This window comes from Triticum urartu, chromosome 7A (assembly GCF_056163025.1).
Source record: "Triticum urartu cultivar PI428250 chromosome 7A, HENAU_Tu73, whole genome shotgun sequence".
Lineage (NCBI taxonomy): Eukaryota > Viridiplantae > Streptophyta > Magnoliopsida > Poales > Poaceae > Triticum > Triticum urartu.
Window position 1 is genome coordinate 703,869,158 of NC_141879.1, and position 71,116 is coordinate 703,940,273.

Here is a 71,116-nt window from a genome sequence, read left to right on the forward strand (position 1 = left end):
AACCAAATCGTAAAATAAATAAGTATTCAAATTAGCATGCATTTAGTAAGCAAAAGTAAATCATCTCATGCGTCCGTACATCGTCGAATATTATCACTAATACATCCTGAATAGTACCATACATATAACATCACTAATACAACTAAAACCCTAGCGCACGATGGGTATCGGTGCGGGCGGTGGACACCCAAAGAGAAGGAACCATCACAGGATAATAGCTCCAGTGAGATCCCTGGAGAACATGCCAGGTATTGAAGAACATGTGCTCCAACGCAAACAAGTATCGACGGACGTGCGTGTCCTCCTCACTGACACGGTGACGCACCACCTCTGTGGGGTCCTCGAGCTTCTGGACTATCACTGGCCCACACGACCGCCACCAAAGAAGGTTCGGGTCAACGAAAGGCTGGCTCCTCACCAACCTGCACCCCCCGGTAGGTAGCGCCTCCCAGTACCACCCCGGCGGAGCCCAGTCCTGGACATGGCCCATCTGGTGACGCAGGTGTCCTCCGCCGACTCGACGACGAGGATGCGGGATAGGCATCGTCGACGTCGATGCGCGAAAAATTGCTTTAACTAAAAAAATAACAACAAATGTGATATGTTCAACTAGTTCTATTAATTCAACTAGTTCTTACGATTAAATCTAGTCAATTAATTCTATACCTAATAAAATGAATAATGACATAAAAAGGCCTATGCTTTGCAGGAACGTTGACTCCTTCCCGGTGCGGCAAATCCCGGGCACTCGATATGTCCTAGTTTGTAGCACAAGTCATGCCGAAATTCACGGAAAATTTTGGCATGACTTTTGCTAAAAAGTGGACAAATCGAGAACCTGAAATTTGCCGGAACGGAAATGAATCAACATTCCGGCAAAACATAGGCCACTCGGCTTCATTTCCTGGAAACAACAAAGTTACTTGGGCACAATCAAACCACTTCAATAATGGAATATGCAAATGAACATCAATGACATATATCATATAACAACAATATGCGAATGAAATTACTGTTTAGGCATTTTCATAAAAAAATTGCCCTAGCTAATTTCCTAAAAAAATTGCTAATCATTTTTCCTAAATGCTAAAAAATGCCTACTGCCCTAAACAAATCTAGGGTTCATATGAACACCTAGGGTTCATATGAACATCAACATAGCATCAACACATATATAAATTGCCCTAGCAGAGAGAAAGAGGAGGGTAGGGGAGAGGAGAGGCAGAGCCTTACGGTGACTGCGCGAGGGAGGGGCAGGCGGCGTCGAGGTCGGGGTCGGGGCTCGGGCGCGCGCCGGAGGGCGGCGTCGAGGTCGGGGTCGGGGGCGGCGTCGAATCTGCGGTCGGGGGCGGCGTTGAGGCAGGAGAGCGATGGGAGAGCGCGCGGCGGCCGACGGGCGACGGCGGCGGCGACAGGGGAGTAGTTGCGATTTGGGGGAAGTGGCCGTTGGGAAGAACGAATCGAGCGGTTTAGTCAGAAGTAGCAGTAGCGCGTTCCGGGAAGTGCGCTACTACTAACATAGCTACAGCGCGTTCCTGGATACGCGCTACTGCTATACCATTCTCTTTTTCCCATTTTTTCATTTATTTTTCTTTACATTTTATTTTTTCCTTTCACCTTTTTGTATTTCTTTCATTTTCATTTACTTTTCTATTTGCTTTCCATTTAATTTATTTACTTTAGCAGTAGCGCCTCTCAGCGTAAACGCGCTGCTACAAAGCAAATAGCGGTAGCGCGGTTCGGCGAAGATCGCTACTACTATGTGCAGCCTATCGGCTAAGCCGTGGGAATTTTAGTAGATGCGCTTTTGTACTCGGGCGCGCTACTACTATAACTGTATCTATAGCGCGGTTTAAAACACCGCGCTGCTGCTAATTAATACCAACGTACATTTTTAGCCCGTGCTACTGCTAATGTTCTATGTATAATGTTTTTCCTAGTACTGACAAAATCTAAATGCTAGCATAGGAAGCAAAATATATCTAGGAAAAAACTAACTTGATTACCTCACTTTGGTCTTTGTAATCTAATGGCTGTTCTTGGAACACGAAAACTATAAATATGGGCATAGCTCGCAAGAGATCAATTTGTATATATGAGAATTTACTATTTCTATTTCAAGTTCAGCAATTTTTAGCAGGTTTATGATAGGCCGAGAGAGTGCGATGGGACAAGGAAGAGAGGGTGAGGTTTGGATACATGACAAATAAGAGAATGGAGAAGTATCATGGAGACAGTAGGCGATTCAAGGTCAAAACAAGGTTCCTTGTGGCATCCCATCCTTAGTCACGAAGTTCCATATAACAAAGACTTTAGACTTTACCTCCATGGCGATTGGCATCTGTGTTGCTCCCTCTTCTGGAGCCCTCAATTCCACAAACGTTATGTCCCCTATCTCCAATGGTCATGGTGGCTGCATCTTGTGCATGTGTATAGGGTTAGGATCTTTCTTCCCTCATAAAGAAAATCCGAGTCCATGCTACCTCCTCTTTGTGATTTCTGTGGCGGCCTTAGTTGCTACTGCAAAGCTCACCATAGTTGACCACTGGAATTGATCTGAGGCCCTCCTCGGTGTGACACCACTTGTGGGATCCTCTTCTTCATCCCGTGTTTCTTCCGCCTCCACGCAGAATAGATGATACATGAAAGGGGAGAATATGATTTGGATTTAGTGTTATGGTCGGCCGGAGCGGCATCTTACCATGATGGCACATTGGTTTTTGCTATGCTACTCCCGATCTCTTGTCTCCTTGTTCTTTCAGTAGCTTGCCACCAGTGCTTGCGAGTTGCAATCGGTGGTCGCCATCTGCATCTTCTAGTCGTTGTGTGTGGTGGACGACTATGCCAATGAGTGGATCCGACAATGGCTCCAAGATCAAGCATGCCTTGGGGATTGCTGCTCGCTTGGATGCTCCTTTGTCATCTTCTTTTGATATCTCGAACTCCGCAGCTGGAGCTATGGACCGAACAAGGATATGTGTCCAGTGAGAGACAAGGGTAGTTAGGGTGGTTTAGTGTCCTCTGGTGGATTTGCTAGCTATTTCCGATGCCCTCGTCTTCAACCTCCATTTGGGAGGCCCATTGCTCCTTGCCTGATGCCACGGTTTTGGCCGGAGATGGTGGAAATGCATCTCTGGCGAGGTTGTCGGTTGATCGGGAGTCCTTTGTCTTGCTTGATTTTTCTTTTGCGGACTAGAATGTAAATTAGGAGGGCATGTTTGCATTTATATCATTCTTTCAGGACTTTTGTGCAAGTGTTGTAAAACTTCTGTTATAATTAAGCCAACCTTGGGACCCTTTACTCCCTTCCCCTTGTTCAAAAAGAGTTACACATGCTGCATACCCACCGCATGACTCTGTGCATTGATTCTCCTTATGTGAGGGCAAAACAGAAAGACGTTCCCTCGTCACACAAAAAAATAGAATGAAGTTTCCGACGAAATTGCATGTGCTGGTCAAAGTCCTATAATGCAATCCAGACATCCATTTGAACAAGGGATCCAATCCAAACAAGTGCTTATTGACTTTGACAGCAAACAAGTTTCCTTTGCACACGAGCAAATTGAAAAGAAAAAAAATCAAACGATCCATTTCGTCCATGCACAGTGCGTTAACTTTGGCGAAATTGATTACAGGACGCATGCATTGCATAAAACACACTCAGCTGCTAATTGGAGACCACACCGTTGTTGCCAGCGAGCATCATGTACTTGTCGCGGCGGCGAAGCCCGGTGCATTCAAAACCGAGCGCCTCACCGAGCCGATGTTGGACCCAGTTTGCCACCTCAACACCGGTCCTTCCCCCGGCGCACGTCTGATCCCGTGGTACAGGGCCCAGGAACTCCACCCGGTATGAGGGGGCTGGGTTGGCCAAGAACGCTATGGGGTCGAGCCACTTGCGTCCGCTCGTCGTTGTGCCATACAATAATGTCACTTGCGCGTCCAGCGCCACGGGCACCATGTCGTCGGCCAGCTCAGCGAAAAGCGGGCTGAAGCGCAGCAGGTAAGGCTCGCGACAGGTCGTGCCCTCGGGGCAGACCGCGAGGTCCCCTTGCTCTAGTAGTTGAGATATGGTTTTGGCATCGAGGTCGCGATCGCGGATCAACCGCACTGTTTTCATAGGCGCCAAAATCTCTGAGAGACGGCTTATACTATATGTCACAATGGACACAGGCTTCTGTAGTGCCCCAGCGAGCATGACTCCGTCGACCAACGTCCGGTGTGCACACACGAACAAGACTCCCCTTGGCTTGGCGCCGGCCCCTGTGGAGGGACACCCAGAGGTGCGGAAACGGATTCCAAAGAATGCGCTAGCTGCAAAGCTGATCTTGTAGGGCAAGATGATGCAGATGGAGATGCGGATGACGGAGAGGACGAGGCCGAGTGGCAGAAAGAGGAAGAATGCATGCATGGCGGATGAGGTAGGGAGGAAGGCGAGGCGGCCGTCATGGAAGATGAGCGGCCTTGGGTACCTCTCCCGTGGCAGCTGGGCAGTCTTGGCGCACTCCGTGCTCACCACATAAAGTTCCTTCAGTAATTATTTCAAAATTAGATCCATAAGCCAATTATAACAACACGCTAGGATAACTTGAAAAGAACAAAAGACATTTAAATGATCCCTAAAAAGATGTCTGCAAACTATGAGCCTTAACTAATAAAAACCATAATTCTTAGCAACTTATATTTTCTCAATTTCACATATAAGTGATGATTCATATATAGACGCCAGTTTGTAAGATGTAACTTTAACCAACCGGAATTTTCTAATCCTTGGATGATATGATCATCATGTAGCGAGCTTCATGTAGCAACTTCATAATAAAAATCATATATAAGTTCCAAGATATTGCAAAAAATACATGCACACATACTGGTAAGTAAACACATATATATGCATCTCAAAATAAATATAATAAGCTACAGGTTTTTAGTAAAAAAAATAAGTTCGTGCACACCGAGCTATTATAAACTGACCAACAAAGAGAAACTAGTGGATCCGTCAATTATGATCGCAGTTGTCTGTGCTTTAAAGTCTCTAACTATAATATCTACTCTCGTGTTTTTTCTAATTAGTACAATCTAGCATTTCGAGCCATCCATGCTTTTTTCTTAACATTCAACATTTGGATGATAAATTCAACTTAAATTTTGGAAAGAATTATAATCAAGATGAATACCCCTGCCATTCTCTTGTTGCCCTCTTCCATTCCTTGCTCCAGTGTACAATTGATTTAAAGATTTGAGAAAGTTTGGTTCGTGGACTAATGCTGATGTACTTTGTTATACATATTGATAGAAAATTCAAGGTGCGTAGTCCACCTACCAAGGACCAAGCAATAGTAATCACAACATCAAGATTCATTAATGAGTTTCGCAAACATCAGCCACATCCCGACGGCATGACTATGGGCGCTTCTCGCCATGAACCCGCTACAATAGCGCACAACGACCACCTAGGCGCCATCACATATCACTGACTCCCCTGTGCATATGTGATATTGTGTCGGCATATGTTACATAGTTTGTCTACACACACACACACACACGCACGCACGCACGCACGCACACGCACGCACGCACACACACACACACACACAAACACACACAACATCAGAGCCTTAGGATACAAGTGTCCTACGCAAACATGAACTGTAACTTAAATTTTACAAATTATTTGACACAATTCAAACACATACACATATGGTCTACCTTTGTACACACTTTATCATAAATCTTTCCACACATGATGTTTTGCTAATAAATTGTTTTATTAGAGCTTGGATTTGTTAAGTTCAGTTGTGGGTTGTATCCCTGGAAATACATGTTGGCTCTCAGGTCTTGTCCCCCCTTTAAGAGTTTGATGTTCATAAAGTCATCCTGGAGTCCGACTCTCAAGGGGTGGTGCGCAAGGTTTCAATTCAACAAAAAGATCTCTTGGGGAATGGTATGGTTGTGCAAGAGGTGAAGGAACTGTTAGAATCTTTTTAGGAGTTCATGGTTAATTTGGTGCGACATTCGGATAATAATGTCGCCCATAGTTTTGCTAAGGAAGGCTGCTCGAATAAAAGAGGTAGGCTCGAAGTGTATCACAATCTAATTATATCAAGGAAGCAGATCCAAGAACAAGGAAACTGCGTCGGCCAGACCAGGGTCCGCTCTCCTGCTGCGGGATGGGTTTCCCTTTCGGTTGACGGTTTGTTCTCCTCAGGCGGGACCGCGGGTTCAGGGCTGGTCCTCAGGAATCCGGATGGAGGCATGATCATTGCTGCTTGTCGACACCTTTTTTTTCTGCAATGATGCCCTTGAAGTGGAACTACATGCAATTAGGGAGGGTCTAGCGCTAGCTTTGGAGCGATCAAACCTTCCCGTGGTAATCCAATCTGACTCTTTGACGACACTTCCTTCATTCTCCTCAGATATTGTTGATCGATCGGCTTATGGTCATTTAGTCACAAAGATTAAGCACTGCTTAGCTGGTAGAGAGTTTTTCCTATGGAAATTTCTAGAGATCAAGACAGAGTAGCAGGTCGCCAGGTCGCCTAGCGAACCATGGAAGAGTAGAGTGTAGCACGACTTGTTGGCTACAGAATTGCCCATCTTGTATCAGTGAGCTTTTGCTAGCTGACTGTAACTCTGCATCTATGGAATAAAACACTTTTACCCCCGCAAAAAAAAATCCAACTAAAAAAATCATTTGGGGATCTCCGCCGTACTTTATTTATTTTATGTAAGAGTCGTGCTATACATGCTAAACACACGACGCTGCACAGAAGATTTGCAGAGACGACGCTGAAGATCATGCCATCCCATGCACCGGAGCAGCCAGGACTGCTCCACCGTTTGACATGAGCGTGGGGTGCATGTCGTAAGTATACTTTTGTGTGCACAGCAGTTTCGTTTATGTAACATGAGATTCTGTTCTAACATGTACTATACACATGAGAGGGACTGGATGCATCACACATACAAAGCATTATTTCTTTGCAAAAGCATGTGTATTCAATAAATGTTACCTTAAGCATGAACAGTGATGAGCCTATGCGTGGTCCCGATTCCCAGCTTGTCTACTGGTAGGTTCCAAACTTCCCTATCCCTATTCCCTCAAATAAATAGTTGTGGGTTGTGAATATGCTTAACACCAAACAAGCATGCACCTTCAATATGCTGACATTATCATTAGTAAGCTTAATTATGCATATACTATGATGTTTCACAGTGTAGTAGTTCTGTCCTGTGGCTACACATGTTGGCGTGGTATAATAACCTCACTTAATTCCCTCCAAATTATAATAACTTCCATTGTCTTGCCCAAGGCGTCTCGGGGCTTTGCCGGTGCTGGACGGCGGATCTGCTCCACCTTGTCCGGATATAAAATGACAACTACTGGCGGTGGGCTGCGTCGGGTGGGCGGAGCTCGTGGCCCAGACCTGTTGGCGTTGCATCGATCGTTGCGGCTGCAATCAAGATGCGCACATCGGATCCAATGGTTGGTCGTGTTGCACTGGATTGAGATCTATGGACGGTGTCTTGAGGCAGAGTTCATGGATATGCAGTGGCGCTGGTGGATTTTCTTGCCGGGTCGGCAGTCTATGAGTGAGAGGTTGGTGGCCACGATCCCATCAATAGGTACGCGGACATCAGTGTCAGCCTGTTGCTTCCCTATATGGTGGTTGTCCACTCGGACACACAGTTGACAACGTGGTCCTGCGCTACTAGATGATTGCCAAGACGGGATTGGAGGTCTTGGGTCTCTTGATCCGGCAGCTATGTCGAGTTTCTTGTGTTGCCAGATTATGCCGGCATGGACGGCGATGGCAAAGCATGATGACGGTACGACACTGTCGAGCGTCCCGAATTTGGATTTGGCAGTATTGGTGATCTTCCTCCTTCAATCTCCGCTGCAAAAGGAAACGGTGACCTTCGTTTTTTGGAGCTGTTGGTGGCAACCGGCTCTTATCGCGGATTGATTGTCTTCTTTGTGAGCATGCTCTTCACTTGCGTGGCATCTCACGTCAACGTCATGCTCTGTATGTATCTGCTGGGATCACGGGAAGTGGTGTGAACTTCACATGATGACTTCAATTAGATGGTGCTTCTCAAATACTAGTCTCGAGCTCTGTGGTGAAAACCCGAGGTCTGGCCCTTATTGGTTACATTCGGCAATGATGGTGTTTCTTATGTCGATATCTTGTTGGACGCGTTGTTCGTATTTGCTCGGACTTGTTCTTCAGGGTGAAGACTCATGATCTGGCATTGGATGGTTGGATCTAGCGACAACGGCGCTTGAATGTCGCTTCCTTCCTAAAGATGTTTCCTTTGGAGAATCCTTCTCATTCTATTGGTGATGTCAAGAGATGTTGGTGCGGATATGGTTGCTGATAGATTATTGATAGTGTTTGATCACTTGGGAGTTTTTTTTTCTTTTTTACTCCACCAAATATCCGATATTGTTTGACTTTGCTAATTACCTGCGTGATTTGTGTGTGTGTGTGGTGGGGGGGGGGCATCTTAACTATACAGATAACGGACGAGAACTTAATTAAGAACTATTGAGAACTTAATTATGTCATTTTCCAACTGTAGCCCGAGCATGATAGTGATGTAATACAGCCAAGTATCTTTCGGCTTTACACCAAGTGTTTTCCCTTAAAGGATGATCTCACAATGCAAGTGTGTAAGTTAGGCATCTGTTTTAATTTAGATCTTTAAGTTGATTAATTTGACAAACAAAACATATGAAATGCGCCAAAAAATATATATGGTAAGAAACTACGTATTTATTTTGCTAGTCAAATAGATAGGCTAAAAACTTGTGTCCGACTTATGTTCCCATCTGGAGCGAGTGCTTATAGAGGAACAGAAATCTACAGAAAGCACGCTAATTAAAAGAAAAAAATATAGAAAACACACACATGCGTACGGACCTTGCAGTAGGGGATGAAGAGGTGGTTGAGTAGGTTTGAGGTCCCGACGACGGCAACGTCGGCCATGGCGCCGTCAGCTCCGAGCACCTCCCTCAGGGCCTTCTGCCTCATGCCCGGCCCTGGCCTGCACAGTATCCCGGTGTAGTAGCAGCCGTGCCTAATTTTAACCATCTGAAGTTCACGCCCGACCACCACGTCCGCGGCCATGTACTCCTTCAGGAACCACTCCGCCATGACCCTCGGCGCGCTCGTCACGGCCACCTTCCTCCTCGCCGGCAGCCACAGTTGGTCGTACACGTGCGCGTTGAGCCTCTCCATGTAGAACTTGGGCAAGACGGCCCGAGCGACGAGGTCGGTGTCCCTTGGCCTGATCCCGACGAAGGTGACGAACGCCATGACCCCGACGCCGGCGTCCGTGTGCTCGCCCAGGATCCATACGAGGGGGAAGGAGCAGAGGAGGAGCAGCGCCCGGATCAGGCTACCACCCTCGCAGGCCATGAGCATGAAGTAGGGGAAGAGGGCGGTGGACCTCAGGAGCCCGCCGTCGAAGTCGCACACCACCGTCGTATCGCCGGCAGACGGGATAGTGCACAGGGAGGCGGCACCGGTGGATGGCTTGGTGGCGCAGGAGTTACGGTAGTTCGGGACGCCATTGCTGCCGAGCTTCCTGGCGGCGCGGTACAAGTTGATGACCCAACTAGTGGCTATCTTCGGTAGAACGGTGTGGAAGGCCATCTCCTGCAAAAGCGGTACTTGTGCAAGCTTCAGCAGATACCTGCCACTGCCAACCTATGCTCCAGCCAGAAGCTCAGTTCTCTACCACAAATGGTGAAGTGTTTGGGGCACAGAGACAGAGACAATGAAGAAGGGTGTCAGTCGCACTGCGGGAGGCGGGTGCGTTTTGTACAGAGAATCGTCGGGAGTGGATGGATATATATGGGGTGGGGAGCGTGCGAGGAACGTGACTACGGAAAAGAAATTAAACGGGGTGGATGGGAGAAGCCAGGGAATGGTCCTGGAGAATCCAAATAACTCTGCAAACGATGGATGGCGGACGAAACTCGCACGACACTATTGATCGATGGCTGTAGCTCACTGAACAAATGGGATGCATGGCTGATATTCTGTGTCGTTCATGGATCGGCTGCAAAAATATCGTCCATGTAGCAGTAAAAACATGTCTGCAAAAACCAAGGTTTCTCCTATGTGCAAAATATTCAAGAAAACATGAGGCAAAATGGAGGCATGACAGGCTCACGGGGCCTTCCCAATCCCAAGCTCTCCTCGTGTCCTTCATCGCCTACCTCTACCCCCTTCATCACGGCTTACATCTCTTAGTGAGGCCACTACCTCTGAGAACCATGATTGTTACAACTTCATCGGCTTGCCACACCCTCTCCCATTAAAGCCGACTTCGATTGTTGCTAATGTTCAGAGCCCCTGACGTCTCTTCTCCTCATCACACCATCCATAGGTTTAATATCAATCACGTCGGACGAGTATGGAAGGCATAGTGGGTTTCTTGAACTCCGATGTAGGTACACCTCCTATCATGAACCGTCATTTGGGAATAGAGTTGTTCGAATCTGCACATGCTTAGGGTTTCTTTACAGAGGTGAACAATCGTCAGGGACTGATAACAATTTGAATCAACATGGGCTGAGGCAATGTAATCGCGCTGAGATTCCTCTTGGTCTAAAGCGGCAATCTCCACTGTTGTCATTTTCCGTTGCCACATCTCCCATTTCCATATTGTGTGAGCTAAGAGCAAAATCGCGTTGAAAACACAAGCATCAATTCTGATGAGTGGATTTTTCATTCATTTTTACCCGTGTTTAAACCAGATATTCTTAAAAAATAATTTGAGATAATCAATTTGGATTGCCACTAATGACTAATAAATGCAAAGGATTGCAAATCTCCTCATTTATTTTGTTGCTTGCATACATGGTCCATTTTAGGTGCAAAATTAAGTCATATATGGAACTAGACGATGCCCCGCGTGATTGCTGCGGGAATCTTGCTAAAAATGAAGTGCTAAATAAAGTAAGACAATGTAAGAGTATTTTGCATGAGTAAGTTTATAAAAAAATGCATCCATGAGTTGATGAGGTGGCATGCTTTGCATGAATAAATTAATGCAAAAAGTAACTTATGACTATATGCATGACTTGATAATGTGGCATTGTTGCATGAAGAGAAAAGTTAGATAGTGGGTTACAACTATTTAAGGATAGACGATATATGAGGTGCGATGATCAATTCTAATCGACCGGACACACTCATCCCTCTCCAAGAGAGAAGATAATGTGCGCTATGAGCACCCAATGCTTGTACCGTTGCTTGTACTAGGTGCCACCGCCTCTGTGACTTCATAATTGAAAATTTCCATGGAGGGACCTAGGCTGGATGGCATAGAAGGCGGTCAGCAACCCTATTCCTCTCGCTTACAACTATACAGAGGGTAAGAAAACCATTCGCGGGGGGAGAGACCAAAATTCTTCCTCCAAAACATAGTAACCGTCGTCACCATTCCCATCTACAGTAGTGGTTATCTCCGTATCCGCTATCTCCACCAGCACATCGCGATCAATGGCATTGTAAGACTTACAATCATTCATCTTAAAGTACTTTTCGCCATAATATCTTTTGCTTCTGATTTATTCACGACGTTTGAGTAGTCCCCTCGGGCTAAGAGCAAAGGCCTAGCCTCATAACCACTACGTGCATCAAGGGGCTATCAGTTTGCTTTGAGTTAATGTAATTTCTAGGTGTTGTGCAATGATTTTGTCCCTTGTCTCTACCTTGATCGTAGGACTTGCAGGTACCTGAGACACCGTGATCAGAATAAGGAGAGGTAAAGGTGAATAGAGGAGTGGAAGTCTATGCTGAACGTCAGTGACAATAAAATTAGTATGGTAGCTGGAATTAAGTCTCTAGGGGTAGATAAGATGCAATCGTCAAACGCTCAACCTATTGGTCTGGTTATGCTTAATAATCGAGGTAACCCTATTAGTCTCATAGAGACTTGGTTGGCAATAGAACCTCGATGTAGCGGCAGTCGGCCGTGGGGTTATTTGGCGGCATCTCCGTATATGTAACGTTGTTACCAATGCCATGTTGTTTATCTAGATAGTATCGTTACCAACGCCATGTTGTTTATGTAGATAGTATCCTAACCGCACGTACATGTCTACAGGTGAAATGGTTCGCCCTAGCCTATTACTTCATTAGTCTTTTCAATCACCTATACAATTATGATAGGGGGTGTCCTCGAGGACAAGACCATGACCAACGCCTGCAGGCACCATGAGCATCATCACAAAGGTGAGCTCTAGGCGTGGAGGTGCTATGTTAGGGTAGTAAAGGTGGCGTAGGAGTGCGAAGAGATGCAAATTGGCAAGTGAAGCAGAGGAGAAAATCGCCAACTACGAGTGCGACGACCGCGAACCAGAATCAAAGGCAGATCTGGGACTCGTCGCGAAGAAGGGTAGAGAGAGAGAGAGAGAGAGAGAGAGAGAGAGAGAGAGAGAGAGAGAGCAGTGTGTGTGAGCAAAACTAAGCATAATCTCTACTACTTAGAAAGAATGCAAGGTTCCATGTTTCATTTTTCTTCTAACCATCCCTTCACTCAACCTCGCCGTAAGATAATCAATCATCTTAATTTACTTACATTTTGAACCAATTCTATTGTAATTTACTTATCAAACTTCTCATCAAACTATAAGGTAAATCATGGACATAATTTGATAAACATTCATTTAGATCAAACTAAAACATGTATATCTCGCTGCAACACATGGGCATTGTCCTATATAGAGAAAAGAGTATACAAGAAATCATATTTCTGTAGTAGTCTACGATGTAGACCGGGCTCTCTCTTTTGGTACAATAAAATTGGGCAGACCTTTTATAGGTCAAGTTTCTATTTTAGCCTCGCCGCGGCCTCCAACTGCTACTCCCTTAATTTTATACTAGGGAGTAGCAGTATTAGTTATCGCTCAAGCCATAAAATATGGCTAGATGCATCCATTTCAACGACAAATAATATCAGACGGAGAGAGTACTACAATTGTATATTTTAGAACTAAGTTTAAGGACTGATTTGCACCTTTCCAATAATTTCACGGGTGCATTTACTCTTAAATTAATGTGGGAAAGCTAGAGAGGTGACCATATCATCAACATACAAGTAAATCTCTACTACTTAAAAAGAATGTAAGATTCCCATTTCATCTTGCTTTCCACTATCCCTTCGTCCAACCTTTCATGTATATAATAATCAATCACCTTAATTTACTTACCTTCTGAACCAATTCCACTTTAATTTACTTACCAAACTTCTAATTCTAATCACGGTCAGAATTTGATGAACATTTATTGACACAATCACATTATTATTGACAAGTAAATCATAAGTTAACGTACTAGAAGGAAAAAAATTATATGAGACCAGGTCTCACGATTAGCAGGTGAGACCCGTCCTGATGGATGACACGTGGCATTCACAAATCACAAAGCATCTAATCTCTCCCCCCCTGATTTTAAGTGGGGGTGGGGGATGCTTTGTGATTTGTGAATGTCACGTGTCAACCATCAGAATGGGTCTCACGTGAGACCTGGTCTCATAGAATTCTTTTCCGTACTAGAATATTTATATCTCGTTGCAACGCACGGGCATTGTTTTAGTATATCTTTTAAAAAAACATACAAGTACTCCCTTCGTCCCATGATATAAGATGTTTTTAGACACCATACTAGTGTCAAAAAACATCTTACATTATGGGATGTAGGGAGTAAGTATTAGTTTTATTTTGTCACACATTTTGAATGCGAACTAAAATAAGTGCAAAAGACCAAAGCAACAATCCCGATCCTCAATTCCAGGAAAAACCCTAGCCCCCAAATCTAGGGAGTTGAGCCTCCTCCCATGCTTAGCCGCGGGCGGGCCGCAATGTTGTGACTTCAGGCGCACCACATTCATCTCACCTGCTGCTTCCATGGAGGGCACGCCGGAGCAGCGGCGTTCGAAGCTCTCCGTTCCCACCGCGAAGTCGGTGGAGGCGGCGACGACCGGCTCAGCGCGCTGCCGGACGACGTCCTCATCCACATCCTCCTCAAGCTCCGCAACCCTTCCATCGCCGCTCGGACCTGCGTCCTCGCCCACCGCTGGCGCCGCATCTAGGCTCTCCTTCCGGAGCTCCACTTTCCCGCCGGCACTGACCCCGACCACATACGCGCCACCCTCACCGCCCATGATACGCCGACCCTGCACCACCTCTTCGTTGCCGCGGTCGAGGCCACTGCCGACTCCGGCACGGCATGTCTCGCCATTGCTGCAATGGACGAGGTCTCTTCCTCTCCCTTGAAGCTGCCTTGCTTTCAGAATGAGATGGTTGTGTCCTTGTCCAACTGTTGTATGTCCTGCGAACCTACTAGTCAAAGGAAACTATAGATTCTTGATGCAAGAGATGAAAAGTTACCAAACATTACCAGCTTGGGACTGTTTGTATCGGCACATGGACATTCCTTTGGAGCCAGCTTATTCCATGTTTGCAAGATGTCTAGTGGTATAAGAGAGCTGAAGCTTAAACTTTTCGATGAGCAGAGCGATTCTGAGGTAACACCAGGGCCGGTCATGAGATTTCGGGCCCCGGGGCGAAAAGTAATATGGAGGCCCTCATCTCCCCTCTTATATATGTTCACATATATCAATATCAATGGTTGAGATCGATAAGTTGGACCTCTCCCAGCCGGTATATGTGTGTATGTAGTAACCACTCTAAAAATGTATGTATATAGTATTATAATACACACCAATTTTCAAACGTATCATACACATCAATTTAGAATTGCAATGTTCAATGCACTAAAATAATTTCTACAAAACATATTAATGTTGATTCAAAGAACAAATAGTATCATAAACACTTACTTGATTCTTAACATCATTAGTTGGTTCGTCCACGGAAATTACCGCCAACTCGTCCAAGCCCCCGTATTATTCTGCAAAAAAATTGTCAATAGTTCCTCTCTGTAATTATATTAACTCATCTACAAGTCTGTTTTCTTTTTCATGCTCATTCTCAAATGGATACTTTCCAGATGATATAATATCCGGTAGTGCTGAAAGGCAACAATTACAAATGTGATGAGCTAAAATAATCTAATTGCCAACATACATGTAGTGACAATAGTTAGTGAATTAGTGATTAATAGTATACCTAGGAGATCCAGCCGGTGAAGCAAATAGGGCTGATTGGTGAACTGGTGTGACCGACTGCCTGATACACATATCATGGGTGGAAGGAGCTTTGTGGCAGAAGAACAAAAGAAGTCCTGGAGCGATCAGATCAGAAGTGGAAGAAGCTACAGGGCTGGAGCATTAGATCAGGAGCAGCAAGCAAGCGACCTCACCAGCGATCTTGTTCCCGGCAGGCCGTCTGAACGTTTTGAATACTCTCTTCTGCAATCTGCATGCACGCCATAGTTTCGTAGCCGCCGGTCGCCGCAACCCGCTGGATCCGCTTGCGGCCTCGCTTGAGTCGCATTTGTTCCCTGGCAGCCGGCGTGTGTAGGGCGTGATTTGCATCGCAGGGAGGAAAGGACCGCGATCTCGGATGAGAAAATAGAAGTTACCTCCTCTGCTCACACATCGTAGAAGCAGGCATTGGGCCTCATGCCTATAGAAAGCATACATGGGATGGGGCCCCTAGAGTTTCGGGGCCCGGGGCGGCCGCCCCCCCCTCAGGGCCGCCCCTGATCAAGCGGCCCTAATCAAAGGAAATCAACGACTGGCAAGGCGGTTTAAAAATCCCTGCCATCAGCCGGTTTACGTGTAGCAGCAGGGGGCGCCGCTACGAATCAGCCGGATGATTTCTTACGAAAATCATCCGCCTCCATAGCTGTCCGATCCTTCCCCGCATAGCCGTTGGATTCACAATGAAGCAACAACTTGAGACGCCACAGAAGCAGCACTGCCTGGATTCACAAGCAGGAGCCGCAGGCGCACCCTCCCTCGTCGGCGGAGTGGGCGTTCGGCAGCAACGTCACCACTCACTGTGGTGATCCGCCATTGCAGTCCAACACCGGCGCGGTGGTGCTTCAATGCAGTGTCGGCGGCCCGTCGCAGCTCGGCCATGCTTCATTACAGTGGCAACACCGGCGCGGAGGTGCTCCAATGCAACGCTGACAATGCGTTGCAACTCCAGTCATGCTTCATTGCAGCGGCGTGAACACTACTACAAATACTGGCATTAACAACACTACTTCAAGCTTCTGAGCAAGCGAAACAAGTACTCGAAGAAAAGGTCAATGGCATGGTGCAAGAAGTATCAGAAATTAAGCGTCTTCTATCAGGTAGATCTCTAACTGATAGTTCTCATGAACGCCAACATGATCAAGTAAGTTGTTCTCACACATTGGTTTTATTTGTCATTATACTCTGATGCCATTTATTTACATGGACTGGCCTTCATAAACTAATCAACATTTTGTAGGACTGATGGTCCACCAGAATATAAACTAAGCGTGAGTGTAGAGTAGCTTATTCTACACCCTAGTAACGGTACATACAAAATATGGTAACACACTATGTAAAATATAATAATTTTCATAAAAATGTAGTAAATTACAAACATAGATGATAAAAAAATATTTTCCGAATTACTACATTTTGTACACCGTTTTACTAGATTTTGTACATAGCATTACTACGGGGTGTAGAATAATCTATTCTACACTCACGCTTAGAATAATCTATATATAGGTAAAATGTTTGGGGCACCTAGGTGCCTGGGCACCTTGATGCCCGTTATAGCAAGTGATATTCATGGTGCATGATGTATAATCCATGACATTTGACTTTCCAAATTTTGTTTTCGTGCGCTATAAATTTTAATAGGCAGTGATTGCTTTTCAAAAATATATACTACTGATTTCCTTGCAATGATTCCTTTCCAAACAAAAAGGGTATGTATATACACTCTAATTTTTAAGGTATCCAATATGACCAAACTATACGAAATATCGTCGCAAATGTTTGTATGTATAATTACGACGTATATTATGCAATTTTCTGATGTTTTACTTTTCAAGGTATCTAGTATTAAAAAAAGTTAAGGCCGGTTCACACTTTTACCAACTAATATTTCTATACAAAATAAGGCGAACAAATAATATAAATGTGATCCTAATTATTTATACTTTTAGGAATATATGATGCATGCTGATACTCACACATGATTTTTTTCCTACGTACATATACCCACGCACAATTCTTTTTAGTCTAAGTAATGTCCGATTGCATACCAATACCCACACGCGGTTTTTTCATACGTACATGGACGTAAGATATCATACCCGCAAACTCTTTTCCAATACATGCATGCTTTGGAGATATACACAAAACTGATATGCTTTGAATGGTACATAACCCAAAAAATGATACACTATTTTTTAACACACGTAAAATATTTTGAGATATACCCATAAATGATATTGGGGATATACCCAGAAATAGTATAATTTACATATACGTAAGATCTTAACTAGGTATATGAAAAAGTTAGTACATGACTAGGTATACAATTTTTATAGGTATATGAATTAGTACGTGACTAGGTATATGAATTAGTACATGACTAGATATATACAAATACCGAAGATATTGTACGCACAAACTAATTTTTTTAATACATATATATGCCTTGAAGACATACCTACAAATAATATATTAGGAAAAGTATAATACATCAATAAAGTGCACGTACCATGCATGGATCATTAATTGCTAATTTTCTCTTTCTTGTTTAATGAGGGCATTAAGTGTCCATATCAAGCAATAATTCTTTCCTAATGACAGACTCAACGTTTAAGGCATTAGTTCTAGTACTAATACAAGTGCGCACATCTTAGTGTAATCCGACGGTTTGTAGGCAAGGTGCCCATGCACCTAGGTGTCCCATATGGGCGTCCTATATATAAGCATAAGGAGGCATTGTAATCGCTGGTGAAGAATGATATCCATTGAAACAACGATGGTGTCCCTCTATTGAAGACTAATAAATATTATCTTTTCTAGTTGTCTCGTTTCCATATAGATATGATCAAGTGCATTGGTGATATAAGGAGTGCTTTTGACTCAAATTTCTTACAAGATATTTTAATTTTAGAATTGTATGTCAGAATATTGGTACTTCTATTAATAAAAGAGGCTATGATCCTTTCAATTAAGATATTTTGTTTCTATATTAATGTGGATGTTAATATTGAAATGTTGGATGCTGCATAAAGTGATTGTTGAAGGAATGTTATAATATAAGTGGTTCTGAAGGATATGAAAGTGTGAAGAGAGTGGTCGGTAATGATACTTTGGCCAGCATGGTAACATTATTAGCGACAACAAAAGTGGTCGTTATTGCCTTGGGGTCAACACACCATCCCACCATTATTAGTGACAACAAAAGTGGTCGTTATTGCCTTGGGATCAACGACGACACACCATCCCGTCGTTATAAGAATAACGGCCATGAAAGGTACGTGGTCGTTATACTTTTAACGATGGAGCCTACTACGACCAGCAGATTGTGGTCGTTATTGAGCTTTAACGACCACAATCCAACCTTTAACGACCACATATACCGTTGTTAAAAACTGTTTTCCTAGTAGTGGAAGATGCTCCAATGCAGCGCCGGTGGCCCGTCGCAGCTCCGGCCATGCTTCATTGCAGCCTCGTCACCAGTGCGGCGGTGCTCCAACGCAACGTCGGCAAACCGTCGCAGCTCCGGTCACGCACTAATGCTTCATTGCAGCTTGTCACTAGTGCGGTGGTGCCCCAACGCAGCGCCGGCGGCCCATCGCAGCTCCGGTGGTGCTCAAACACAGCGACGGTGGCCCGTTGCAGCTCTGGTGGTGCTCAAACACAGCGACGGTGGCCCGTTGCAGCTCTGGTGATGCTTCATTGCAGCCTCAATTCTGACGCGACCGGGCTCCAACACAGCGTTGGCGGCCCATCGCAACTCCGGCCATGCTGTTGGGAAACATAGCATGCAATTTCAAAAAAATTCCTACGCTCACGCAAGATCTATTTAGGAGATGCATCGCAACAAGAGGGGAAGAGTGTGTCCACGTACCCTCATAGACCAAAAACGGAAGCGTTTAACAACGCGGTTGATGTAGTCGAATTTCTTCTCGTTCTGACCGATCAAGCACCGAACGTACGGCACATCCGAGTTCTGCACACGTTCAGCTCGATGACGTCCCTCGAACTTTTGATCCAGCAAAGTGTCGAGGGAGAGTTTCATCAGCATGACGGCGTGGTGAGGGTGATGGTGAAGTGATCCGCGCAGGGCTTAGCCTAAGCACTATGTGAATATGACCAGAGGCATAAACTATGAGGGGGCGCCGCACACGGCTAACAGATATTGTTGTGTGTTCTAGCGGCCCCCCTACATATATAGGTGTTGGAGGGGAGGAGAGGCAGCCAAGGGGGCGCCCCAAGTAGGAGGAATCCTACTTGGAGTCCCTCTGAAGCCGCGCGCGCCCCCTGCCATATATAACCAAGGGGGAAGGAAAGAGGGGGAGAGGGAAGGAAGTAGGAATCATAATCCACACTTTCCTTGCCCTCCCCTCTTTCCTTCTCCTCCTCATAGGGTGGCCTCTGTAGGGGCGCACTAGGGCTGGTGTGTTCCCTCACTTGGGCCATAAGGCCCATATCTTTGCCGGGGGAGCCGAAACTCCTTTGCGGTGACCCGATAAGTACCTGATACCCTCCGGAACACTTTCGGTGTCCTAATACCATCATGCTATATACCAATCTTTACCTCTCAGCCATCTCGAGACTCCTCGTCATTTCCGTGATCTCATCCTGGACTTCGAACAACATTCGGTCACCAAATCACATAATTCATATAATACTATATCATTAACGAATGTTAAGCATGCGGACCCTACGGGTTCGAGAACTATGTAGACATGACCAAGACACCTCTCCGGTCAAAAACCAATAGAGGAACCTGGATGCTCATATTGGCTCCTGCATATTCTACGAAGATCTTTATCGGTCGAACCGTTATGACAATGTACGTTATTCCCTTTGTCATCGATATGTTACTTGCCCAAGATTCGATCGTCGGTATCCACATACCTAGTTCAATCTCGTTACCGAAAAATCTCTTTACTCGTTCCGTAATACATCATCCTATTACTAACTCATTATTCACTTTGCTTGCAAGGCTTTTAATGATGTGCATTACAGAGAGGGCTCAGAGATACCTCTCCGATACACGGAGTGACAAATCCTAATCTCGATCTATGCCAACCCAACAAACACCTTCGGAGATACCTGTAGATCATCTTTATAATCACCCATTTACATTGTGACGTTTGATAGCACACAAAGTATTCCTCCGGTGTCCGTGAGTTGCATAATCTCATAGTCAAAGGATTATGTATATGACATGAAGAAAGCAATAGTAATAAAACTGAACAATCAATATGCTAAGCTAACGGATGGGTCTTGTCCATCACATCATTCTCCTAATGATGTGATCCCGTTCATCAAATGACAACACATGTCTATGGTTAGGAAAATTAATCATCTTTGATTAACGAGCTAGTCTAGTAGTGGCTTACTAGAGACACGGTGTTTTGTCTATGTATCCACACATGTATCAAGTTTCCGGTTAACAAAATTCTAGCATGAATAATAAAAATTTATCATAATATAAGGAAATATAAAATAATAATTTTATTATTGCCTTTAGGGCATATTTCCTTCACATGCTTCATTGCAGCCGCGACACCGGCACGCGGTGCTCCGAGACAGCGTCGGCGGCCCATCGCAGCTCCACCGACAAAAGCTGGCGATGCTTCATTACAACATGAGGTGGTAGCGAACGACGACTGTTGTGGCCGTTGGGCAGTGTGGGCATCATGCGGCTAACGGCGGCAATCCCTCCTGGCTCTTAGCTATCATGGTCGTGCGCTCGCGATGGGAGCATTGGCTCTCTTCCTCTAGCCGTGAAGAACAAGGAGGAAGGGGAAAAGGAGATACAGGTGGAGAAGGAAGACTGCATAGGAGATAAGGTTGGAGAGGGAGCGGTGTGTGGGGCTTATTGGGACACTTGGCGCAAAGAGGAGGCGGTTTGCGGGACGGAGAAATCAACCGGATGAAACAGAACGTTTTCCTTTACTTTTAGGTTCGTTTATGGTCTAGTTGTTTGCCTGAACAAGAATTTCATTTGCTTTTGTTTGTTTCTTACTGAAATAAATTGCTTGGCACTGTACAGCTGAACCATGGCGACAGTAATTCAACATGCATGCGACCAATAACAGGTGGCAACCCGTTATCTGGTGGGCCGACCAACCCGTGGTCAAACAAAACCCGGCGTTACGTGCCGTCCCCATCGCTTGGACATCGTGTGCCACCACCCGCTCCAATGTCATCTCTGGCCATCACGTATACGCATTAAATATGCCAGCGTTTGCGTACTATAATATCGTCTATGTCCCGTATCCTTCACGTATACGTATTAAATATGCCAGCGTCTGCGTACTGTAATATCGTCTATGTTCCGTATCCCGAAACGAACGGACGCGTCACGGTAGTGTGAGCGGGTGAGCTCGTCCACGCCATAGAATTTTCGCAGTATGCCAGCTCTATATTAGTTTATCTACTTTATTATAAATTTTGTTGTTGACAGTGTTCATGCAGTCTAATTATTTCTAGTTTCATCTCTCTCTTATCTCAAATCATTTACTTAGTCTTATTTCTTATTATCACTGATATGCCTCTTGTTTTGGCCATTCGGTGCGTGCCAATCAGGTTGCATTTGTGATCAGCCATCATCTGGGAAACTGAGGAACTTGCGCTCCATTGCCTCAAAAAGTACAAATTAATGACTTGAGAGGAACTAAACATGAACTCGCTCTTGTGAAAAGGTTATTCTACTGGACAACAATGCGAAAGGGGATGACAGTAAATTTCCATGACTCAATCACTCAAAGCAAGGGTGAAGAGCTCCGCAAATTGTTATTAAGCTTCTCTGGGCCAGGAATACGTATGAAATTCACGCATCAGGGATAAGTTTATTCATGTGACTAGCGCACCAACTCTATCATTTTGCAATGTTTGTCAGTTCAGAGCAGCTTACTTTTGTGAAACTGAAGTTTGGTAACTTGTTTGAGTCCAGCAACTTATTTCCAGTATTTCTGAGAATCTACTCGAGATGATATAACTTGTACCAAGAAGAGCATGAACACCCTAAAGAGTTGGCATACTCCACACGGGGCTGGAAGAAACTGAAAGAAAGCAACTGGAAATAGTCTTGGCATATAGTACTGAACAGCAGAGTCACTCGGCAATAAGATAATTCTAAGTCATACAGGGAAGAGAACAATTTGGTAGCACAAGATCCTGGAGCAATTTGGTAGCTCGAATTGGTTGCTCAGCTTCCCTGCATATATGTCGATTTCAAAGATATGGTCCACCGCCTTTATGCGCTTGTATGTTTTTCTTGATTTGGTTGTTGATCCCTTATCTATTTAGCTATTTATATTTAATTATTGAGGCTACCTTTTTGCAATTTACTTATAGGAAAATTGCTCTGCATCATCGTTCCTTTAGCTCCTCACAGTTACTTAATTTGACAGAGGCACCGCGCATTGCTAAGACCATCCGTAGGTTCACATCGAGAGTTATTCCATTGGTCGGTAAGCAAGCATTCCACCGAACACTGCATGCATGTTGTAACATGTTCGCTTAACAAACAAAGATCGGTGCAGATAAAAATCAAGTATAGATGAATCATTGTACCAGCAAATGAGGTAAAAAATCACACGATGGCGTCAGTCTCTAAACAGAATTCTGGCCAGCACTACCTACTTGTGTGATAACATGAAAAACTTAATTAAACCCGCTTACATTTCTTTTTTTGGCTGTTTATTAAGTACTCCCTCCATTCCTAAATATAAGTCCTTTCAGAGATTTCAATTTAGACTACACACGAGGCAAAATGAGTGAATCTACACTCTAAAATATGTCTACATACATCCGTATGTAGTTCGTATTGAAATCTCTGAAAGGACTTATATTTAGGAACGGAGGGAGAATGCCATAGTCATTTTAGTTTTTCAGTTCTTCCCTGTGTTCGTGTGAGAAACACGTTGCTACTATTCAGTGTCACAAAAACTGGAATCAAGTAGTTGAGTCCCTCGCACAAACTAAAAAATGGTTTCAGCCTCACAAATAGAGAGAAGACAGCCCCGCCGCCGCCGCTCCCTTCCTTCTCCCTCGCCGCCGCCAGGGGACGCTGCCGGGCAAAGCCCGCGCGTGCGTCGGCGGCGGCGGGGCTCCCTCCCTCCTCGCGAGGCTCCTGGGCGGCGCGGGACGGCCGGCCCTCCCGGCGGCGCTCGGCTTGGCGGCAGGTCGGGTCGCCGGCGGATCTGCGAGGCTCCCCTTTGGTGGCACTGTGGCGATGGCGGCGACGTGGTCTGCGCGGGGCGGCGAGGCGCGGGCTCCTCCTCCCGATCTGATGGCGCCGCGGTGGCGCCGGCGCTCGGGCGTGCGGCGGGGTCCGCGAGGGTGGTCAGCGCACGACGTCTCCCTCCCTGATCTGATGGCTCCACGGTGGCGCCGGTGCTCGGGCGGCGGTTGGCGTCGGCAAGCGGTGGCGGGCGCTGGGATCTCGGCGGCGCTCCGGCGTGTGCAGGCGGCGGCGGTCCCTGTGCGCGGTCGGCAGCTCCGTCTTTGACCCGGATGGCGCGGGGGATGGCGCGGGGGATGGCGGCGGGCCGGCGTGGCCGGCGATCTGGATGCGGTGGTGCCGGTGGATCGCTGATCTGCCGGTACTCCAGGGTCTGCCTGGTGGTGCTGGTGGTGACGGCGGCCCGTGCACGAGAGTTGGATTCCTTCGAACTGATCTGGGTGAAAACTTGCCTTCGGCTTCAGCTAAGGCCGACGGTGGCGGCGCTATCTGCGTCGTTCCATTCTTGAAGGCATCGCGGTGGAGAAGTTCAAGGCCACTCTCTGCTACCTCCGGGGGAAACCCTAGATCGGATGATTGGATGATGACGGCGCTCTAGTGTCGTTCCTTCCTTGGGGGCGTCATTTTTGGAGGTACACACGTGATCGAGGGACCAGAGGACGGATTCTTTGGTGGAGCGGTGCTTCATCCTACACACTGATGGTGACGGATCTTGACGGCGTGGCGCAGTGCAGATTCGGAGTTCGCTGTGGGAGGATGGACTCGCGCAGGAGGACGACGCTGTCGGGCATCGTGGTGGCGTCGATGGCAGAGAGACCTGACACGGTACATGCAACAGTACAGCTCTGAAGATGGATTTGTGGCAGGTGGCTGCGGCGGCCTCATACCCGGCAGGCGTCCTGGTTGAGGAGTGCGCCGGACTGGTAGGTGCCCCATACCCGACAGGCGTCCTGGTTGGGACCTCAGGTCTTAGATGTTTAGGTTTGGCTGCGATGTCTTAGACGGTGACTTTATTCTTGCTGTTGTATGGCTTTGTAAGGTTTTGTGTTAATAATTAATAAAGTGGCCGTATGCATCGTCCAGATGCAGAGGCCGGGGGTCATCCTCCTTTTCTAAAAAAAAAATAGAGAGAAGACATGATATGTAATGCAGAAGAGCAGAACTTTCCTGGAAATTTAATATGACATGAACCAAAAGTGCAAATATAGAAAGCAAATAAGATAGCTTCATGTTCAAATCCTGAACCAAATCCAAATTACATCCATATTTCCATTTTTATGGATTGAGCTTAAAAGGTCCTCTAGCGAAGAAGAAAGTAAATTCATAGCAATGTTCCAAGTGTTAATCCGATTGCTCTGAATCTGAATCTGAATCTGAATGCGAATAGTTTGACTGCTCAGTGTGCTCTGAATCTGAATCTGTATCTGAATGCAAATAGTTTGACTGCTCAGTGTGCTCTGAATCTGAATCTGAATCTAAATCTAAATAGTTTGACTGCTCTGAATCTGAACATGATCCTGTGCAATTATAAAAAGAATGTGCAATCAGTCGGACTGGCACACCAATTGATTGAAATGTTGCAAGGAAAGAATAACATTATTATTTGTTGGCAACATGGAGCTGATAGGAAGTTTTGGCTTATGTTTCACGTATTTGGTTGTTCAATTAACTTGACAAATGCAAATTGTTAAATTCCATAACCATACATGGGAGTGCAAAATCTAAAAATCACCAAGACTGATCATTTGACTTACCGTCAGAACAACAAATTTTCCCTTTGTTCCTTACTCTTTAATCTTTACACATTTAGCTGTCCAATTAATTAATTTGAAAAATTCCCTTGTGAAATTTCACACATACATGGAACTGGAATGCAACATATAAATCAACTACGACGACTTACTGTGGGAAGACCGATTTTTTTCCTTGATGTTAATTTGCTCAATAGGTACTCCATACGAACTCAAGACCTTCACAATTTTGTAAACACGCTCATCTTTGGCCTGACATTTGATCTCTACAGCCCTGAGATTATTCGATGCCAAAAAGGGCACAGTTGAACCATAGCTTATGTCTCTTTCTTCGGCATGTTGGTATGACTGTATTGTTCACCAAAAATCAACAATGCAACTGCAACTTTATCAAGACAAAATATATATAATACTACTTATAAAACATACATGTATACCTTGGATAGCCGGAGGCAGAGGTTCTCAAGACTTGGTGACCGCTGGAGAATGTAAAGTAGTGGGCCGAGATCCGGCTCCACACACCCATCATTGAGTGACAAGGTTTTGAGCTTGCTAAATGTAGTACACCGTTTTAAATCTTTCCTGAAAGCAGCAGACTAGACAAGGTGTGATCAGTGGGCACAGATGTCAGGTGAGACTAGAATTTCAATGGATACAATACAAACGTACCGCTTGAGGGTTGGCCATGAGCTCTAGGTTAGTGGTATTTGACAAGCGTCCAAGGAGCAAGGAACCATCCTTATCGTCAAGCTTGATAGATGCTTCTAGCAAGGACGGGGTGCACCCAAACGTAGGAACCTTGCCACGGCCGCTAGCCAGCTCTAAGTAGACGAGGTTTGGGACGGTAACGAGAGCTGCCACCTTGTCATAAGGACCAAAAGCATAGTCCGTGATGCTCAGCTATCTCACAGATTGCGAAGATATCTTGATGGGACCGTCACAGCGTAAGCCTAAGATTGCAAAGGAGCAGCGGTGCATCTTTACCGTCTCAAGGTTCGGGCAGCTCTAGAAATCCAAAGAGAATTTGCTCGAGAAGATCACACCATCGAGATCCAACGTCGTCAGATGCGGGGAGGAGATGGGAGTCTCAAGCAAAACATTCCCCACATGCTCATGTTTGGGAGCGAGGCTATCAGACTAGCCACAATGGGAATAACTTTAGCAGTAACATCGAGTCCAACTCAAGAAATTTGCTTATGTGACAATGAGTTAATGATGAGAGAGGTAGTAGTAGTAACTTAGCTAGTTACTGTAACATCACATGTCCCAATGCAATATGAGTATATAACATAATAAATGAAGCTATGGATGTTACCGCACTTATGTTACTACCCACTATGAAGGTAGTAACATAGCCTAGGAATACGTGTATGTTACTAGTGTATGCTACTCTCCATTGTGGGTAGTCTCAGGGTCATGGTCACTGAGCCGAAGCAGCGAGCGTGGCACGACAAGGCGTACCGGATCCACAGATCGGTGTACCGGGACCGCTCCTCGGAATCGTGTGTTCGGACCCCTCGCTGCTGTCGTCCTCGTGGTGCTGGTAGGTTTCGATCTCGCACGCGTGGAGAGGCGTCCTGTCGCGGAAGACGATGAAATAGTTGACGAAGTCGTTGAGGTGGCCGGCGCCCTTGAAGGAGTCGACGCCGGTGATCCGGAGGGCCGGCACGGATTTCCACTGGTGGCGCCAGCGGCGGGCGAGCACGCAGGTGCGCACGGCCTCACGCTACGGCAGGAACGACAACACGTGCTGGAGGACCTCGTCCGGGAGGGCGCCTAGGCGGTCTGCTCCACGGCAGCCGGGCGCTACCGTCCCTCCGAATGTCCGATTCCGAGGCATCCCGCCGAACTGGTTACCCGGCGCCGGCGGACGCGGGGGGTGGTGGATTCGCGAGCTCACGACGGCAACCCCAATCCCGCCGCACGGCGACTACACGAGGACGAGGCGACAAGCTCCGTATCGCTAGGGTTTTAACATCTATTGTGGGCCGTGGTTGAGCTGGGTCCGTATGGCTATTTCTCACCAATTAATTCTTTTGCTAGCCCATGATCTGACCCACAGATGACTTGGCGGAGATGGCAATGCCCTGTGTTCTATGGAATTGCTCTAGGCCTCACTGTAGGTAGACATCTTTGGCTCCGACTGACTCCTGCTATCAGTTGTATTTTGGTGAACATTCCCATTATTTTGGTGAACATTCCCGTTGATTAATAAACATGACGTGTTTTTGGACTAAAAAAAGATTGAATGCCTCGAAGGTGATAGGTTGGATATGGTCCGCCAGTTAACAGCTGAAACCATAGAAATAGAAAGACATTCGCCACCATAGAAAGATGTCTATTACCACTGATAATTGTGAGTTATTATGTGGTGCTGTGGATTCATGGCGCCATTCATTGGTAGTGTGTTCAATGTCCAGATGTGTTTGGGCTTTGGTAGATGATGAGCTAGCATAACACATGATAGCAACAAGAGAGCCAAGTGTCGAACAATGGCTTTTTACTATGTCCGAATCGTTATCACATGACACTTTGGTCAAGCTTGTGGTTATCTTATGGGCAATATGGACGGCCAGACAGAAAGCGATACATGAAGGAATTTTTAAAGCCCTCTATCAATGCACATGTTTGTTGAACGATATATCTCTGAGTTGGAGAGCTTAAAACGTCCAACAATGGTAGCAACTTCTCCTGCTCTTCCTAGACATGCAGCATCTCGACAACGTCTGCCACATGCCATGGACCAACTTAGAGTGGGTTAGCCAAAGAGGCATGGGCAAGGTGACTCGGCGAGGGAGGGGAGACCTGGGGTCAGGCCGAGGAGAGGAGAGGACGTCGGTGTGGTCGCGGGTGTCGATTTGATTTTGATTGGCGGACGAGCGGCTGGCCGGAGTTTAGCAGCCACTAATTTTTTGGGATCCTTTGTGTTTTTTTCTCTTTGAGATTTTTGGGTGTCAATGTACGTGTGTCTGGCTGGGGGTGCGCTGGGCCAGGCTATTTTGGGCCCAATCAACTACGAGAGAGTGAGTGTGTCCTGTATTCTTTCTGCAACCGTGGGTTACACCTCCAAACAGAGAGACCACTCAAAGAAAGACCAGAGAGGGGGAGGGAGATAGGGGGAGAGTGCTCTTTGCACACAAAAAATGACCTGAAGAGGTGTGCTAGTGTCATCGTAAGTACTTTTGCGAAATGAGCGTAGTTTGAATGGTTAGATTCCTTATGGCGGAACCAACCTACCAGGGTTCATGTCCTAGACTTGGCATTGGAGGTCACATTTTTCTGGATTTATTTCAGGCCTTCCGGCGATGTGTATTCAGTGAGAGAAGATATTCCCGTCAACCTACCCCTATAAGCATATCTCGGATGTGCTTATAGGGATAGGCTGTGCATGAATATATTCATAAGGGCGAGTGTGTCATGTGTATGAGCGCCTGCATCTGTACTGTGTTAAAAAAATGACTTGGAGAAATTATTTTGTGTACAAAACAGTAGTAAGCAAACAAAGCTAAGAATGACCCCCTTCCTCGTCATGTCTTGGTTCATTACAGCCTGCATCAGCCAACACTTTGGCCAGTTCAATCACCCTTTGCTTTCAAGGAGGCTCATCTACAAACAAAGGTAAGCAGCATCATTACTGATATCATCTGCAAGTCACGACCTGATGTGATGCAAATTTTAAATGGCCAAAGTTAAGGAGCACAATGAGATTCGTAAGAACCATATCTGTATCGACTTGAGTAGGAGAGATTACATTTTGAAGTTGAAAAGGGAGATGGAACGATCCCAAGCTAAGACCTAATATTGTGCTATCAACATCTGGAGAAGAGAACAATCTGGTAGCGCAAATTGGTTCCTTGAGTTCTCTGCATATATGTCGGTTTCAGAGATATCTGTCCACCACCTAATATTTTGTCTTGTTTCGCATGTTGACCCTCTATTTATCTAGTTATTTATATTTATCTATTGGAACAACCTTTTTGTCATTTATTTGAAGGAAAAAATGTGTGTCATCTCTGCCATGATCGTTCCCTTGCCTCCTTTGAGAAACGCAATGCTAAGAACCATCCGTAGTGAAAGGCCGTGCTTGGACTACAAGTTCGCTAACAAAGGTCAAGGGAACCCATCACTAGGGTTTCCACTGCCTCCCGCCACAGCCGCCGCCCTGCCTCGTCTCTTGTGACCTTAGGGCTATGGAGGCACGGTGAAATCTGGTCCTTGCCGGCGGGAGGGCTTTGGTTTTAGGTATTTTTTTAGCCTTGCACAAACTAAAAATGGCTTCAGCCTCACACATAAAGAAAAGACATGGTATGTAAACGTAATGCAGAAGCGCAGAACATGTGTGTGACATGAACAAAAAGTTCAAAAGTATAAAGCAAATAACATGGTCTCATGTTCAACTCATGAATCAATTCCCAGCTGCATCCATATCTCTAGTTTTGTGTATTGAACTAAAAAAGGCCTTGAGTCGACAACTAGAGATTTCTCTAAAGGTCCTCTGGCGAAGCAAGATAGTAAACTCATTGCAACGTTCCAAGTGTTTAATCCGATTACTCTTGCTCTGAATCTGAATGTGAATAATTTGACTGCTCTGAATCTGAATGTGAATAATTTGACTGCTCTGGATCTGAATATGATCCTGTACAAGTATAAAAAGAATGTGCAATTAATCAGACTGTCATACCACTTGATTTAAATGGTGCGAAGAAAGAAAAAAGTTTTATTTTTTAGCAACATGAAGCCAAGATTAAGTTGGCTTTTGTTTGGCATATTTGGTTGTTCAATTAGCTTGACAAATGCACATTGCTAAATTTCATATAAACATACATGGGACTGCAAAACTAAAATTCACCAAGACTACTAATTTACTTATTGTCGGCCCAAGATTTTTTTCCTCTGATGCTTATTATTTACACATTTAATTGTGCAATTAATTTGAAAAATACTTGTTGCGAAATTTTAAACATACATGGGATTTGAATGCATAAACTTCAAAATCTCGACTTACCGTCGGAAGACCAAATTCTTTTGTTGATGCTGATTACCTCAGCAGTTACTCCACGTGAACTCAGGACCTTCACAATTTTGTGAACACGCTCATCTTTGGCTAGACATTTGATCTTGACAACCCTAAGACTCTTCGATGCCAAAAATGGTTCTATTGGAGCGTAGCTTCCGTCTATTTCTTCGGCATGTTTATATTTCTGTATAGTTTACCACAATCATGAATAATTAAATTACAACTTCAACGGGAGAAAATGTATAAATCATAGGAAACATATATGAGACCGGCTTTTCAACACCCGGGTGTCTAGACACCCGGTTATCACGACCATTCAGGCAGTGGCCGTCTCATTGAGATATGTGCGGGTCCTGCACCATCGTTTGGATTAGCAGGCTATATAAACAGTAAGGCCTCTTTTGGTTTGTAGGATTTTTATAGGAATTCTATAGGGTAGGATTTGCAAAGGAAAAATTCCTTTGAAGCCCTTTGGTTTGTAGGAATGAATTCCTATTCCTATGTAGGATAGGAATCAATCCTTTACGTTTTGAAGGAAAAAGAAATATTAGCCTAGACTCAATGGAAAAAATCCTATCCTATGCACCAAATGACATCTCTTTCTCTATAGGATTTGACATGCATGTCATCTCACTTCCTATAATTTTCCTATTCCTATAAAATTCCTATCCTATGAACCAAAGAAGGCCTAAAAACTGGAGCAGTGTACTGTTCATCCTCTACAGATTCTCCCTCGGCTGTCGCATCAGTGAGCCACTGTTCATCCTTTCCCATGAGTCCCTAGGTATTGAAACGAAAGAAGAGGAGAGAGAATGTGCAGCATGCAAAAGTTTTCTGCAGGCAGAGGTGAGAGAGAGCTGCCGCATGCAAAGATTTTTGGAGAGTTTTTTAAGAGGTATTTTCACAACCTACATGCATTTTAAGAGAGAGCATGCAAAGTTTAGGAGGGAGAGAGAGAGAGAAATGTTCAGCAATTGGAGTTGACTGGTCATGGGAGACACATGGCCTGACTCATTGTCGGGAACACCGAATCTTCACAGCCTGGCCTGCATGGCCCATGACAAGTCTTATCAGCAATAGGCTGCCTGATCACAGGCCTACAACCTGCTGCCTGACCACTCCAGGCTAATAGTCCCTAGGAGCATCACATGTAGACTAGTCAAATGACATGCATAAGCATGCAACAGAACAACACGTACGAATCTCAATGGGGACAGACGGATAGGATAACCGGGGGTCGGTACCCCCGGGAGCTGCCACACCTTTTCGAAACATATATACCTTAGATAGTCGGAGGTGGAGGTTCTCGAGACTTGGTGACCGCTGGAGAAAGTAAAGTAGTGGGCTGTAATCAGGCTCCACACACCAATCATCTAGTGACAAAGTTTTGAGCTTGCTAAATGTGGTGCACCGTATTAGTTCTTTCCTGAAAGCAGCAGACTGGCCAAGGTGGTGTGATTAGTAAGCAGACATAGTAGATCCATCACGGATGTCAAGTGAGACTAAAATTTCAGTGGATACAACAACACAAACATACCGCTTGAGGCTCGATCATGAGCTCTAGATTAATGGTATTTGACAAGCGCTCAAGGAGGAAGGAACCATCCTTATCGTCAAGCTTGATAGATGCTGCTAGCAACGACGGCGTGCACTCAAATGTAGGAACCTTGCCACGGCCACTACCCAGCTCTAGGTAGACGAGGTTTGGGACAGAAATGAGAGCCTCCTGCTTGTCATAACGACAAAAATTATAGTCCGTGATGCTAAAATACCTCACAGACTGCGAAGATATCTTGATGGGACCGTCGAAGCTTATGATTGAGAAGGAGCAACGGTGCATCTTTATGGTCTCCAGGTTCGGGCAACTCGAGAAATCCAGAGAGTATTTCCTCGAGAAGATCACACCATCGAGATCCAACGTCGTGAGATGCCGGGAGGAGATGGGAGTCTCAAGGAGAACATTAAGCGGAGCCTCGTATTTGGGATCGACGTTATTAGGGTCATGGTCCCTGATCCGAAGCAGCCGAGCGTGGCATGACAAGGCGTACCGGATCCACAGATCGGTGTACCGGGACCGCTCGTCGTCGTCGTCTTGGGACCCCTCATAATAGTCCTCGTACTCCTCGCAGGCCTCGATCTCACACGCGTTGAGAGGGGTCCTGTCACGGAAGACAATGAGGTAGTTGACGAAGTCGTTGAGTTCACGGGCGCTCTTGAAGGAGTCGACGCCGGTGATCCGCAGGGCCGGCGCGGACTTCCACTGGTGGCGCCAGCGGCGGGCGAGCAGGCTGGTGTGCACGGCCTCGCGCGATGGCAGGAACGACAGCACGTGCTGGAGGACCTCGTCCGGGAGCGCGCCTAGGCGGTCTGCTCTGCGGACCCCTCCGGTCCCGCCTAGCCCCCGACGCATCCCGCCGGGAACAGGTGATCCGCGAGCTCACGACGGCGACCAATGCCGCCGCACGACTACACGAGGACGAGGAAACAAGCACCGTATCGCTAGGGTTTTAATTAACATCTTAGGTGGGCTCGTCGTGATTGGAGAGCTTTGAAGTGATTCTTTTGTGAGCCCAAACACTTGGCGTAGATGGCAACGGCCCGCAGGTAAAACCCAACCTTTGAAGTCCCCTCCAAAAAAAAATAACCAGACTTTTAAGTAGTTTCTTTTTTTTGCGGGGAAAACTTTTAAGTAGTTCCAAAAAGAAAAAAGAAAAGAAAAGAGAAAAAACACTACTGGAATTTTCGTATATTCCGGGTGTCAGGGTCTTCGCCGAGAGCCAAAACACGGGCACTCGGCAAAGTAAGAGATGCCGAGAGCAGCATTCCGCAAACCTGTCTTCACCGCAACTAACTGTCGTTGCCGTCATGGTCTCACGGCGAACAAGCACCGCACGACAAACGGTGCAGTCACCGAGAACCACACATGGCAAAGGGGGGCCACCTAGCCTGCCAGTTTGGAACTGACGGCACCGTCATGGGGTGGCCTATACCAAGAGCAGATCTTGGCAATTATCAGTAAAACATTTTTCCTACTTGACATGTGGTCCCACTGGTCACATTTATTTGCCAAGAATGGCTCTTGGCAAAGATGCGCCATGTGGCAACCGTCGTCCTGGTCTGTTGTCCGTCGGCTACTTTATTTTGCCGAGCTGTACTTTTTGGCTCTCGACAAACTCTTTGCCGAGTGCCCGTGTCCTGGCTCTCGGCAAAATCCTATTTGCCTGAGAGGTGTACACCGGGTGGCCTTTGCCGAGTGCAACTCTCGGCAAAGGTGTTGCCGGCGGTTATTGGCCCTTTGCCGAGTGTCTTGTCACTTCATACTGACCATCATGTGTCGCAAAGACTACGTCTAGCTTACTAAGATTAAAATTGTTCTAAGAGCATCTCCAACACATGATGTATGTATGGGGTCAAGAAAAAAAGTATGACGTATAATAGGCAGATGCTCTTTTTAGGGTGTTTGGATGTAAAAAAATGTGCTCCATCAGATGATGTATCTCCAAATCTTGATGCAAATTTTTTAGGGCAGCCCCATATATTAGCCCTAAATGCCCACATCACTCGTGTGGCTGCCGCAAATTTTTAGGGCCGCTGAGGATCATGCGGGACTGCCAGGAAAACAGTCCTTTTACATAAACCACGCTGCTCCAACAGATGATGTATATGCAAAACGCGGTTGTGATATATTTCAGGGCACCACTTTTGCATCATCTGCTATGGCGGGAAAAAATTTGGTGCCAAAAATCCTTCTCTCCCCTGCCCTAAATTTTGTTTGGGTGCCCTATTTTTCATCATCTGTTGTAGATGCTCTAACTGAGAAAAGAAAGGCGTCAGAATCTTTTTCTACTAGGAAAACCTAGGGTTCTTCGTCCTCTGAAGCGCTTCCGCTGCCACGAATTTCTCCCTCATGGAGGCCAACTGGGGGTGGGTGCTCTTTGAGGCTACTTTTTGTTTTCAGATAATTAAGGACACATTGTGGGAGACATGAGAATCGATCGGAACTTCGAAGAATCTGGTAGAGGAATTGTTGGGTCAGCTTCATCTGCACGAGGAGGATGCAGACGAGTTTGTGAAAAAGATATCACAGACCCGTCTGAGACAACAAAGTGGTTAGCTATTGCGAAGGATCACACAATGAGAGGGTTTAGCCCTAGCTTGTTGCTAGCGGACATGAGGTAAGCCCGTGACGCTGCAAAATATGTCATCTAGATGAGAATTGATGATAATCCCCCGCAAAAAAGAGAATTGATGATAATTTATTTACAATTCAATGTGGTTGTCTGTGTGATTGGAACATGGCGATGGTGATGGGCACATGGTTCTTGAGGAATCAAGCTCTCCTAATGGAGGAAGATGATGGCTTTCATAACCCTAGAGCTATGGTGCTCGACAAAGTTGTCGTTTAGGCACAAGTGCATAAAGTATCGGACATTTTTTTGCATGATAAGATCATTAGAAGGATGTGCAAACCCTTTTGGGTAATTGTTGAAATTAAGATCAAGTTGTCGATAGGGTTTATTGGAGAGTTTGTTCAGTTGTGAGTCAAGATGATTGCTAACCGGACGCTCATGCGATTTTTGTCCATAAAAAAGGGTGTGTGAAGGAGAGTGGTACCAGGTGAAGTATGAAAAGCTCCCAAATGTTTTTGTGCCAGTTATGGTTTACTTGGTCATTGTCATCAAGAATGTTCGGGAATGGTGAGGATGACGAGGAAACAATCGAGTGGTGTGACTTCATTCCAGTGGAATGCGGCCGCATCAGAGGTCATGGAAGGGGGGATGGGGCTCGAGTAGAGGCCGAGGAATGAATGATACTTGTGATAATGAAAGAAGGAGAGGTAGAGGATTTGAAGGAATGTGTTGATAGCTCAAGAATTTTTCAAAAAAAAAATTGGAAAGGTGAATATATTGATATCGCGAAGATACCAATTACACCCAGTCTCTGCACCAACAAGAAATCAAAAGACATCCAGGATGCACATAGCGTGAAAATAAAACAGAAAAAGGGAAAATAAATAAGCTAATTGCTTTTGCAGATTCTCAAACAGTTACTTCATACAAGATATGTGGCAACTTGTGTGTGACAGAAAGGCTACTCATAAATACTCTCATTCACTCTTCGTTGGGATGATTACTATTGAGATACTTAGATGAAGGTGCTAGAATACCATGTGTGCCTTGTAGGCCATCAAGGATTTTCTGGCGATGGTGTCGAAGAGCTAAGCACAGAGTATTTGTTCCGTAACTAATTTGCAGGTGTTATTATTGTAGATGCTTTCTGACAGTGATAGAGGATCTACTCTTTTTGGTAGAACTTATTTAAGAGATTATATTTCGCATTTTATGCATGAGCTACAAGCTCCACTAATAAAAAATTATAAGAAAATCAAACTATTGAGCTTAACGCTTTGTTTGCAGAGATGTTGATTAATCAAGAAGAAAGAAAAAGTCCCTAAGGGAGTATTGTGCTCCATATATGATGGGCTCAAGATCTCATATAGTTTATCCTACAAACTTTGCTACTGAGTATTCGACTGATTGTGAACTAATCCATGAAGTGCAAAAGCATGCTTTTACAGAAGATGAAGAAGAGGAACCTCAAGTGCATCTTATGTTCTCTGACGCTTTATGCGGGACTTAATAAATTGAAGGTGTGCCCTGAGAATTTATAAGGCTGAAACTCTTCAAATTCTCTCTCAAGAACAAGGTTGAAGAATGGTATAATAGGCTATCGTATTGCAACATAATTCGCGCTAGAAATTAACCCTAGTTCGACGACGTCCTCACTCGTCGATGTCGAGGTAGTACTTGATGGTTGTCTTATAGAGTACGGTGGCGAGCTCGTGCTCATTCTGGGTGACGATGAGGCGGTTGGTAGCACCTTCTTCTCCGTTGGCCACTGCGCGCTCCGCGACGACGAGCTCCTCATCAACGACGCAACACCCCCATGATGTGCGGCAAGATGTGCTCGTTGAGCACATCGAGGCCAACCCAAGGGCTTTGCCCGTGGCTCTGGGAGAGCCGGCCACGCTCCCACGCTTGCGTTGACCTCCATGGCACCACGGGCGCGGCTAGAGCTGCTGGCCTCCGTGTCATGCTGCCCACGCTTACTCTGAGGCGGCCCAACATGGCTGCCAAGACTTTCACCAGCATCGCCCGCCATCGATCTTGGGAGAAGGAAAAAGGCAGAGGAGAGGAGGGCGGAATTTCTCGCCGGAGCATATCCGGGTTATCGTATATTTTTCTTGCGGCTGCTACGTGTAAGTCGGATGATCTTACAGAAAGATCATCCGCCTGCGCAGCCGTCTGATCGAGGCATGTGTGGCCGTTGATTGCAGGCTCGCAATACACGTCTTCCTTTTGTCGCTACCCCATCCTCCTGTCGCGGACGAAGCAGTACGCCGTTGGAGGAGCAGCAGCCCCTTCCCGGCCAGCAGTGCAGCGTCGCCGTTCGCCGGAGTACTGATTTTGGTCGCACCAGCCCCGCCGTCGTACCACAAACAAATATTCCAACGCACCATCCCGCGGTCCGCCGATGCTCCGACGCAGCAACGCCACACAGCACCGAGCGTGCAACAGCTTCAGCGCAGCATCTCCAGCATCCGGTGAAGCTCCGTTGCAGCCTCGACGGAGCTCCATTACACCGTCACAGCTTCCACAGCCCCGTCGAAGCTTCATTGCAATGTCGGCGGTGCGTCAAAAGCTCCAACGCAGCCCGGGGAAGCTCCATTGCAGCGGCGGCAAAGCTCCAATGCAGCGCTGACGGTGCGGCAAAAGCTCCACTACAGCCCGGCGAAGTTTCATTGCAGCGCCGGCAGTGCTTCAAAAGCTCCAACGCAGCCCGGGAAAGCTCCATTGCAGCGGCGGCAAAGCTCCCATGCAGCAAACGGCGGCGCGGCAAAAGCTCCACCGCAGCCCGACAAAGTTCCATTGCAGCGCCGGCGGTGCTTCGTTGTTGGGCGTCACAGCATCTGTTGCCGGTGAGACCTCTCGATTGCAGCGCCGGCGAGCTTTAATGCTTTATCCAGTGTCGGGCCGGCAAAATCCCGGCCCTATGCGAAACTAAAAAATAGGGCCCTATCTCACAAAAAAATAAACTAACGAGCAATTATAGTATATATATATATATATATAATATTATATATATATCGCAGAAAAAATTGCAATGTATATAATATAATGTCTTGCATAACAATTGCATATAAAAAAGTCATACCTATCCAACTCCCTCTTGCTATTTATTTGAACATCCTCATTCTTTTAGTATTCTTTGAAATGAAATCTTCAAAATGATATCTCCGTAATCAATCTTCTCCAACACTTCACTCTCAAGTTTTCCCATGATGACTCAAATCTGTATTATTGAAACACAACATAAAGAAGATGGATAAAATTGAAGTTATACAGTAGCATATATCAATTGGAGTTGGAGATCATGCATCAATGTTTGCCAATTCGACAAACCGTCTAACTCACCTAATTTTGAGTCATGTGACCTTTAACCGAGGAGGTAAGAAGGAAGAACCAATCTCTAATGAAGTAACGACCCCTACCAATAATTAATTACAAAATTAGGAATTAGGAGTAGGAACCAAAGTTCCTTCGCTAAGCAGTAAACACCTGGCAGGAGGCTAGAGTCGGTCACCGACCAATCCAAATTTGAGTGAGGACAGAGGAGGCGAGGAAGGCAACGGCGGCAGCGGCCGGTCGCATGAAGACGTTCCTTTCCTTCCTGTAGCCACGAGCCCACGGTCGCCGCCCCACGATTGAGAGCAGTTCTCACGATCCTGAATTCCAGATCCCGTTAGGCTGTAGCGATCGAGACATCGAGTACAGGCCTGATAGAGTACAACCAGTCGAGGAGGAGTCTCAGGACGACGAGGAGACCATGAGAAGTTTCAATGCTCGTTGCTGCCGCCGTTTCAGCGCTGGAGACCTGGAGTCGAGGATATCACAGATCAGGTCGATCCCGTTTCAGCGTCGTTTTTTTCTAGGAGTCCGTTTCAGCGCTGGTTTTTTTGAGCATGAAACCAAGCTTTTATTCATCGAAAACCATAGTATGTGGGATACATCTCTCGTTATGGGATTGGCCAAGCCACATATGGCGTCCCCTGCCCAACGAACAAGAATGCTTGGCTAATCTATGAGCTTCAATATTAACGACACGGCTTTCAAAAGTAAAAGAACAACTAAAAGAAGCAGCTAAAGTGTTTATTCTCCTGAACAATGGCTCCATTGGGTTCGCGGCACACCCATTAATAGCTCCCATGACTTCTTTTGCATCAGACGCCACTATTACCGCATGGAGACTAAGGTCCTGCGCCAATGCTAGTGCTTCCCTGCATGCTATTGTCTCCAAAATGAAAGGATCATCAACTCCCCCAGCGACAGGAGCTGAGCTCCCAAGGAAGACTCTGGCTGCATCTCGGCACACTACTGCAGCAGCTCCTCCCCCTCCTCTCCGGCATGCTGCGTCAACATGGATCTTCGCGTACCCCTATGGAGGAGCCTTAGGGCGCTGGTTATTTGTCCTTCCCTGCCTTCCAATCTGCTCTGTCGCTGGTTTCCTGATAAGTTCAATCTCCGTCAGATATCTTGCAATAAACTCTTGTATGGCCTTGTATGGTTTCAGCGCTGGTGGTTGTAGCTCGATGGATCTCCTCGCTTCGACAGGTGACCCCAGCCCAGTAGTTCATAATTTTTTTAATACTAGGCCTATGTAAAAAATTTGGGGCCTCTTAGAATTCTAGGCCCTTTGCGGGCCACACTTTCTGCACCATTGTGGGCCCAACCCTGGCTTTATCTAGTAGCAGCAGCCGAGCCCCAGCCTTCCCACGGCCAGCGCAGGCGCCTCCACCGGCAGCATCGGAGCGGCACACGACGGAAGCTTCACAACACAACGCGCAGCACCAATGAAGCTGGCTTCCTCGATGAAGCACATAACCATGGGGAGAAGTGGAGATGGGAACGATGGGAAGAATGGAAGACGAAGAATTGGGAAGGAGGGGGACAAGGTTTCAGAGATGGGAGACGAGGGACAAACGACGCGGAAGGCGTGCGAGTTGCTGGGTCCACACGGGACACGCGTGGCTAGGAGGAGGCGGTTTACAAGCTGCGTGCATCAGCCGGTTGAAAATAAAACGATTTTCACCATATCAGCAAACTTATTCTCATCGCGCGAAAGAATAGGATCGCACGAGGCGATCTAGGAGGCGGCGAGGGTTCCCTACGCGCCGCCGGTGATGCCGCTGGTTCCCTTTCTCTCCGTCGGCCGCTCCGGCGGCGGGAGAGATGGGGAACCTCGGGTCTGTTCGCTAGGTGGGTGTGTCGTAGGGTTAGGGTTGAGGGAGACGCTGCCGAGGCCGTTGCGGTGGTGTCGCGTCGGAATAAGTTTCTCCGGACTCCGTTCGCGGTCAGGCGAGGCTTTTGCTTTCGTCTAGGAGCCGGCGGGGTTGGGATCCCCGGATCTCGTCGAGGTCGCGGGCTATGATGGCTGGAGGTCCATCAGCACTGGCTGTTTGGGTCCTCAGATGGGCGATGGATGTAGGGAGACGAAGACCCTTCTTCTTCCTTATTGGTATGATTTGTTGTTGCTGTTCTTCTCCTTCCTCTACGCTGATGCTGGTGGAAGATCTTGCTTTGCCTGGGCGGATGGCCCGGCCGCGGTGCTGGACCGGTCGGATGACTCGAGTTCTCTTCCTTCCGAAAGGGACACTTTTCGCGGTACTCAAGGCCATAGATGGCGACGGCTGTTGCAGGTATGTTGGATTGATGTCCATGCCCTCTCAGCGCTGGTGTCAAGAAAGAAGGAAGCAGCGTGGCGGCAATTGTACCGAGGTTGAAGATGATGACCTACTTGCAACTGGTTGCAGATCTTTCTACTACAGGGGTCTTCTCTCAAGATTTAAGGATGATGACACAGGGCTCCGGAGATCTTCTTGTATTATGGTTGTCTTAGGATACTCTAGGAGTTTATGGTCTTTTGTGTTTGCGTTTCAGTGTGCTTGTAAGGGTCAACTACTTTGTACTAATTCATGATATGAATGATAAAATTCTTTAAAAAAACGATTTTTTTTTCATGTACGGGCTAATGTGCGGGATCTGTTTGGTCCGTCAAAAACGTTAATCCTGCCGGTCGGAATTTTTGGGCAGAGGCATTTTACACGATCTTCTAGCTAGATGTGACATAGCTAAGCAAATCCCGTCTCAAAAAAAAAAGGTAAGCAAATCTGAATAAAATAAGTAGGAAAGACCCATCGAGTTGAGCCTCAATCCACCGAGAAATCCCCAATCTCTGGAGAACCCTAGACCCCAAATCCCCCGATCCATTCCTACGCCCATCCATCGGCGGCCGGTGGCCGGCGGCCGGCAATGGTGTGACCTAAGGCGCATCACATCGCTCTTGGTTCCTGCTTCCATGGAGCGCACGCGGGGGCATCGGCGGCGAAAGCTCTCCGTCGCCGCCGGCGTCGGCGTTGGAGGTGGCGAGGACCGCCTCAGCGCGCTGCCGGACGACGTCCTCGTCCACATCCTCCTCAAGCTCCGCGACGCCCCCGTCGCCGCTCGGACCAGCGTCCTCGCCCGCCGCTGGCGCCGCGTCTGGGCTCTCCTCCCGGAGCTCCATTTCCCCGTCGGCACTGACCCCGACCGCATCCGCGCCGCCCTCACCGCCCATGATGCGCCGGCCCTCCGCCACCTCTTCGTTGCCGGCATCGAGGTCACCCCCGAAATCGCTGCGGCATGGCTCCCCATCGCCGCGCGCCGCCTCTCTGGTGTCCTGCATTTCAAGAACACGGGGGCCATGAATGAGGCCACCGCCGGGGAAAGAGGTACCTTGAAGTTGCCTTGCTTCGAGAAAGCAACCAAGGTCGTGCTCGATCTACATTCTATTGGCCTCACCCTGCCGCCTTCCGGCGTATTTACCCGGCTCACAGATCTGGAGCTGGTTCGCATACATCTGCACGGTCCGTGTAGCCTCAGCGATGTTGTCTCTTCATCACGGTGTCCATCTCTGCGTCGCCTTTCCGTTTGCAGTGTCAGGAGTCTGGACAACTTCACAATCCAGTCGGAATCTCTCCTACAACTGGAACTGAGGAATTTGCATACCTTGCAGCAGCTCAGTATCGTTGCCCTGTCTCTGCAAAAATTAAAAGTATTCCTTTGCTTCACCGATCCTCTGAATCAAAGTCAACCAGTTGCCAACATCTCAGCTCCTCAGCTGGTGACACTTGATTGGAGGGGTGCTTATGATCCTCGCTCTGTTTTGTTTGGCGAGATGCCAAATCTCCAACAACTGACCACCAATCCTCTTTGTGCATATGGAGGAGATACAGTTTCTGCACGCAATCATCACAGCTTGATGCTTTCACAGCATTTTCACCATATCAGCAAACTTATTCTCATCCTTTTCTATCTGCCGGTATGTGAGTCAATCCATTATAACCAAATTTTGAGAGTTAAACTTGAGGAATATATCATTTGGAATACTTGCGAAGCCATACAAAATTGAAAATTCACAACAATGCACACAAAAGTGGACTTGTTTAATTAATGTGTGTTAGTCACTTTGTAGAAAAATGACATGTCTGTGTCCTTGTCCAACTATTGACCTATTGTATGACTTCCTATGAACCTGCAGGTCCATGGCAACGAACGATTCTTGATGGAAGAGATGACAAAGTTGCCTAACATTACCGTCTTGGGGCTGTTTGTATTGGCATGTGGACATTCCTTTGGAGCCAGCTCATTCCATGTTCTCAAGATGTCTAGCGGTATAAGACAGCTCACGCTTCAACTTGTTACTCGGAGGGACTCTAAGGTAACACTATACTTAGTTTACAAGAAAATAGGCAGCAAGGAAGTTTGTGGGAAATCCCATTGCTTAGCAGCGAGTTGCCCTACTCTTGTTGTTGGTTAGGGTTAGATACTGAAGTATTGCTTATCAAACTTGACAAAAGTAATATACTACTTGGATTCGTGACTTTGCAGTAGGTTTTATTTCAAAAGATTACAAGTCTGTTGGAAATGGCACAACAAATTGATGGGGTCGTATTTCCAGCAAAAAATTGGAACCCTCATTTGATCTTCTATAGCAAATATGAAATCTTCTTTTATTTTTATATGGGTTGATGATAGCATGATACATCAGCATTCGTATAAGGTTTATAATCTGTTGGCTTTACGGTTTTCCATATGCATACAACAATTATACTTTCAGCAATATTCTGGTTCTAGATTAATTTGTATGCTTTTATTCTTTTGTAAATTTTCTTCTTGACATATCTAAGAGTATCCATGCAGTCTAATAATTTCTAGTTTCATGTCTCTTATCTCAAACCATATCAGTTAATCTTAAGCTGTTATTCCTCTTGATTCAGGTGTGCCAACCAGGTTGCATTTGTGCTGAACCATCAAATTGGGAAACAGAGGACCTCGTGCTACCTTGCCTCAAAGAAGTAGCAATCAATGGCCTGAGAGGAACTGAACATGAACTCGCTCTTGTGAAAAGGTTATTCAAGTGGGCGACAATGCTAGAAAGGGTGACAGTAAGTTTCCATGACTCGATCTCTGAAAGCAACGACGAAGAGTTCCGCCAGTTGTTACTAAGCTTCTCTAGGCCAGCAATATGTATGAAATTTTCGCATGGCGGAGGAAGTTTATCATTTGACTAGGACACCAACTTTGCCGATTTACTATGGTTGTCAGTTCAGTATGGCGTACTTTTGTGAGACTGAACTTCGGTAACTTGTTCAAGTCCAGCAACTTGTTTCCAGCATTTCTGAGACTGATCTCTGGTAGCATGTTTAATTCTAGAACTTGTTTCCAGTATCTGTGAGACTGAATGCTGTATAACCTCTTGTAACTTGTTAACTTTGAGACTTGTTTTTAGTATTTGTGAGGCTCAGGTGAAGTAGTAACTTGTTCAATTCTAGAAGCTTGTTTCCATACTGGATGCACATTTGTGGCTGTTTCCATGAATACATAACAGAGCATGTAGAAATTGCTATACTCTACAAAGTATACTTGGCATATACTGAAACAGCAGTCACATACTAGTACTATACAAGTAACGACCTGGTCTGATGCAAACTTCGAATGGCGGAATTTAGAGAGCTCTACAATATTGAGGTTCGTAAGAATCAGATTTGAGAAGAGACTAGTTCTCACAATTTGGTGCCGTGAATTGGTTGCATGAGTTGTCGCAGAGGCAGACAATGGCGGTGCTTTCGGGTGGGTGGTTAGTGGTTAGATGGAAGGACCAATTAAGAGTTAATTTTTTGACAAAGTGAACTAAGTGGTGTGTGGACTCAGTAAGAGTTGATTTTTTCACAAAGTGAACTCAGTGGTGGGTGCTTTTACTCTCTATAACGAGTGATCAAACATCAGCTTTGATACTTTGCTGCTACACCGATGTGTGCCTATTCTTTCACTGGGATGGGACGATCATGTCGACAGCGGAGCGCCTGTGGTGACTTGCACGAATGTAAGCAGAGTATTTTGCACTTGATTTCAATGATGAAGACATCAAAACTTATTGCGGTCATATCTAGCATTCCTGCGCCAACTCCTACTTGGATCCCCCCCTAGCCAACTTTCAGTTCAACTACTAGTCCGATGTACTACACTTTTAAGGCACTAGATAACACGCCGGGGACATACCAAATACCGATGGGATACACAACGCTAAGTGCAAAACTTTGGATCGTTATCATGTTAACCATTTCCCCAGCAATACCAGCCTTGCACTTGGAAGCATCAATTGCTTGCAATATAGAATGCACCCCGGGGGCTCATCTATCAATATAATGCAACGAGAAAAGAGAACATTTGGCGTCAGATGTTGCCTCAAGTGCAGTACTACCTGACATGAACCTCCATGTGGAGAGCAGGTGCACCACTTCGGTACAAGCCAAACATCACGGGGTAAGTAAATTAGAAAAGACATGATATGTAATGCAAAACAGCGTAACATGTTCCAGAAAATCTAAATGGAATATGACACAAAAAAAGAGTACAAAGAAGATAAGATAGCTTATGTTCAATGCCCGAACCAAATCCAAATTGTATCCATACTTCAGTTTTGTGAAATTAACTACAAAGGCCTCGACTCGACAACTAAAACTTACGCAAAAGGTCCTCTGGTGAAGCAAGTAAATTCATAACAATGTCTCAAATTTTTTTTTTTTGCAAGGGAACAATGCCTCAAATGTTAATCTAACTGATATTTCTCCGGATCTGAATACGAATGGATTGACGTGTCAGACTCATAATATATTCCTGTACAAGTACAAAAAGAATGTGCAATTAGTTGGACTGGCATATCCTTGAGTTAAATGTGGCGGAGCCAGAAGAACCGTGTTTTTGTTAGCAACATGAAGCTGATAGAAGCTTGGCTTATGTTTTACGTATTTGGTTGTTCAATTAACTTGAGAAATATACATTGCTAAATTTCACAAATATACACGGGGTTGCAAAAATGTAAAAATCACCAAGATAAATTATTTATATTAAGAATAAATTTCCCTTGATGCTTATCATTTGCACATTTATTGTTCCAACTAATCCAAATACATGGTATGAGAATGCAAAAAACTTCAAAATGTAGGAAGACTGGAAAATTGGGAACACCAAAATTTTTTAAATCACCAAGACTAATAATTTGATTTGACAAGAACACATTCCCCTTTGATGCTCATCATTTACACATTTGCTGTTCCAACTAACTCAAGTTAAAAAATACCGTTGGCAAAATTTAACACACATACATGGAATGGGAATCCAAAAAACTTCAAAATCTTGGAAGACTGAAACTTTGCCTTGCCGTGGAAAGACAGAAAATTTAAAAATCACAAGACTATAATTGACTTAAGAACAATTTCCCCTTGATGCTTATCATTTAAACATTTACTTTTCAACTATATTAAAATACCGGTTATGAAATTAATTAACACATACAACATGAAATGGGAATGCAAAAAGCATCAAAATTCTAGGAAGATTGAAATTTTGACTTTACCATTGGAGGACCGTATTCTTTCCTTGATGTTGATTTTATCAGCAGATACTCCATAGGAACAAAGGGCCTTCGAAATTCTGTGAGCTCTCTCATCTTTTGCCCGACATTTAATCTCGACGACCTTGAGATGCTTTGACACCAAAAATGGTTCTGTCGAATCGTAGCTTCCGTCGGTTTCCTCAGCAGGTAGATATGGCTGTACATTTTACCAAAATACATCGACAATGCAACTGTGCAGGTTCAACAGGTCGGACAAAATGTATAAAACTTAGAAAACACATATACCTTAGATAGCCGGAGGCGGAGCTTCTCCAGACTTGGTGACCGCCGGAGAATGTAGAGCAGTGGGCCAAAATCAGGCTCCACACACCAATCATTGAGTGACAAGATTCTGAGCTTGGTAAATGTAGCGCACAGTTTTAAATCTTTCCTGAAAGCAAGCTGTGGCAAGTGCAACATGTTACGTAGATTCCATACATAACAGATGTCAAATGAGAATAGCTAGTACTCCCTCTATAATATATATATATATATATATATATATATATATATATATATATATATATATATATATATAAAACGCTTTTGTATTTCTTTACAGACGGAGTTGTAACTTCGGTGAATACAATTAAGACAAACATACCTGTTGACGGTCAGCTATGAGGTCTAGACTAGTGGTAACATCTGAGAAGCGTTCAAGGAGCAAGGAAGCATCCTTTTCGTCCCTAATCCAAGAGTGAGCACTGTCTTCAAGCTTGATAGATGCGGTTAGCAAGGACGGCGTGCTCTCAAACGCGGGAACCATGCCACGTTCCGCGGCCAGCTCCAGGTAGACCAGGCTTGGCACAGAGATGATGGCCTGTTTCTTCTCATCAATGCGACGAAAATCACAGTCCGTGATGCTCAGGCATCGCACAGACGGCGACGATATATCGTAGCTGAGTACGCTTAGGAAGGAGCAACGGCTCATCTTTAAGGTCTCCAGGTTTGGGCAGCCGGAGAAATCAAGAGAGCATTCGTCCGAGAAATGGACACCATCGAAATCCAACGTCGTCAGATGAGGGGAGGAGATGGGAGTGGCAAGTATAACACTCCGCAGAACCTCGTGTTTGGCATCGTGGTTATCGGTGTCATGGTCGCTAAGCCGGAGCAGCCGAGCGTGGCACGACAAGGCGTACCGGACCCAGAGGTCGGTGTACCGCTCCCGCTCCTCGTCGTCGTCGTCTTGGGACCCCTCGCCGTAGTCCTCGTACTTTAGGTAGGCCACGATCTCGCAGGCATGGAGAGTCGTCCGGTCGCGGAGGACGATGAGGTGGTTGACGAAGCCGTTGAGGTGGCGGGCGCTCTCGAAGGCGTCGACGCCGGTGATCCGCAGGGCCGGCACGGACTTCCACTGGTGGCGCCAGCGGCGGGCGAGCACGCTGGTGCGCACGGCGTCGCGCGACGGCAGGAAGGACAGCACGTGCTGCAGGACCGCGTCCGGGAGCGCGCCTAGGCGGTCCGCACCGCGGACACGGCGCGCACCCCTCCCGCCTGGCCGCCGACGCATCCCGCCAGGCACAGGAGATGGTGGATCAGCGAGATCGCGACGGCGACTAATCTCGCCGCATGACTACGCGAGGACGACGACGCGACAAGCACGGTTCCGCCAGGGTTTTGACATCTCGAGTGGGCCGTGGTTGGAGACCTGAGCCCACCAAGTGACTCTTTCGCAGCAGAAGTTATCTCTCCCATTTTGCTAAAAAAAACGATGTTTTCTCCCCCACTCCTCCGCATACGTCATACTCTGATCGTCAAGTTCACCCCCTCCCCCTCCCAAAATCTATTTGTTATGTAGCGCCCGCTAAATCGATTTAGGCCTTGTTTGGATCACCGTTTCTCTTCTAAATACCCTTGTAATGCTCAAAAAAAATACCCTTGTAAAAAATAGGCAAAAGTCTAAAAAAAACCTTGATTTTGTTCTTCAAGTCTGAATCAAACCTTGAACTGAGAATCCCTGAAATCATCACCCTGTGTTTGTTAATCCCGGTTAATCCCAGCCCATTAGTGCTAATAGCTGGTTTGGGCGTTGGGATTGCTGACGTGGCTAGGATTAGGGTTAACTGGACGTGACGATGAACTGACTGCGGGCCTCTTTGGGTACTCACATAAGGTGCAGCGGCGGGGAAAGAACAGAGCTTTTTATTGACGGGCAAAAACAGAGCTTCAGCAGGGGAACCAAATTAGGGTCCGTCAGTAGGCGGGCGGCGGCGACGGCGACGGCGGCGGCGGCAACGACGGCGACGACAACGGTGGCGGCTGCAATCGGCGATGTCTTCCTCCTCCCGCGCGTCGTAATCAGGCGGAGGTCGCGGGCGTAGGGCTCCATCAAGGTCGCCCGTGCAAGAAGTCTCCTCCCTGGAAGATACTAGTGCTGCGTCCATGAAATTGTGAGCTCCCAATCTTCTCTACTAATTCTTCCTCGTCCTTCTTTCCATTTCTTATGGTATGAACACTTGAATCCGAGGCTGGTTGTGGATTTTTTCAGTGGCATAGTGATCCCTGCTCCCCAATCCTTGCAGAACTACTGCTCGATCTCAGGGCTGCAATCAGGAGGTTTGAAGCTGCAGGTGGTGATGACTGGCAACCATGATTGGAACAGGGCCAAAGAATTGGAACAGAGGATGCACTGAGTCAACAAGTTCTGGAGAAGAATGCAGAGATTGAACCAAAAATGTTATTGGCAGGTGTATTTACAGGATTTGTACTGCATTAATAGCTAGAAGAAAAATGTAATGCCAAAATCTTGTAATGGCTGAATGATGTAATGGTTGGATGATGTAATGATATTCCATGCTGCTATTTATGTGGTAATTGATGGTTCATTTTGTTAGACTGCAACTTGAGAAAACAACAGGAAGTGCTACTATGTGCTAAATTTCTGGTAACATATCACATAAACAGTAGGTAAATTTGTGAGAACATATCACATGTTCTCAACAACATATATGACATTTCAGCTTACACAAACACAGTTTGAGTAAACCAAAATAACAAGTAATTTATTAATATGCTAACAGAGTGACATAACCAGCAAAAGGACATAACCAGAGTGACATATCTAGTAAAATCACTAGTCCAGAGTGAGAAAATCACTAGTACAGCAGTTTAGTTCCGTATTTTTGCATAAGTTCATCACACAATAGGTACTATATGACCAGAGTGACATAAGGAACAAAAGGACATAGCAATTCAGTAATATGCTAACAGAAAATCACTACTCCATCATATCACATCTTTGATTTTTTCTTGGATTGCACATTCTGTTTTTTGGTAGCCTTCCTCTTCCCACCATTTGATCCTGCTTGTGCTTGAACTTCTCCTATGCTTTTAGCTTGCTGGCTTGATCTGATTTGAGCATCAGTGTTTGCTTGCTGTTAAAAAAATATGAGAGTACATAAGCATGTGAATGCACAAGTGATTAAGAAAAAGCAAAACTATTTGAAACAAGAGAGTGAACTTGTATTTACCTCAGATGACTTCATTTTCCTGCCTGTTTTCTTCAGGAAGGCATTCTTCTTCTTCCCCTTTTCAGGATTCTTGTGGCAACCTGTCTTGTTGTGCCCCTTGTGGCCACACATGCTGCAAGTAATTTTAGTGCCATGCTTTGACATTTTCTTTCCTTTTGGTGCTTCTCCCTCTTCCCTCTTCCTGTCATTATTCCTAGGCCTACCTGGCATACTCACATACCCAGGTGCTTGTGGTCTAGGTTTGTCAGAGATAGGCCATCTCTCTTGTCCTTCTACTGGCTCCAAGCAGTGCTCATATATCTTCTTAAATTGCTCAACTGAATAGCATTTGTGAATGAAGTCAGCTATGTTTCTTCCACTCTTGTATATGGCACTGATGGCATGGCAACAAGGCATCCCTGCTAGCTGAAAGTAACCACAAGAGCAAGTCCATTTGTCCAAGTTCACTGTATAGCTCCTTCCTCTGCCACTGACATGTTTCACCTCAAACCCTTCCTTGCCATTCCAGAGCACATCACAGAACTGAGTCATTTTGATGGCCACCTTAAGCTTCTTGAAAATGTTTGGGCATATATCACTAGATGTCCACTTTTCACTTTTGCTCCTATTTTCTTGGACTCTAAGTGTCATCTTGTGTCTAATCTTCTCTAGCATAGAGATGATAGGATAGAATCTGGCCTCAACTATAGCATTGTTAAAGGACTCACATAGATTGTTATCAACTGAGTCACAAAGGGACCCAATAGGAAAAAATGCTCTTGCCCAATGCTTAGGCTCTGTCCTCATTATGTCCCTTGCACCTTCAGGTGTATCTTGAGCTAACTTGGCCTTCCTATACATGAAATCTTCTCTATTTGCAGCCTTGGCAATTGCCCAAAATTTCTTTTGCAGAGCATGCTCTCTAAACTTTTTTTTCCAGTTAGCATAGATGTGTCTAGCACACATTCTATGTTGTGCCTTTGGTACGTAATTTTGCATTGCATTGATAAGGCCCTACATTGAAGTTGCAAAAAATATATTACAATAGGTACATAGGACAAATGTAGATGGGACAAATTAACCTAGCCTAAAAAAGTGTACCTAGCATAAAAGTGAGTCGGTCACGCTTCTACAAGGCGAGTGAACCTAAGCAACCTACCATAAAAGTGAGTAGGTCACGCTTCATCAAGGAGAGTGAACCTAAGCAACCTACCATAAAAGTGAGTACGTCATGCTTCGACAAGACGAGTGAACCTAACCAACATAGCATGAACCTAAACAAACTAGTAATTAATAGGATATCACTAACAAGTAAATAATTAACAAAAAGCCAATATGGACAACTATGTGAACAACATACCTTCTGTTGATCTGATATGAACACCCATCCTTCACCTTGATCATTAATATCCAAGTCCTTTATCAAAAGGCCAACAAACCACTCCCAAGATTCACTAGTTTCTTTCTCCACTACTGCCCAAGCTACTGGATACATTTGATTATTAGCATCTCTACCAATAGCACATAGAAGCTCACCTTGACATGCTCCTTTGAAAAAACAGCCATCAAGCCCAATAACTCTTCTGCAAGCTTTAAAACCCTTTTTCATAGCATTGAAGCATACGTAGAAGCTTTGGAAAATATTTTGATCCATGTACTCAGGGTTCAAGCCAACAAGGATTGTGCTCCCAGGATTGCTCCTAAGTAGTTCAAGCTGGTAGTCGAACACCTTGGTGTACTCATCTTTCAGTCCGGCAAGTAGCTTCTCTGACACTATCTTCTTAGCAGCCTTGCACTTTGATGTTGAAACATCCGCAAAGAAATCTTTCAGAACCGTGGCTTTAATGCTATCAATTTTCCATGTCGGATTGGCTCTTAAGATGTGCTCATATCTCCTAGCAATAACTTTTGCTGTGACAAGGTGATTGTCTCTGTTAGGTGCACACTCATGTTGATCTTCATATGTGATCACCTGAAATCTAGAACACCTGCTACTATAAGCACCATATATAGTCCACGGACATCCAGGCCATCCACACTTAGCCCTGATCCTCCCTTCTTCTGACTTCATGAAGTTTATACTTCTAAATGTCAGAAGTCCATATTTTATTAGTGCCTTCCTCATCTGTTCCTTGCTCCTGAAAACCATTCCCAAGCAGAATAGTGGAATATCTACCTTAGGGTTGTACCTAGGGAACTTAGTTTTCCTCCTAACAAATTCTCCTTCATGATCACTTTCCTCATCATATGAGTAATCTTCATCATCTGAGTCAAAGTGGTCTTCTCCTACCACTTCTTCCACATTTGCCACTAGATCTATTGGAACAACACCAGATGGATTTCTCTGAGCCCATCTCTTTGAGTCTCTAATTCTCTTCTTAAAAGCCTTTGCTTGTTCCCTTAGTTCCACATATTCCTCTTCCAGTCCACTGTCATCACTTCCTGCCACATAATCACTATCATCCTCCTCACTGTCTGAAACTGCAGAGCCATTGTCATCATTGTCATGTTCTTGTGTTTGTTGAGCTGCTGCATTACCACTATCTATTACTGGATTAATGACCTGAGAGCTATATATCTGAACCTGAGAACTTTGTATCTGAAATTGGGAACTCAATATCTGAACTTGTGAACTTTCAGTCCTCTGTTTCCTACAGAAATTGTGATTTGTAGGGATGCTAATCACCTGGGTAATAACAGCACTCTCATTTGGTTCGAGCACATTTTCTATTGCGGTCAATGATGATGGATCCACACTAATTATTTGCACATCATCATCTGTAGTTATGACTGCATCTGGTTCTACATCAGTCTCTCCTTCTAAATCATTGTCCATCTCATTTTCAAAATCACTACCACTGTCACTTGCACTCTGATCATCTTGCTCCCCAAAATACTCCACATAGACCTCAGCCACTCCTCCATCAGTTATATATTCAGACATCTTCATACAACCAGCATCATCACACAAAAATAATAGGCCATCCACTAGTTTTTACCAGGCATCAGGAAGTGAATCTTCATACTTTCTTTCACTGGTATGTGATCACCAAGAAAGCCTTTGATCTCTGGCAAAGACAATCTATCCCTTTCAATCTCTGAACTTGCTTCATCTCCACCAACATAGTCTAAAGTAGGCCCAATTCGAACAAATTGGCCACCAAAATGAAACCGCACATGTAGTTTGTCGCAAGGATCCATGATGACATGAGGAACCTGCATTGCCACAGATTTTTTGATAAAATCAACGAGTGATACAAGTACTCCGAACTAGATGTAAGAAAAATCTATTGTTTCTGCACAAAGTAAATGCCCTAAAAACCAGATTTTTCTGCGCCTACAAACCCTAACCAGAGACAATCATTGGTGAAAAAAACAAGGACGAGAAGACGAATAAAAGATGGAAGGGGATTACCAGAGATTTTTCCAGCCGCCGTGATCGTCTTGCCGTCCCCATGATCAATCAATGCATGTACGCCATTGCCGCTGCAAGCTGGGGAAGGAACGAGTGACGTCCAGGGAGAGAAACAGGGGAAGGAGCAGGTTCGTGGTGGGGTTTATGAGGACAGTAGGGCCCATAGTCCGTCCATCATGGCATCCAATTAACCCCTAATCCCAGCCACGCCAGCAATCCCGACGCCCAAACCATCTATTAGCACTAATGGGATGGGATAAACCGGGATTAACAAAGACAAGGTGACAATTCCAGGGATTCTCAATTCAGGGTTTGATTCAGACTTGGAGAACAAAATCAAGGTTTTTTTTAGACTTTTGCCTAAAAAATACACCCATGTGCCCGTCATTTCACTTCGGGCTGGAATTTACACAGCGGCCAGTAAGTTTTTTTTTTTTGAGGGGACAGCGGCCAGTAAGTTTTTTTTTTTGAGGGAACAGCGGCCAGTAAGTTACATGTGTAAGTTATACATCAATTCCAAGCACGGCCTTGGGGGATTCAATTGGGGAATCACAGGGACACTGGGTTGTTTGCGTGATTCAGTCATCGGAAAAAAAAAACTTGTTTGTATGGCTGTGGGGGTGTGATTTTTTTTTGCGTCAAATCCTCACCAATGTGACGAAATTCCTTTTCCAAAAAAAAAACAAATGTGACGAAACTGCAGATATCAGCGATCAGAGGTATGATCTATGTGGTTTTTTGTGAGTGTATAATATATATACAATAGCAGTTGAGAATGAGCTACTGTCCAACTTGCCGTATTCTTGCCAGAGTATGATGTATGTTCATTTGTGGATGAGAGCGAGCTTGGTAGTGAGAGATTTCATGAGCATCTGAGCCTGGGCTCAGAAACGAATATCCGCTTGGTAGTAGGTTTCTCAAGTTAACGAAACTACTCTTGTTGTTGTTTTTTTTTAGAATTTTATCATTCATATCACGAATCAGTATAAAGTAGCTGATCCTTACAAGCACACTGAAACGCAAACACAAAGAACCATGAACACCTAGAGTACCCTAAGACAACCATAACGCAAGACGATCCCCGGAGCCCTGTGTCATCATTCCTGAATCTTGAGAGAAGACCCCTGCAGCAGAAGGATCTGCAACCAGTTGCAAGCAGGTCATCATCTTCGACCTCGGTACAATTGCCGCCACGCTGCTTCCTCCTTTCTTGACACCAGCGCTGAGAGGGCATGGGCATCAATCCAACATACCTGCAACAGCCGTCGCCATCTATGGCTTTGAGTACCGCAAAAAGTGTCCCTTCCGGAAGGAAGAGAACTCGAGTCATCCGACCGGTTCAGCACCACGGCCGGGCCATCCGCCCGGGCAAAGCAAGATCTCCCACCAGCATCAGCGCAGAGGAAGGAGAAGAACAACAGCAACAAATCATACCAACAAGGAAGAAGAAGGGTCTTCGTCTCTCTACATCCATCGCCCATCTGAGGACCCAAACGGCAAGTGCCGATGGACCTCCAGCCACCATAGCCCGCGACCTCGACAAGATTCGGGGATCCCCAACCCCGCTGGTTTCTAGACGAAAGCAAAAGCCTCGCCTGACCGCGAACGGAGCCCGGAGAAACTTATTCCGACGCGACACCACCGCAACGGCCTCGGCAGCGTCTCCCTCAACCCTAACCCTACGACACACCCACCTAGCGAACAGACCCGAGGTTCCCCCTCTCTCCCGCCGCCGGAGCGGTCGACGGAGAGAGAGGGAACCGTCGGCGGCACCGGCGGCGCGCAGGGAACCCTCGTCGCCTCCTAGATCGCCTCGTGCGATCCTATTCTTTCGCGTCGGCACAACTCGCTACTCTTGTTGTTTGTTAGGGTTACATACTCATGTGTTGCTTTTCTAGTTTGACGAAGTAATATACTAGTTGGATTTGTGACTTTGTAGTAGGTTTATTTTATAAGATTACCAGTCTGTTGGAAATGCAAAAAGAAACTGATGGGATCATGGTTTCAGCAAAGAAATGGGAGACCTCCTTCCATCTTTCTCAGCAAATATAAAAATCTTCTTTTTCATGGTTTGGTGATAGGACAATGCATGAGGATTCGCGTGTGTTGGCTGCACGATCTCCTATAGGCATAATTTGAGCTGAATGCCTCTTGTTTCACGCACACGTCATGTGCCAACCATGTTGCATTTGTGACCAGCCATCAAACTGGAAACTAAGGAACTTGTGCTCCCCTGGCCCGAAACAGTATAAATCGATGGCTTGAGAGGAACTGAACATGAACACACTCTTATGAACAGGTTATTCAACCACAATTGCAGTTTTATATTTCCCTAGTGCCCTGAAAATTCGGCAAAAGCTGATTTGAACTCAGCAGACAGTTTGCCTGGTTTAGCTCTCGGCTTAGGGTACTCGGCCTACACCCTTCAGGCAAAGGTCATGTTGTCGAGTACCAGTACTCAAGTACTCGGCAGACACTCTGCAGAGATCTAAATAGGGCATACGACAAAAGAAAAGACACTTGACGGGAGGACGAAGACGGTGCTTACCACGTGGCACATAGCTTTGCCGAGATCCGTCCGACAGAACTCGGCGAAGCTAAACGCACCAGAGGCTTTCACGTGTCATGACGACTTCGCCGAGGTGTGATGAATGGCAGTAGCCTTGAAGCACATAGTTGTCAACCGCTAGCAGCATGGTCCTGCAGCCCAGCTGAGGCGCGTCGACCACCATCTCCACTTCATCGGCCTGCTCCATCTCCACCGCATCAGCATCCATATCCATGGGATCGTCCAAAAGAATCAGCGCACGCCTAGTTCCCAACTCAGGCCAGGCCACCTCCCCCACCACACCAGCCTCCGTACCACGAAAGCGAGAGTGTAACTTAGCCCATCACTCTCATTGTCCGAGATCCTCAAACTCCTTGTCCATCGCATGAATGAGGATTTCGGTAGCAGGTGTCCCCTCAGGGGGTATCATCCACATCCTCTCCTTCGGCTTACCATGTGTGTACACCCTCCCTCCCGCCCCATCCACCATTTCATTCACACTTGGAAACCAACTAGAAATCCCCTTCATCTTCGCCAACTTGATGGCATCGCCTCCCACCGTCCCACGTACTCCTCAAACATGTCCTTCCATCCTGCACTTCCGTCGGCCATCTACACTAAATTATACAAATAGGTCATTATTCATCACAAAAAAATGAGGCCGGATGTAACATCTAGCTAGCACTATATACCACACATATGAAAGATAGCATTTGCAAATATTTCCATGCATATCCACATTTTATCAAAAGATAGCAATTTTATACTACTAGTTTTTTTTTCAAATTTCCTTTCATTTTCTTTCTCTCCTTTTATCAATAAACTCCAGTTCACATCAATTAAAATTGGTATATCGTTGTCTCATCATCGTCTTCTCTACTCCCCTGTCCTCTCATCTCCCATTCTCCTCTCCTCTCACATTCTAAATCACACATGCACAAGCACATATCCTATCAAACGTATCTTAGCATAGTTCATATTGATTGCCATCATATATATCAAATTTCGTCATCCACATATGTTGCATATCATCCACACAATTAACCTAGCTAAATAGCTAGCAAACTAACAATACTCTAACATCTACTAACTATGACAACCTAATTACCAAACAATTAACCCATAATTATTTAACATTTTACCTAATGAAAAAAAACGTTGAAAAACTCACCATGGTTTAGCCGGTCGTTGGTGGAGGAGGTCGTCCAGACCGGACGTATTCGGCCGGAGTGCGCTGCCGAGCGGAGGAGCACGAATGAGAGGAGCGGCTGGGGCAGCCAGAGGACACGGCCATGCCAACCTGGTGGCCTACGGGGGTGGGGAAGCGGACGCGACGGCGGCCACGTGGTAAAGCCGCCTGCCAAAACTTGGCAAAGCTGTCCACGTGGGCGAACCAACCTCTGGTTGAGATGGTTAGGTGGACAGTGGTATCCCCAACCCATTAGGGTTCAAATCCTGGTGCTCGCATTTATCCTGAATTTATTTCAGGAATTCCGGCGATACGCTTTCAGTGGGAGGAGACGTTCCCGTCGACTACGAGGCGCCTACGGTGACTTCGTAAAATCTCAAATTGATATGCCGGCTCAGTCTTTCGAAAGTGCTCATAGGGGTAGGGTGTGCGTGTGTGCGTTCATAGGGGTGAGTGTATGCGCGTGTATATGAGCGCTTATGTCTGTACTGATGCTCAAAAAAAAAAGCTGTCCACCTGGTGTCCAAAAACAATAAACGGCGACGAAAACTATCCCGATGCCCATAACGACGGCACTCAACAAAAGCTGCCTGCCGTGATGGAGCAGGCATCAACTGCACGTGGCACAAACTTTGTCGGGTGTAGTCATCGTAGAACTTGGCATAGATCATATAGACCGACTTTATTTTGTTTGCCAAGTGCTCTTTACCCGGCTCTCAGCAATGACATGCCTCTGCCGAGTTCGGCATGTTGCCGAGGGATGTGATCGGCCTACGTGGTTTGTGCCGAGATCCCGTGAGTTGACTCTCGGCAAAGATGCATACACTCGGCAAAGCCCATTTTACCAGCAGTGAGCTGGACAACGATACTAAAAGTGATGCTAGTAAATTTCCATGCCTCAATCACTGAAAGCGAGTGCGAAGAGCTCTGCAAGTTGTTATTAAGCGTCTCTAGACCAGGAATACATGAAATTCCTGCATCGCGGAGAAGGTTTTTTATGTGACTAGCACACCAACTCTTTCGCTTGCAGTGGTTGTCAGTTCAGAGCAGCCTTCTTTTGTGAGATTTAACTTGGGTAATAAGGTTGTCAGTTCAGCGCGGTCTACTTGTGTGAGACTGACCTTTAGTAACTTGTTTCAGTCCAGGAATTTGTTTCCAGTACTTCTGAGACCGCACTCTGTAACATATTTAATTATAAGAACTTGTCTAGTATCTTTGAGACTGAACTGCAGTAACCTCTAGTAACTGGTACTATATTTGTAAGACCTTTTTGCATACTGGATGCACATTTACGATTGTTTCTGCACATGAAGGATGAAACTGAAAGAACGCATCTGGAAGAACCCATGTCATGGCATATACTGAAAGTCTGAAGCAGCAACTTCACATACTCTGCAGGTTACGACCTGGTGTGATGCAAATTCTGAACGGCCAAATTTAAGAACGAGCTCTACACTGAGATGTTCAAAACAGGTTTGGTACTTGACTACTTGAGTAGGAAAGGGAGATGGAATGGTTACAAGGCTAAGACCTAAATCGTACTGCCTAAGGGAAGAGAACAATCTGGTAGCACAAGCTCTTAGAGCAACTTTGTAGCGTGAATTGCTTGCTCGAGTTCTCTGCACCTCCTCATATTTTGTTAATTTCACAGATACAGAGTATTACTAATTTACTATGACCATCGGTAGTGTGGTGTGGATTCATAGCATAAGTTGTGCTTCTCTCTGATCCAACGTGATGCATCGCTTTGCACTGTTTACAAGGGAAGGGATCCACAAAAAGAGGTGCTAGTCCAACAGGTAGTTGCTGTGTTGTGAGCAAAATACGTATTTTAATAACAAGGAACTAAATCATCATCTTGCATCGATCCTCAAGCCTTCGCGGGATCGATTTTGCACAGCAGTAAGGTGAGGTGGTAAGTGCAGGTCCTCATCCTTCAGTTGTTTTCTGCGTATTAACATGGTCGCTAAGCAAGCATTCAACTTTGTGTTCAGCCACACACTCATGCATGGTGTAGCTTGTTCGCTCAACAGGCAGAGATTGTGTAGATAGAAATCAAGTCTAATAGAAAACGAGCTATCTTGCTCAAAAGGAGCTAAAAAAATCACAGGAGGGGCGTGAGTGTCCAAACAGAATTCTGGCCTGAGTGTTACTCCCCTAACCTTTTCCCTTTTGCTGTTTTAGTATGACATAGTCTCATCCAGATGTGTCACATTTTAGTTCTTCAGTTCTTCCTTGTGTTCGTCTGAGAAAGATGTCATAGGACAATCACAAATGTGCAGCTAGTGTGGGAAACAAGTTGCTGACTTGAGTCCGGCATAAACTAAACCGGTTTTTAGCCTCACAGATAAAGAAAAGACATGGTATCTAATGCAGAAGAGTAGAACATGTTTCTGAAAATTAAACATAATGCATAAGAGCAGAACATGTTCCTGAAAATTAAACAGGTGTATGACACGAACAAAAGTATAAAGCAAATAAAACGGCCTCATGTTCAACACATGAACCAAATCCCAATTGCATCCATATGTCATGTTTTGTGGATTGACCTAAAAAGGCCTCGACTCGACAACTAGAAATTTCGCTAAAGGTCCTCTGGCAAAGCAAGATAGTGAACTCATGGCTACGTTCCAACTGTACGTTAATCCGATTGCTCTTGCTCTGAATCTGAATGTGAATAGTTTAACTGCTGTGAATTTGAATGTGAATAGTTTGCTGCCCTGAATCTGAGTATGATTATGCACAAGTATAAAAAGAATTGACAATTAGCCGGATTGGCATACTGCTTGATTTAAATAGTACGAACCAAGAAAGAGAAGATTATTTGTGAGTTACATGGAGCTAATAGAAAGTTTTTTCTTATGTTTTGCGTGTTTGGTTGTTCAATTAACTTGACAAATGTACATTCCTAAATTTCATAAACATAAATTGGGACTGCAAAATTACAAATTCACCGAGACTAATAATTTGACCTATTGCTAGAACAAGTTTTTTTTTCCGTTATGGTTACTATTTACACATTTACTCGTCCAGTTAATTCAAAAAATAATTGCTGCGAATTTTCACACAAACATGGGATTGGTATGCAGAAACTTAAAAATCTAGGAAGACTAATAATTCGACTTACTGTCTTAAGAATGCCTATTTATCTTGATCTCGATCTGCTCAACAGGCAATCCACAGGAACTCAGAACCTTCACAATTTTGCGAACACGCTCATCTTTTTTCGGACATTTGATCTCGACATGAACCAAAAGTACAATATAAGAAGGCCTCATGTGCAACATATGAACCAAGTCCCAATTGCATTCATATCTCACGTTTTGCGGATTGAACTAAAAAGGCCTCAACTCAACAACTAGAAATTTTGCTAAAGGTCCTCTGGCGAAGCAAGATAGTGAACTCATGGCTACATTCTTTGACTGCTCTGAACCTGAATATGATTATGCACAAGTATAAAAAGAATTGACAATTAGTCGGATTGGCATACTGATTGATTTAAATAGTACGAAGCAAGAAAGTGAAGATTATGGAGCTAATAGAAAGTTTTTTCTTATGTTTTGCGTATTTAGTTGTTCAGTTAACTTGACAAATGTACATTCCTAAATTCCATAAACATAAATTGGGACTGCATAATTACAAAATCACCTAGACTAATAATTTGACCTATTGTTAGAACAAGCTTTTTACCTGTTATGCTTACTATTTACACATTTACTCGTCCAGTTAATTTCAAAAATAAATGTTGCGAAATTTCACACAAACATTCATGGGATTGGAATGCAGAAACTTGAAAATCTAGGAAGACTAATAATTCGACTTACTGTCTTAAGAATGCCTATTTATCTTGATCTCGATTTGCTCAACAGGCACTCCACAGGAACTCAGAACCTTCACGATTTTGTGAATGCGCTCATCTTTTTCATGGCATTTGATCTCGACATCCCTGAGACACGTTGATGCCAAAAAATGGTTTTGCCGTATCGTAGCTTCCGTTGGTTTCTTCAGCATTTTGATATGGCTGTACAGTTTACGAAAATGCATGAATCTACAATGCAAATGAAACTTCATCCTGAAAAATATGTACCATATATAATACTTAGAAAACTTATATATATACCGTAAATAGTTCGAGGCAGAGCTTTTCCAGACTTGGTGACAGCTGGAGAAAGTAAAGTAGTGGGCCAAAATCAGGCTCCACACACCAATCATTGAGTGACAAGGCTTTGAGCTTGCTAAATGCAGTGCACCATTTAAAATCTTTCCTGAAAAGAGGAAACTGGGCATGCAAGCGCAACATATATATTAGATCATGCCAAATAATGTGACACAAGAAGTTTCAATCAAACTGTGCAGTATATATACAAACATATATACCATTTGAGGCTCGGAAATGAGCACTAGATTAGTGATATCTGAGAGGCGTCCAAGAAGCCAGGAACCATCCTCGCCGTCCTTATCGGAACTGTGATCAAGCTTAATAGATGCTGTTCGCAACGACGGCATGCTCCCAAACTCAGGAACAAACTGATGGCCGCCTGCGAGCTCCAGGTAGACGAGGCTTGGGCCAGAAATGAGGGCACGTTTCATAAAAGAGTAGTCGGTGATGCTCAGATATCGCACGGATCTTGACGATATATTGACAGGGCCGTAGTCTGTTGTATTTTGGAAGGTGCAGCGGTTCATCTTTACGGTCTGCAGGTTTGTGCAGGCCGAGAAGTCCAGATCGGAAGGGATGGAGAGCAGCACGCAGTCGAGCTCCAGCGTCGTCAGATGCGGGGAGGCGATGGGAGTGCTAAGCTGAACCCACTCGTGCTGGGGAATGCGATTATCGGGGTCACGGTCGCTGAGCCGAAGCAGCCGAGCTTGACATGACAAGGCGTACCGGGTCCAGAGATCGGTGTACCGGGAACGCTCGCTGCCGTCGTCGGCGCAGTAGTTGCCGCGGCCGTCGTACTCCGAGTAGGCCTCGATCTCGCACGCGTGGAGACGCGTCCGGTCGCGGAGGATGATGAGATGGTTGACGAAGTCGTTAAGCTGGCGGCCGCTCTCGAAGGAGTCGACGCCGGTGATCCGCAGGGCCGGCACGGACTTCCACTGGTGGCGCCAGCGGCGGGCGAGCAGGCAGGTGCGCACGGCGTCGCGCGACGGCAGGAACGACAGCACGTGCTGGAGGACCGCGTCCGGGAGTGCACTGATGCGGTCGGGCACAACTGTCGAATAGGGGATCCACTGGAGGAACGGCCGACGCATGCTGTCGAATAGGTGATCCGCCGGACGCAGGGGATGCTGGATCCGCGTTCCGCGAGCTCACGACGGCGACCAATCCCGCCGCACGCCGGCTACACGAGGACGAGGATCCCCAGGGTTTTTAACATCTTTTTAAGTGGGCCGCTATTGGATACCTGAGCCCGTCTGGGCTATTCCTCACCAAGTGATTCTTTTGTGAGCCCATTTCTAAAGATTTCTTTAATGCACAAATATAAGGTTTTTTTAGGGAATGCGCAAATCTAACGTTGGTCCTTGTCTCCCTAAATAAAACGTTGGTCCTTGTCCAAAAACTATCTTTTAGCTCATTAAGAGCATCTTCAGCCACGTACGTCTAATTCGACCCCTCAAATGCCCGCGGGTGTGTCCATTTTAAGCCCCTATTTGTCCATTCGCATAGTCACAATCCTCATTTTCTTCCTAATATGTCCGGTCACTTGTACGTGATTAGTGGAGATGAAGAGAGAGAAAGAAAATAATGAATAAAGAAAGAGAAAACGTGGTCCGGGGTGTGTCCGCGTCCTACGTGGCGGATTGACCGGGCGTGTCCGCGAGCCCTCACATCCTTCCCATATTTGAGATGGATATGAGGGTTCATGGACAGTCCGGACATATAAGATATGAGGGGTCCGGTTAGGTCAACTTTTTACAACTTTTTGCTTCTCTCTCTTGTCCGGTCAATGGTCCCCGCCCGATCAATTTGAGGAGTCCGGCTGTGGATGCTCTAAGGCTTCTTTTTTGACAGGTGTCCTTGCCGAAAGACCTGTTGCACGTCTTAGATAGAGGATGGTAAAAGAATTATGTATTAACCATTTATCGCAATGAGTGCTGAGTGTGTGTAGATTTCAACCTTCTCACATGGTAAATTGTTCTAAGAAGAAAATATAACAACCTAGGTGAACGCACCAGTCTCTAGTTATGAATGGAATAGTACTGTCCACAAATTTCACTAGATCATTGATGGCGCGCGTTGCAGCGCCCATCTATTTATAATCTTCTTAAAAATAAAAAGGCATGACTCGTGATCTTTAATTACATTTGTAGAGATGACCCATGTATTTGTTAGCAAAAGAGAGGTGAATGGTGGATATAATTTTGTTTTGTAAGAAAGTATTGGGTAGTTTGGCACTACATGTTTCTTTTTGTCTAATGGGCTTCATTGGTGAGAGCAATTGCATAACATAACAACGTGTGAAGAGCTGGCCAAAATGAAGTTACTCAACAACCCATTTACATCAACATTGGCATAAAAATCTACATTCTAAGCCTGAGTAATAATACAACAAGAAGCTTCCCAAAAGCATCCACACATAGAACTATACAATGTTATCCGTTTATCCAAAAGAACCAAAAGAAAGACCTTGCAGCCAAAATGATGACTGCATTCCAGATCGTGTAGGGGGGGTGCAACGGGCGTCCTGCTTTATCCGCAAAAGTCATCAATTAGCTTATCATGTATTGGCTGTAAAATTAACATTATGTTTGTATTGTGTTATTGTCCGCGAACCTGGCCTGCTTGCATCCCTAGGTTCATGCACATTGAATCAAATTCAAAATGTATAGGATGGATTGCAATGTGTAAAGATAAGAAGAACAAAAGCTCTAATATAAATGCCACATAACAGTAAAGCAGATGCAACCATTTCTTTCCTAATTTATAACCTTCTACAAAAACATTCCATTGTATGTACCTTTCTTCTATGTCCATCTAATCATGGTAAGCATAAATTCATACTAAGATATTAGTGCATGAATTTATGCAAAAGCTTTGGGCTAGTCAATCCTGGTCATAACTTGATTTTCTGTGGCTTACATCTGGTTGCTTTTAGTGCCAATGTACAGTGTACCGTGTTGTGTTTTGGGCTAGCCGATCAGGAGAAGGAATTTTTGTTCTTTAGGCCACACCAAAAATGAGTGATAAGGATTAATATGGAATTTGTTTGGAAGGAAGAGCATAGACTGCCATGATCACGTTTGAACACATCGACAACGTTTTCTACCCAGATAGAGACGCAGTATAGTAACTGAAATAAATAAATAATTAAAAGCATCATTCCATAGTCCAAGGAGCATCTCCATAAAAAAAAGCAACCAGAATCAGGTTATGACCAGGATCTCTGATTTTTATATATGCTAGATTTGTTGAAGCAAGACATACAGAGTATACGTGAGGGTGAATGATCTGATTTGCCAACATTTCGGTCCAAATCAGATTCAATCATGAAGCATCAGAGCAAATTGTAGTAGAGAGCAGTGGTGCGCGAGAGATTTTGTCCAATAATATTATGTAGAGCAGATAACAAGGCATATGAGATTAGATCATGACAAATGAGAGGAGAGTACCTGGATGTCTTTGATGGTCGCACAGAGATCAATGTAGTCCTTTTGGTTGCACCAGCCACTTCAAGTTGTTCAACTATGAAGTTATCGATGTGAAAATGCTCAGTTGAATCCATAAACATAGCTCATAGTAATTAAGAAAGTTATCTTTTATTTTAGCGCGGTGTTAAAATTAAAGTTAAAGTTTATGTTAGCACAATGTGAAAATTAAACTTATAAGTATATTTTTTAACTCCAAAACTAAATTACGTTACATACCTTTCCAATCAGTGTTGGCCAACAATACTATTTACATTGTTTAGAGCCTGGCAAAAAGAGAGATTGCTCCTTAGTTAATTGGGTTATCCAAACAATAAAGGGCACACATACATGTTGGATGTTAATAGAAAAACATCAAGACACAAATAGTCCTAAGAAATTTCCGATGGTACTGGACGCACTAAATTTGTAACTGAAACATATAACCTACGGTAAGCTTCACAAGAACACCAGTTGCAACGATGGACTATGCAGGTTAATGACACCTGCTATAGTAAGTCCATGCTATGCTCTTCACAGACAGGAAAAAAAATGCTGATTGTTGAGTACAATGATTCTTCTTGTCCACTGCAAATGACTCCTACAGAATGTTAAACAGTGTGTTCTTTATATCTGTCCTAGTAATATGAGAAAAATGAGGGTGAGAGTGACTCCATAGTAATTACATTAGAATACAAAAAAAACAGGAAGACATTTTCATTGCACAATACAAACAGAAAATTCGTGTATACACATGCAATGTGGACTTACACGATCAGCAAACAAACTCTCGGTCTTACTAATATTGAAAAGCGCCAGCCGGAATTCTTCCTGCACCATGTCAACACACAAGCATCACAACTCACAGGTTATTCATAAGCTATCATATACACAAAAATGTACCTATAGAGCAACAATATTTTTTCAGTTTTAAATAAGGAGATGGGTGTTTATCCACTAACCTTGTTAACCATCCCTTCATGTATCACAACATTGTTGATTTCTTCAACAGCTCGTACAATGCTTACCATGAGCATTTGCATAAAAGCTAACCTGTAAGAGGATTTAACAGAAATGATAAAGCCCACTGGTTCAGATCCTGTCAGTGTGGAGACAATTGAATAGCCAGCATGCACAGTTCCTACAAACCAAGCATCAAATTTCGTACGTGCCAATGCATCTTCATGCCCAAATCCACAACCACCAAACAACAGAACATGGTGATGTAGAGGGCAGTAACTGTACCGACCATGAATCTGCCGCCGACCCAACTGTTGGTTGCTGGTATCGATGCCGCTGACAGGGAAAAAGGGGTCAAGGCTTGTGTTAGAATGGTGATGGTCCCATCTTGGATATAAATACATGCAGCTCCAGGTCAGAGGCGAAACAGCAACGGCGGTGGTAATTAACAATTCCTGCACCAAAAATAACTATGAAGAGGCGAAAATGTGACATCCTAAAAATAGCTGCATAACGAGTTTATTTACGCATATCATCCAATGTATACTAAATATATAACTTGTAATTAACTGCAAGCCTTGACGAAAAGCCTAAATAATTGAAAAGTGGTATATGTTGGTAGACATGAGAGTACACTTTTATTCAGGAGCAAATGACTGAAACACATTGGTTGGAATTACTTCTTCACGACTAAAATCAAGCCATACAAAAATACCACGAGTGTATCACATAACAAGACCTTGACAAAATAGCATATCAAGTTGTATAATACACCAATCCACGATCAGACTGGGTAGGCTGTGTTACCTGTGTTAGCTTTTGCATCGAGTGCTATAAGATCAGAGGTGTGGACGCCCAGCTCGTAGTATTGCAAGGCTGCCGTTTACAAACCAGCTGAAGGGTAGTAGGGTAATGAAAGAAAATTAATGAAGGAGATCAACCACGATCTCTTATTATTTCTAGCTGTCGAGTATTTCAAACTCCGAATCCTGAATGAGATCCAATGGTTCCTTCTTCGACAGCGACGCGGGCTGTGTTGGTTGCGGGAGGCCGGCGGCTGTAGTCAGGGGAGGACCCGGCGGGTTTCCTTCTTACTGAATCACTTCTCACAGAGGAGCTGGCGTAAGGGAGGCCTCTCCGGTCTGGCAGGAGCGAGTCCATGAAGGAGGAGGGTGTGTGCGCCGCTGCGGCGCTGACCCGCATCGACGCGAAGGGAGAAAGCCGGGGTGTCGTTCCTCCTTGCCGCCGCCGCCGCCGTCGCCGCCGCCTGGCAATGGTATGGAGGGGTTGCGCTCGACAGGGGGAGGCGGCGTGGAACGCAGTAGGCTGGGAGTTTCCTCTCTACCCGATGGCCCGTCCTTCCCCTGACCGCTCGCTAGAAGGGCTTCCTGGCCCAATCAACGAGAGGAGTCCAAAAAGGCCACCGGAGTAGCTGCCCCCAGGACAGCAGGCCCAGGTTGCGGCAACGTTGCCCTAAAGTAGCGTTCCATGTGCATCCAACGGACAGAAACAACCATATCACGGAAACGGACGGTCAAAAACGCAAATCGCTGAGAAAGCTCGGTTTAGGTGTGGTTATACTGTCCTTAATTTCATTCAAATAAACATGAAGATATTTGTCTAACACTCTAACTTTGATTGCCTGGAAGAAGAAATAAAAACATTATTGTGTTTATCAATGGCTAGTCATCATCTATGTAGCTACATACCATCTCTGAATTGTTTGACACATGTCAGGCAATATTCTTAAGAACCACGAGACACAAGTAAATGCATTATAAACCAAACCAATATTAGTCTATCGATCTACATACCTTCTGCATAGCACCAACATGGTTAGTGATCCATTTGCCAAAAATGAACGACTACTACGCCATGGGTGTAGAACAGTGGACTCAAAGAGAACAAGGAGGCGATCTAATCCTGTAAGCTATCTTCTTCCAAAGTAGGAGATTCATGTAACTTAGTTTATTCAACTGTACTTATCTGTGTCCATTTGATAGATGTCACTAGATTAACTGTACTTATTTTTCTAATATAATAATTCATAAAAGGGAGTTCAGAAAACAACTCCTTCGGTGTAATGGCTCACGTTTGGGAAAATTGCAGCTACCATCCTATCTCCATGTGACCATGTCCACTTCATCAGAAGAGTCAACTGAAGCTCACTGTTCACCATTTGCAAGAACCAGATCAAGCATTCTTTGAGCATGGCTCTACTCATTTGGTTGCTCTACCTTTCTACCTCTAGTGTTATGTCAGGACTGCGTAATGGGACTACCCAAGCAGATCACGCTCTGAGTTGAACTTCTCCGTCCACCGCTGCCTCTTGTGAAGACACAGAGCAACAACATATAGCCCTCTCGTCTGTCCTCCTCCTCCCCGCAGAAAGAGACCTGCGCCGTCTCTATTCCTCTGAGTCTGGTCGCCCTGCCACCTCAGCTGCATTGTCCGCCCGCATGGCCAAGTTACCTCCATCTGGCCGCCCACATGCACGACAAAGCCACCTTCATCCGGCCACCAGCCGCAGCCGTCCTTCGTTGCTTCTTTACGCGACTCGCCCCCGCCCGATGATGCTAGCACCATTCTCCCTTCTTTGTTGCTAGCTTGTTGGGGTGCTACATGCGTTGCCGGAACCCTTGGTTAGGGAAGCGAGATCGAGAGAGGAAGAGACGATTTTGTGGAGATCGAAGAGGTCTCGGGTGTTGTAGCTGATCAACGGAGAAGCTCGCACGATGAACACACACACACACACACACAAAACATGCGCGCGCGCGCGAGAGAGAGAGAGAGAGAGAGAGAGAGTATTTTGCGGCGCATGTAACTCTTGCGGCTTTTATGGTTTCTCGTATATTTAACAGCTGAAACAAACTAACATATTGATCTTAAACTTGTGCCATGACCAAGCTACCCGGACGTGCCATCCCACGTCCCTTGACCACGCTCAAGACTACGCCGTTACAACTGCTGCTCGTGCCATCCCACGAGCTAGATGTAGCAACGTGCAAAACTACCTAGCTACTACTCTGGCCAGGGCGTGAACAAGCTCACGCTACATGGCCAGGTTTATTTGCAGAAAGCAAAACCTACGTGACAAGTGCGACAGGATTACAAGTTTTCCAACATCGGGCTGGACATTAGAGGCATGCGTCTTTTTTCTTAAATTGAATAATAATACCAGGTGGGACGCATATGGGACGGAAAAAAAGATGACGGATGACAGACGAAAACATGGGCCCAAGATGGACGAGGGGAGACAACACTGTCCTATTGGAATAAGCCCTTCCTGCTCTAACTATGCTCTGATGGTGTTTCCTATGGCCATGTTGGTGTAGGTCAAAGGCTTTTTTGTGTGAGCGGCAGACGGAGGGGAGGGGAAGCATCGGGTTTGCCGCTGGGGAGGGGGAGGAATTAGTCACACCTTTTTTTTTCAACTGGAATTTTCTTTTGAGAAAACTGAACTGGAAATTAGTCACACCTCGGCTCATATTGTTTACGGGCCGCATTTGGAACTACAAACAGCCGGTTATTGTCAGCTGGGCCGAGCCTGTCTGGTTAGAGAACGGGAGCAGCACATAGTACACAGAGGATTGACGCTGGCCGTCGGATCTTCCCCACGCCCACGCGTGCTCTGCACCGCGTCCGAGACCACTCGAGAAAACCCTCGCCGCCGCACTCTCACGGGCTCACTCATCATTAGTTTAAGTGTGAGGCCGCCGCGTGCGCCGGCGGCGGAGGCGGCCGCTCACGCCGCCGCCCCGCCCGTCCCGCTCGCCGCGGCCGATGACCGCACTACCGAGACCGCGGCCACACGAAAAAAACGGCGGCGATGAGGAGGCCCGGCCCTTGGCGCAGACCCGCGCTCCCGAGCGGCGGCAGCGTCGGACCCCTCCGCCTCGCGGGGCCAGCCCTCCCGTCCGCGCCGCGCCGCGACGCCGCCGGCTTGGAGGCCCGTGCTCGGGCAGCCGCCGCGGCGTCGTCGGCGTCGGATGCGGTGGCGGGGCCTCCGGGGACCGCGTGGCGGGGGACCGTCGCGGCTTCCGGCCGTGGGTTCCGGCGACGCCAAGCCGTAGATCTGAGCCGCCGTCCCCACTTCGTTTCCTCCATGCTTCGATCTGGTACCTCCATCCCTCACCATCTGTCTACCTCTCGCTCGCTCGCCGTGCGTGCGTGCGTATAAGTGCAGTGCTCGGTTTGGTGGGTCGCTGGTTCCAGATCTCACCTCTGCGGGGGCCGCCTCCTCCGAGCAGTTGGTCCGTTGGGCGCCGGGAAACCTTAGGGGGTAGGGACGGACCCAGCGATGCGAGGAACGGAGCGTTGGCAGTACAGAATCTTTGAAAATACTCCGGTGACTAGGTGGTGACCGACGGATATTTTGGTTGTGGAATCTTGGTTTTGTACGCCGGGGATCACCACCGTCACCACAGTCAGTGGCGGAGCTTTATTACCAACAAATATTGGAAGCTCGTCAGCATCACCATCTCCATACAGACCGAGGGTTTGTTGGTCGCTGGTTCCAGATCCCACCTATATGGGCGCCGCCTCCTCCGACCAGTTGGTCCGTTGGGCGCTGGGAACCCTTAGGAGGCAGGGACGGAACCAGCAATGCAAGGAATGGAGCAGTGGCATTGTCAGAATCTTTGCAAATACCCTGGAGTCTGGATATTGGTATATCCAAAACATCTTATACTCCCTCTGTTCCTAAATATAAGTCTTTTTAGAGATTTCAATAGACTACATATGAGGCAAAATGAGTGAATCTACATTCTGAAATGCATCTATATACACCCGTATGTAGTCCTTGTTGAAATCTCCAAAATCCCCTCACAATCATCATCATCATCACGATCATCTCCCTTGCTGTCACAATCAGCTTGGTCCTCTTTGGTTCACAGGATTCTAGAAAAGAAAGGCAGGGATATGTGATAGTCCTACAGAATTCCTTTGAATCAAAGAGGCCCCCAACTTGTTGCTGCTGCTGTTGTTGGTGGTGCAAGCTATTGCAAAGTTCATACCAACTTTCTTTGGATCAAAGAGGCCCTAAGGCTGTCGCACCTTTTGTTTGTGAATGATGCATGGCTTTATGATTAACCAGTTTGTGGTTGCTGAACTGTGCCGTGCTGAATGGACTTTCCATTTTGGCGAGTCCGCTAGAGTTTCTCTTAGCTGGTGCGGGGCTATGATGATTGATTATGGCTGATATAAGCATGCTCTCGAGCAATTGAGGCACTTGCGGGTATAAAGTTGGACCCCCCCTTGTTTCTTTGAGCCGTTTTGATCATGTGCTTATTTTAGTGGCTCTGTCCTTGGATGGTCATTTCTGATGAGTGATAACCAGGGCAGTTTCACCATTGTAAGAACAGATTCATCCGGTGATGGAGACACTAGGGAAAGGGTCATATGATCGAGCAAAGGCGAATCTGAGCCCATTCAAATGCAGTTCTGGTCTCAAAGCACAATCTGCTATGTTGCCATTCTGTATTTGTATTTAGCGCCTCCTTGGTTTGCAGGATTTTAAGAAAACAACAACAACAACAACAAAGCCTTTAGTCCCAAACAAGTTGGGGTAGGCTAGAGGTGAACACACTCAAGGAAAAATTGCAGGATTGCATTGTTAGGGCATCTCCATCGCAGACCCCCAAGGTTCCGTCCGCAAATGTCCGCGGACATGTCCTGACGTGTCTGCGGACTGCCGGCCGGGCCTAGGCCATTCTTGCTAGGGCGATGATGATTGACCATGGCTGAAATAGTGTGCCTTTGAGCAATCGAGGCACCTGTGGGTATCAAGTTGGATCCTCCCTCTTGTCTCTAGAATCCTTTGATCCTGTGATACTGATTGCTCTGTCCTTGGACGGTCATTCTTGCTGAGTGATAACCAGGGCAGCTCCACAGTATAAACTGGTTGATCTGGTGATAGCAGACGATGTGGGTAGGTTATATGATCGAGCAAAGGCGAATCTGAGCCCACTATGCAATATAAGCTCCAGTGTTTATATCTGTCTTGTGTAAAGATTTCTTCTCTTATACCTTCATTGCATAAGTTATGCTTGATCTTTTATCGTTCGCTGTTGCTCCTTAATTTAATCTGGTTAAGAGTAAGTTGCACTTTGTTACATTAGGAAGACTTGCTCCCAGCAAATTATCAGTTGAATGGCTTGTTTTAATTAGTTGTCATACTATTATTTCTATTTTTCCGCAAGTTACCAGTTGCAGCTACTTGTTCTTACATGCTACAAATAATAATGCAACTGGATTTTTTTGGAGAGAATGCTGGACTGTTCATGTAAAGAGTGACCGAGGCAGCATGTCACATGTTACTGTCTGTATCCATAAGCAATTTTTCAACTGCTGTGATTAAGTTGCTGGGTTAATCTGGGCCATTGAGCAGTCATTTTCTTTTGTTTTCTTTAGTTTGTTCTGAAGCTTTCCCCAATTCTGGCTGTCGCCACTATGTTTTTTAGATCATCCACCAGATTAAGTGCAGCTGAACTTCAAAGGATTTGTGTTTTGTTAGTGTCTTAACTTGTTTCCTTGCTAAGTAAGCCTTTGGGGTTATTCTGTTCTGTTGCTGCCTTCTTTGTACATATAGTTTTGCATCACTTTGTCTTGTACTCTTCCTGGCAAGCTTATAACAGTGACGACCTTTGTCCATTTAGACATAGAATGTGTGCTCTGCACCCGACATGTGGAGAAGGCA

At 45.6% G+C, this 71,116-nt stretch overlaps 5 protein-coding genes and 1 pseudogene across 5 annotated transcripts; 1 reads left to right on the forward strand and 5 right to left on the reverse strand.

The window, feature by feature from the left end:
* Window positions 1-3,499: 3,499 nt before the first annotated feature.
* LOC125522938 (glycerol-3-phosphate acyltransferase 1) lies at window positions 3,500-9,812 on the reverse strand. The gene is made up of 2 exons (XM_048687978.2): window positions 8,925-9,812; window positions 3,500-4,528 (listed from the first exon to the last, which is right to left on the reverse strand). Exons 1-2 carry the CDS (start codon window positions 9,657-9,659, stop codon window positions 3,668-3,670), a joined length of 1,596 nt encoding a protein of 531 aa, XP_048543935.2. The 5' UTR covers window positions 9,660-9,812; the 3' UTR covers window positions 3,500-3,667.
* Window positions 9,813-29,708: 19,896 nt separating this feature from the next.
* LOC147961822 (F-box/LRR-repeat protein At3g26922-like) lies at window positions 29,709-32,613 on the reverse strand. The gene is made up of 4 exons (XM_087537758.1): window positions 31,716-32,613; window positions 31,460-31,618; window positions 30,167-30,362; window positions 29,709-29,797 (listed from the first exon to the last, which is right to left on the reverse strand). The coding sequence occupies exons 1-4, from the start codon at window positions 32,586-32,588 to the stop codon at window positions 29,709-29,711; spliced, it is 1,317 nt and encodes a 438-aa protein (XP_087393884.1). The 5' UTR covers window positions 32,589-32,613.
* A 7,769-nt stretch (window positions 32,614-40,382) lies between these two features.
* Window positions 40,383-43,124, forward strand: LOC125522236 (putative F-box/FBD/LRR-repeat protein At4g00315). Its single transcript, XM_048687318.2, has 3 exons — window positions 40,383-41,596; window positions 41,816-41,995; window positions 42,555-43,124. The coding sequence occupies exons 1-3, from the start codon at window positions 40,595-40,597 to the stop codon at window positions 42,846-42,848; spliced, it is 1,476 nt and encodes a 491-aa protein (XP_048543275.2). The 5' UTR covers window positions 40,383-40,594; the 3' UTR covers window positions 42,849-43,124.
* Window positions 43,125-44,386: 1,262 nt separating this feature from the next.
* LOC147961823 (F-box/LRR-repeat protein At3g26922-like) lies at window positions 44,387-46,802 on the reverse strand. The gene is made up of 4 exons (XM_087536928.1): window positions 45,837-46,802; window positions 45,479-45,634; window positions 45,194-45,389; window positions 44,387-44,454 (listed from the first exon to the last, which is right to left on the reverse strand). Exons 1-4 carry the CDS (start codon window positions 46,740-46,742, stop codon window positions 44,387-44,389), a joined length of 1,326 nt encoding a protein of 441 aa, XP_087393054.1. The 5' UTR covers window positions 46,743-46,802.
* Window positions 46,803-48,181: 1,379 nt separating this feature from the next.
* LOC147961824 (uncharacterized) lies at window positions 48,182-49,675 on the reverse strand. The gene is made up of 2 exons (XM_087537306.1): window positions 48,703-49,675; window positions 48,182-48,606 (listed from the first exon to the last, which is right to left on the reverse strand). The coding sequence occupies exons 1-2, from the start codon at window positions 49,645-49,647 to the stop codon at window positions 48,463-48,465; spliced, it is 1,089 nt and encodes a 362-aa protein (XP_087393432.1). The 5' UTR covers window positions 49,648-49,675; the 3' UTR covers window positions 48,182-48,462.
* A 106-nt stretch (window positions 49,676-49,781) lies between these two features.
* Window positions 49,782-51,914, reverse strand: LOC147961825 (uncharacterized; annotated as a pseudogene).
* Window positions 51,915-71,116: the final 19,202 nt, after the last annotated feature.

Excerpts from the sequence above, each read along its gene's own strand:
- LOC125522938 (XM_048687978.2), bottom strand. The coding sequence starts at position 9,659 with ATGGCCTTCCACACCGTTCTACCGAAGATAGCCACTAGTTGGGTCATC. Across the intron at positions 4,529-8,924 it reads TCTTCATCCCCTACTGCAAG|GAACTTTATGTGGTGAGCAC; the intron begins GTCCGTACGCAT and ends TAATTACTGAAG.
- LOC147961822 (XM_087537758.1), bottom strand. The coding sequence starts at position 32,588 with ATGCGTCGGGGGCTAGGCGGGACCGGAGGGGTCCGCAGAGCAGACCGC. Across the intron at positions 30,363-31,459 it reads TCCACCTCCGACTATCTAAG|AAATATAAACATGCCGAAGA; the intron begins GTATATATGTTT and ends TAAACTATACAG. Across the intron at positions 29,798-30,166 it reads AAGAATTTGGTCTTCCGACG|GATCATATTCAGATCCAGAG; the intron begins GTAAGTCGAGAT and ends ATACTTGTACAG.
- LOC125522236 (XM_048687318.2), top strand. The coding sequence starts at position 40,595 with ATGGAGCGCACGCGGGGGCATCGGCGGCGAAAGCTCTCCGTCGCCGCC. Across the intron at positions 41,597-41,815 it reads TCATCCTTTTCTATCTGCCG|GTCCATGGCAACGAACGATT; the intron begins GTATGTGAGTCA and ends ATGAACCTGCAG. Across the intron at positions 41,996-42,554 it reads TTACTCGGAGGGACTCTAAG|GTGTGCCAACCAGGTTGCAT; the intron begins GTAACACTATAC and ends CTCTTGATTCAG.
- LOC147961823 (XM_087536928.1), bottom strand. The coding sequence starts at position 46,742 with ATGCGTCGGCGGCCAGGCGGGAGGGGTGCGCGCCGTGTCCGCGGTGCG. Across the intron at positions 45,390-45,478 it reads TCCGCCTCCGGCTATCTAAG|CCATATCTACCTGCTGAGGA; the intron begins GTATATGTGTTT and ends TAAAATGTACAG. Across the intron at positions 44,455-45,193 it reads AAGAATACGGTCCTCCAATG|GAATATATTATGAGTCTGAC; the intron begins GTAAAGTCAAAA and ends GTACTTGTACAG.
- LOC147961824 (XM_087537306.1), bottom strand. The coding sequence starts at position 49,647 with ATGTGTGCTAGACACATCTATGCTAACTGGAAAAAAAAGTTTAGAGAG. Across the intron at positions 48,607-48,702 it reads GGAAAATGAAGTCATCTGAG|CAAGCAAACACTGATGCTCA; the intron begins GTAAATACAAGT and ends TTTTTTTAACAG.